The following is a 72,089-nucleotide window of genomic DNA, read 5'->3' as shown; positions in this document are numbered from 1 at the left end:
AAAATCGCTCAAAAAAATTTAAAAAACTATAGCTCTCAGAACATGGAGACACTAAAACATATTTTTTTTGTTTCAAATAAGCTATTATTGTGTTCAAATTAAATATATTTAAAAAAAAGTATATATATTAGGTATTGCCGCGTCCGTAACAACCAGCTCTATAAAAATATCACATGACCTAACCCCTCAGGGGAACACTGTAAAAAAATAAAATAAAAACAGTGCCAAAAAAGCTATTTTCACCTAACATCACCTAAATTGCAACACCTAGCGATCAAAAAGGCGTATGCCCCCCAAAATAATACCAATCAAACCGTCACCTCATCCGCAAAAAATTAGACCCTACCTAAGACAATCAGTCAAAAAATAAAAAGCTTACGCCCTTTGAAAAAGCGTGTATCGGCTCAGGAGTTTACCGTCATTCTCTTTCAGAATTCTATAAAGCGCTAGTATTACCTGACTCGGACTTCCGCCCTCCTTTTATTGACAAGTGCAGGCATGCTCAACCTGCAGCCCTCCAGCTGTTGCAAAACTACAACTCCCAGCATGCCTGAGCAGCCTACAGCTATCAGCCTACAGCAGGGCATTGTGGGAGTTGTAGTTTTACAACAGCTGGAGGGCCGCAGGTTGAGCATGCCTGGACAAGTGGATTCAGGATTTGCAAGTTGATATCTCCTCGGACCAATGGTCAAAACTGTTCCAACTGGCTCATAAATCCTCCATTGCCAGTAAGTATCAAAAGGCCAGCTACAAAATACTATCTAGATGGTATTATGTTCCGACCTGTCTTCAGAAAATGTTTCCGACGACCTCCCCATTATGTTGGCGTTGCGAAGCATCTCATGGCTCGTTGCTTCATATTTTCTGGCAATGTGACAAAATCAAACGATTCTGGGAATCGGTTCATAAGACCTTGGCTACTATTTTTTCTTTTTCTGTACCGAATACTCCGGATTTTTTCTTATTACTTCTTTCGGACTTACCTTGGAGTTTGCTCCGCCAGTCTTGCTTGCGCCACTTGGTTATTGCGGCCAGGTCTTGCATTCCAGCGAAATGGAAATCCCTCGTTCCACCATCCACTGAGCTTTGGGTTCAGAAAGTGGAAGAGATCCGGAGAATGGAGGAACTAACGGCGTTCATGAAAAATAATCATAAGGCCTTTGTTACTGCCTGGACACCATGGTTTACCTTACAGGACTCCCCAGAATACCAATCCTTATTGACCTGAAGGGGTTGTTTCTACTCCTGTTACTTGCTCCATCCTATTGCTGTCTTCCCCTACCTTGTGTGGTCCACCTTCCCTTTTGTTTGTTAGTCTTGTTACCCCTTTCTGTTGTCTAGTCTTAACTGTGATTTCCCCCTTTTTCTTTTTTTTTATTTGGATTGTGTTCCGTGCTGCTCATAGAGTGGCTTCACTTCTTTCTCATACAGTCCCTCTCTCAGATGTTTTTCATATTTTGAATACATTTAGGCTCCATTCACACGTCCGTAGCCTGTTTTGCGGATCCACAAAACACGGCAATGTGTGTTCCGCATTTTGCGGACCACACATCGCCGGCACTAATAGAATATGCCTATTCTTGTCTGCAATTGCAGACAAGAATAAGCCGTTCTATTTTTTTCGGGAACGGAAATGCGCACCCATCGTGCGGCCCCATAGAAATGAATGGGTCCGCAATTCCGTTTCGCAAAGTGCGTAACGAAATAGCGGACGTGTGAATGGGGCCTTAGACTTTGATGGCAGGATTTATCTGATCTGTTTATGACTCACCGTTGGCCGGCGCCAACACATCTATTCTGTTGCCTGCAGATTTGCACGCTGTAACCCTTATTTGCATCTGTGAATAAATAAAGAATAAAAAAAAAAGCTATGGCTCTCAGACTATGGAGACACTAAAACATCATTTTTTTGGTTTCAAAAATGCTATTATTGTGTAAAGCTTAAATAATAAAAAGTAGACATATTAGGTATTGCCACGTCCGTAACGATCTGCTCTAAAAAAAGTCACATGACCTAACCCCTCAGGTGAACGCTGTAAAAATAAATTAAAACTGTTCCAAAACAACCAATTTTTTGGTCACCTTGCCCCATAAAGTGTAATAATGAATGAAAAAAATCATATGTACCCAAAAATGGTACCAATAAAAACGTCAACTCTTTCTGCAAAAAACAAGCCCCTGCACAAGACCATTGGCAGAAAAAAAAGGCGTTCTGAAAATGGAGACACAGAAACATAATTTTTTTAAAAAAATGCTTTATTATGTAAAACTAAAACAAAGAAAGTAGACATATTTGATTTTATTGCGTCCGTAACAACCTGCTCTATAAAAATAGCACATGATCTACCCTGTCAGATGAATGTTGTAAAAAATAAAAACGGTGCAAAAACAGCCATTTTTTTTGGTTACCTTGCCTCACAAAAAACATAATATAGAGCAATTAAAAATCATATGTACCCCAAAATAGTACCAATAAAACTGGCACCTTATTCCCTAGTTTTTAAAATTGGGTTACTTTTTTGGGAGTTTCTACTGTAGGGTGCATCAGGGGGACTTCAAATGGGACATGGCATCTAAAAACCAGTCCAGCAAAATCTGCCTTCCAAAAACCATATGGCGCTCCTTTTCTTCTGTGCCCTGCCATGTGCCCTTACGTCAGTTTAGGACCACATGTGGGGTGTTTCTGTAAACCGCAGAATCAGGGTAATCAATATTGAGTTTTGTTTGGCTGTTAACCCTCGATGTGTTAAATAAAAAAATGGATTAAAAAGAGTTTACAAAGTTTGTAAAATCAGTTTTGAGTAACTTGAGGGGTGTAGTTTCTACAATGGGGTCATTTATGGGGGCCTTCCACTATGTAAGACCCCACAAAGTGACCAGACCTGAACTGGTCCTTAAAAAGTGCTTCTACAATTCTAAGGGTACTTTCCCACTAGCGTTAAAGTTTTCCGTCATAGGGCTCAATACCGGAAAAAAACGCATCAGTTTTCCAAGTGCTGATTTTTATAAGTGCATTGGAGATATTCAGGAGACTAACTTAGAGTTTTTCCACTGTAGCAGAATTTCAGCTGTGTTTCTGGTGAATACTCAGACCCTGTGTTTCAAAACAGCAGAATTTCAGCTGTGTTTCTGTTGGATACTCAGACCCTGTGTTTCAAAACAGGTAAGGAATTTGTTAGACAGGTTATCACTATTGTCTGATTGCAAATGAGCATAGGTGATTAAGGTGTTAAATTTGTTGTTGAGGGAGGAGCTTTTGTGGGAGTGTGTGTATATATAGCCACATAGTATTAGCTTGCCTAATTATAGCTTGCTGCATTTTCCAAGTGCTGATTTTTTATAAGTGCATTGGAGATATTCAGGAGATAATCTGGAGGTGGATACAATCAAGTAAGATTTGTTTGTTTAAAATCTTTTCCCTCTTTAAAATGGCAGACCTGGTTCTGTGAAGGAATTGTTGTGCTTTTATTTCAGGTTCCACTCTTCGGAGGTTTGGATGCTGTCTGATCTGTAGACAGCTCTCCATAATGCAGCAGGAAATTGCATTTTTTGAAATCTGAGATTTGTAAATTAATCGTTAAACAAACTCAGGCTGAGAACGTTACAATGCCACTTCCACAGAGGCCCCCTAGAAATGGAAGATGGGCTACTGCAGGTTCTGGTAGACTGAGAGTTGTTGATAGAAGACATGTCCCACAGTCTGTGGTTCTCCATAATTCATTTGCAGCACTATCAGAGTGCAAGAGCAACATGGAGGATGGCTCAAGCACAGTGGGTGAGAAACAATTATCTCCCATGCCTAAAGTATGGAAGACTGCAGCCAAAGACAAAAAAGAGAAGGTGAGGACTGATAGTAAGCAGCCGTTGGTGGGCGATTCCATCATAAGAGGTGTGAAGTTTGAGGAAAATGGTGTTGTGAGATGTCTCCCTGGTGCTACCGCTAGCAGGGATAGACGACGGATCCTTAATATTGTTAGGCAAGCAAAGCAGGAAAGCGAGGTGGATGTTATTGTCCATCTTGGGACAAATGATCTTGCTTGCTATAAGGTTTCAAAGGTGAAAGAAGCTTTTCACACACTTGGAAATGATATACGGGAGGTTGCATCAACTGTTTCATTCTCTGCAGTTTTGCCTGTGCATAACAGGAAGATGCACATTAAGGAATTCAATGTATGGCTTGGTGAATGGTGTCTGAACCAAGGGTTTGGCTTTGTGTCTCATGTTAGCTCTCGTTGGAATGGAAAACAACTGTACAAGAAAGATAGTTTGCATCTTTCTCTCAAGGGAACGAATGTCCTCCGTAAACAGTTCCAAGTATTTGCTAAGGAGCATTTAAACTAGGAAAGGGGGGCAAAAGAGTGATAATCCAGCAGTCCGACTGCCCCCCGGAACAATGCCAGAAGATGCCAGTAGCACAAAGGTTAAGAAATGACAAGCTCAGATTCTTGTCTACAAATGCTCGCAGTTTAGGGAATAAGATCAATGAACTTGAGGCTATAATGGCATCTGCGATTATAGATTTAGTGGCTGTTACTGAGACGTGGTTCAATGGGAGTAATGACTGGGATATAACAATACCAGGGTTCTCTCTATATAGGAAAGACAGAAAAGGCAAGAAGGGGGAGGGGTGGCCCTGTATGTGAAAGATAGCATAAAATCTAATTTGATACAAGTTAGCGAGAACAATTTAGAGTCAGTTTGGGTTACCTTGCAGCTTGATAATCATAAGGTAACTCGTGTAGGTGTGATATATAGACCACCTAGCCAAGTCAAAGAATTAGATGATCTACTAGTTGAGGAAATAGCTAAAATGACATTGAAGGGGGAAGTTATCATTATGGGAGACTTCAATCTTCCTGATGTAAACTGGAAAACCAAAATAGCTAGTTCTGCCAGGAGCATAGATTTAGTATTCACAAATGGGAATTTGGTATCTGATATTACTGTAGGGGAAAGCTTGGGATCTAGTGATCACCAGTCAGTGTGGTTTACTATAAGTACAGTGACTGAGTCACACCACACAAAAACAAAAGTTTTAGATTTTAGAAAAACTGACTTTTCTAAAATTAGATTAGTGGTATGCGAGTCCCTATCAGATTGGAACAGTTTCAATGGAGTCCAGGAGAAATGGGACTACTTAAAAGTGGCACTATTGAAGGCAACAGAAAATTGCATTAGGCTTGACAGTAAAAGCAAAAAAAGGAAGAGACCACTGTGGTACTCAGCAGAAGTGGCCAAAATCATTAAAAACAAAAGGATAGATTTAGTAATTATAAAAAATAAAAAAAACGAGGATGACAGGCAAATTTATAAGATTAGGCAGAGAGAGGCCAAACAAGTTATAAGAGCTTCTAAAGCACAGGCAGAAGAGAAATTAGCTCAGTCAGTAAAAAAAGGCGATAAGACATTCTTCAGATACAAAAAGGAAACTAAAACAAGGAATTACGAAATTAAAAACAAAAGAAGGTATATGGAAGAAGATAAAGAACTAGCTGACTGCCTCAATGAATACTTCTGTTCAGTTTTTACAAAGGAAAATGAAGGAAAAGGACATCAGTTAGGAAAGAAGACTAATGAATCTTTTGATGCATGTGTCTTTACAGAGGAAGAGGTTCTAAGTCAGCTGTCTAAAATTAATACAAATAAGTCACAGGAGCCTGATGGGATACACCCAAAGCTATTAAAAGAGCTCAGCGGTGAACTAGCAAAACCATTAACAGATTTATATAACCAATCACTGGCAACAGGAGTCGTCCCAGAAGATTGGAAATTAGCAAATGTTGTGCCCATTCACAAGAAAGGTAGTAGGGAGGAATCGGGCAACTATATGCCAGTAAGCCTGACATCAATAGTGGGGAAATTAATGGAAACCATACTTAAGGAGAGGATTGTGGAACATCTAAAATCCCATGGATTGAAAGATGAAAAACAGCATGGGTTTACTTCAGGGAGATCATGTCAAATTAATCTTATTGATTTTTTTGATTGGGTGACTAAAATAATAGATGGCGGAAGTGCAGTAGACATCGCTTATCTAGACTTTAGTAAGGCTTTTGATACTGTCCCACATAGAAGGCTTATCAATAAATTGCAGTCTTTGTGCGTGGACTCCCATATTGTTGAATGGATTAGGCAGTGGCTGAGGGACAGACAACAGAGGGTTGTAGTCAATGGAGTATATTCAGTCCATGGTCTTGTTACCAGTGGTGTACCTCAGGGATCTGTTCTGGGACCCATATTGTTTAATATCTTTATCAGCGAAATTGCCGAAGGCCTCGATGGTAGGTGTGTCTCTTTGCTGATAACACAAAGATTTGTAACAGGGTTCATGTTCCTGGAGGGATACACCAAATGAAAAAGGATTTAGGAAAACTAGAGGAATGGTCAAAAATCTGGCAACTAAAATTTTGCGTAACTAAAATTTAATGTTGATAAGTGCAAGATAATGCACCTGGGGCGTAAAAACCCAAGAGCAGAATATAAAATCAGTGATACAGTCCTAACCTCAGTATCTGAGGAAAGGGATTTAGGGGTCATTATTTCAGAAGACTTAAAGGTAGGCAGACAATTGTCATAGAGCAGCAGGAAATGCTAGCAGAATGCTTGGGTGTATATGGAGAGGCATTACCAGTAGAAAGAGGGAGGTGCTCATGCCGCTCTACAGAGCACTAGTGAGACCTGATTTGGAGTATTGTGTGCAATATTGGAGACCATATCTCCAGAAGGATATTGATACTTTGGAGAGACTTCAGAGAAGAGCTACTAAACTAGTACATGGATTGCAGGACAAAACTTACCAGGAAAGATTAAAGGACCTTAACATGTATAGCTTGGAAGAAAGACGAGACAGAGGGGATATGATAGAAACTTTTAAATACATAAAGGGAATCAACAAGGTAAAAGGAGAGAATATTTAAAAGAAGAAAACTGCTACAAGAGGACATAGTTTTAAATTAGAGGGGCAAAGGTTTAAAAGTAATATCAGGAAGTATTACTTTACTGAGAGAGTAGTGGATGCATGGAATAGCCTTCCTGCAGAAGTGGTAGCTGCAAATACAGTGAAGGAGTTTAAGCATGAATGGGATAGGCATAAGGCCATCCATCATAAAAGATAGGGCCAGGGGCTATTCATAGTATTCAGTATATTGGGCAGACTAGATGGGATAAATGGTTCTTATCTGCCGACACATCCTATGTTTCTATGTCCTAATGCATTCTTAATGGAAAGCAATCCGTTCAGTATGCATCAGTATGTCTTACGTTCCGTCCCTTTTACGGTATTTGGCCAGAGAAAATACCGCAGCATGCTGCGGTTTTTTCTCCGGCCAAAGTTCCGGAACACTTGCCGGATTCGGCATTAATTTCCATTGAAATATATTAATGCCAAATCCGGTACCAAATGTTCAGGAAATTGCCACATTAACGGATCAGGTTTTCCGAACTGTGCATGCGCAGACCTTTAAAAATGTGAAAAAAAATATAAATATTGGAACAGTTTTTCCGGATGACACCGGAGAGACGGATCCGGTATTTCAATGCATTTGTCAGACGGATCCGGAAACAAATTATATTCGTTTGCATACGGATTTCCGGATCCGGCAGGCAGTTCCGGCAATGGAACTGCCTGTCGGATTCTTCTAACGCTAGTGTGAAAGTACCCTAAGCCTTCTAATGTGCTAAAAAAAAAAAAAAATGACAATTACAAAATGATGCCAACATAAAGTAGAAATATGGGGAATGTTAAGTAATAAATATTTTATGAGGTATCACTTTTTGTTTTAAAAGGAGAGAAATTGAAATTTTAAAAAACAATTGCGAATTTTTCAAAATTTGGGGTAAATTTGTTTTTTTTTCATATATAAAGGTGAAATATATTGACTCAAATTCACCACTATCATGAAGTACAATATGTCACAAGAAAACAATCTCAGAATGGCTTGGATAAATAAAAGTGTCCCAAAGCTATTACCACATAAAGTGACACACGTCAGATTTGCAAAAAAATGGCCTGGGCAAAAGGGCGAAAAATGGCCTGGGGTAGAAGGGGTTAAAAGATCGTTACTAGGTCTTGTCTGTCTCCCAACTTAATGTAAACAGAAGACAGAGGGGCGGTCCTTCACACTGCATGCCTGCATAAGGCTTTAGAGTGAGGAGGCGTGTCTCTCAGTAATCCAATCTGATTGGCTGGCAGAGAGCTGCTGGCTACAGCAAGTGTGTATGGGAAGTGAGGGAAAGCAGTTTTGGCCTCAGAGAACTGGCAGAGGAGCCATCTTGAGAAGGTCCTCATATTCAAAATGTTTAAATAGTCGTAACTAAGGGAAAACTCAAGGAAAACAGTGGTGAGTGAAGAAACTAAAGATTGCTTTATGCATAATGCTGCTGCAGCAGTAACATGCTAAAATTGAGTTTTTGATGAAAACATGAGTTACCCCTTTAACCACCTCCGGACCGCTGTACGCACAGACGCGTCCTGGAGGTGGTTGATTCATTCCGAGTGGACGCATATACGCGTCATCTCGCGAGACGCGAGATTTCCTGTGAACGCGCGCACACAGGCGCGCGCGCTCACAGGAACGGAATGTAAGAGAGTTGATCTCCAGCCTGCCAGCGGCGATCGTTCGCTGGCAGGCTGGAGATGTGTTTTTTTTAACCCCTAACAGGTATATTAGACGCTGTTTTGATAACAGCGTCTAATATACCTGCTACCTGGTCCTCTGGTGGTCCCCTTTGTTTGGATCGACCACCAGAGGACACAGGTAGCTCAGTAAAGTAGCACCAAGCACCACTACACTACACTACACCCCCCCCCCCCGTCACTTATTAACCCCTTATTAGCCCCTGATCACCCCATATAGACTCCCTGATCACCCCCCTGTCATTGATTACCCCCCTGTCATTGATCAACCCCCTGTCATTGATTACCCCCCTGTAAAGCTCCATTCAGACGTCCGCATGATTTTTACGGATCCACTGATAGATGGATCGGATCCGCAAAACGCATCCGGACGTCTGAATGAAGCCTTACAGGGGCATGATCAATGACTGTGGTGATCACCCCATATAGACTCCCTGATCACCCCCCTGTAAAGCTCCATTCAGATGTCCGGATGATTTTTACGGATCCACTGATAGATGGATCGGATCCGCAAAACGCATCCGGACGTCTGAATGAAGCCTTACAGGGGCATGATCAATGACTGTGGTTATCACCCCATATAGACTCCCTGATCACCCCCCTGTCATTGATCACCCCCCTGTCATTGATTACCCCCCTGTAAAGCTCCATTCAGACGTCCGCATGATTTTTACGGATCCACTGATAGATAGATCGGATCCGCAAAACGCATCCGGACGTCTGAATGAAGCCTTACAGGGGCATGATCAATGACTGTGGTGATCACCCCATATAGACTCCCTGATCACCCCCCTGTAAAGCTCCATTCAGATGTCCGCATGATTTTTACGGATCCACTGATAGATGGATCGGATCCGCAAAACGCATCCGGACGTCTGAATGAAGCCTTACAGGGGCATGATCAATGACTGTGGTTATCACCCCATATAGACTCCCTGATCACCCCCCTGTCATTGATCACCCCCCTGTAAAGCTCCATTCAGACGTCCGCATGATTTTTACGGATCCACTGATAGATGGATCGGATCCGCAAAACGCATCCGGACGTCTGAATGAAGCCTTACAGGGGCATGATCAATGACTGTGGTTATCACCCCATATAGACTCCCTGATCACCCCCCTGTCATTGATCACCCCCCTGTCATTGATTACCCCCCTGTAAAGCTCCATTCAGACGTCCGCATGATTTTTACGGATCCACTGATAGATGGATCGGATCCGCAAAACGCATCCGGACGTCTGAATGAAGCCTTACAGGGGCGTGATCAATGACTGTGGTGATCACCCCATATAGACTCCCTGATCACCCCCCTGTAAAGCTCCATTCAGATGTCCGCATGCTTTTTACGGATCCACTGATAGATGGATCGGATCCGCAAAACGCATCCGGACGTCTGAATGAAGCCTTACAGGGGCATGATCAATGACTGTGGTGATCACCCCATATAGACTCCCTGATCACCCCCCTGTAAAGCTCCATTCAGATGTCCGCATGATTTTTACGGATCCACTGATAGATGGATCGGATCCGCAAAACGCATCCGGACGTCTGAATGAAGCCTTACAGGGGCATGATCAATGACTGTGGTGATCACCCCATATAGACTCCCTGATCACCCCCCTGTAAAGCTCCATTCAGATGTCCGCATGATTTTTACGGATCCACTGATAGATGGATCAGATCCGCAAAACGCATCCGGACGTCTGAATGAAGCCTTACAGGGGCATGATCAATGACTGTGGTTATCACCCCATATAGACTCCCTGATCACCCCCCTGTCATTGATCACCCCCCTGTCATTGATTACCCCCCTGTAAAGCTCCATTCAGACGTCCGCATGATTTTTACGGATCCACTGATAGATGTATCGGATCCGCAAAACGCATCCGGACGTCTGAATGAAGCCTTACAGGGGCATGATCAATGACTGTGGTTATCACCCCATATAGACTCCCTGATCACCCCCCTGTCATTGATTACCCCCCTGTAAAGCTCCATTCAGACGTCCGCATGATTTTTACGGATCCACTGATAGATGGATCGGATCCGCAAAACGCATCCGGACGTCTGAATGAAGCCTTACAGGGGCATGATCAATGACTGTGGTTATCACCCCATATAGACTCCCTGATCACCCCCCTGTCATTGATTACCCCCCTGTAAAGCTCCATTCAGACGTCCGCATGATTTTTACGGATCCACTGATAGATGGATCGGATCCGCAAAACGCATCCGGACGTCTGAATGAAGCCTTACACGGGCGTGATCAATGACTGTGGTTATCACCCCATATAGACTCCCTGATCACCCCCCTGTCATTGATCACCCCCCTGTCATTGATCACCCCCCTGTCATTGATCACCACCCCTGTCATTGATCACCCCCCCTGTCATTGATCACCCCCCCTGTCATTGATCACCCCCCTGTCATTGATCACCCCCCTGTCATTGATCACCCCCCTGTCATTGATCAACCCCCTGTCATTGATCAACCCCCCTGTCATTGATCACCCCCCTGTAAGGCTCCATTCAGACATTTTTTTGGCCCAAGTTAGCGGAATTATTTTTTTTTTTTCTTACAAAGTCTCATATTCCACTAACTTGTGACAAAAAATTAAATCTCACATGAACTCACCATACCCCTCACGGAATCCAAATGCGTAAAATTTTTTAGACATTTATATTCCAGACTTCTTCTCACGCTTTAGGGCCCCTAGAATGCCAGGGCAGTATAAATACCCCACATGTGACCCCATTTCGGAAAGAAGACACCCCCAGGTATTCCGTGAGGGGCATATTGAGTCCATGAAAGATTGAAATTTTTGTCCCAAGTTAGCGGAACGGGAGACTTTGTGAGAAAAAAATAAAAAATATCAATTTCCGCTAACTTGTGCCAAAAAAAAAAATTTTCTATGAACTCGCCATGCCCCTCATTGAATACCTTGGGGTGTCTTCTTTCCAAAATGGGGTCACATGTGGGGTATTTATACTGCCCTGGCATTCTAGGGGCCCCAAAGCGTGAGAAGAAGTCTGGTATCCAAATGTCTAAAAATGCCCTCCTAAAAGGAATTTGGGCCCCTTTGCGCATCTAGGCTGCAAAAAAGTGTCACACATGTGGTATCGCCGTACTCAGGAGAAGTTGGGGAATGTGTTTTGGGGTGTCATTTTACATATACCCATGCTGGGTGAGATAAATATCTTGGTCAAATGCCAACTTTGTATAAAAAAATGGGAAAAGTTGTCTTTTGCCAAGATATTTCTCTCACCCAGCATGGGTATATGTAAAAAGACACCCCAAAACACATTCCCCACCTTCTCCTGAGTACGGAGATACCAGATGTGTGACACTTTTTTGCAGCCTAGGTGGGCAAAGGGGCCCATATTCCAAAGAGCACCTTTCGGATTTCACTGGTCATTTACCTACTTACCACACATTAGGGCCCCTGGAAAATGCCAGGGCAGTATAACTACCCCACAAGTGACCCCATTTTGGAAAAAAGACACCCCAAGGTATTCCGTGAGGGGCATGGCGAGTTCCTAGAATTTTTTATTTTTTGTCACAAGTTAGTGGAAAATGATGATTTTTTTTTTTTTTTTTTTTTTCATACAAAGTCTCATATTCCACTAACTTGTGACAAAAAATAAAAACTTCCATGAACTCACTATGCCCATCAGCGAATACCTTGGGGTCTATTCTTTCCAAAATGGGGTCACTTGTGGGGTAGGTATAATGCCCTGGTATTTTAGGGGCCCAAATGTGTGGTAAGGAGTTTGAAATCAAATTCTGTAAAAAATGACGAGTGAAATCCGAAAGGTGCTCTTTGGAATATGGGCCCCTTTGCCCACCTAGGCTGCAAAAAAGTGTCACACATCTGGTATCTCCGTACTCAGGAGAAGGTGGGGAATGTGTTTTGGGGTGTCATTTTACATATACCCATGCTGGGTGAGATAAATATCTTGGTCAAATGCCAACTTTGTATAAAAAAATGGGAAAAGTTGTCTTTTGCCAAGATATTTCTCTCACCCAGCATGGGTATATGTAAAAAGACACCCCAAAACACATTCCCCAACTTCTCCTGAGTACGGAGATACCACATGTGTGGCACTTTTTTGCAGCCTAGGTGGGCAAAGGGGCCCATATTCCAAAGAGCACCTTTTGGATTTCACTGGTCATTTACCTACTTACCACACATTAGGGCCCCTGGAAAATGCCAGGGCAGTATAACTACCCCACAAGTGACCCCATTTTGGAAAGAAGACACCCCAAGGTATTCCGTGAGGGGCATGGCGAGTTCCTAGAATTTTTTATTTTTTGTCACAAGTTAGTGGAAAATGATGATTTTTTTTTTTTTCATACAAAGTCTCATATTCCACTAACTTGTGACAAAAAATAAAAACTTCCATGAACTCACTATGCCCATCAGCGAATACCTTGGGGTCTCTTCTTTCCAAAATGGGGTCACTTGTGGGGTAGTTATACTGCCCTGGCATTCTAGGGGCCCAAATGTGTGGTAAGGAGTTTGAAATCAAATTCTGTAAAAAATGACGAGTGAAATCCGAAAGGTGCTCTTTGGAATATGGGCCCCTTTGCCCACCTAGGCTGCAAAAAAGTGTCACACATCTGGTATCTCCGTATTCAGGAGAAGTTGGGGAATGTGTTTTGGGGTGTCTTTTTACATATACCCATGCTGGGTGAGAGAAATATCTTGGCAAAAGACAACTTTTCCCATTTTTTTATACAAAGTTGGCATTTGACCAAGATATTTATCTCACCCAGCATGGGTATATGTAAAATGACACCCCAAAACACATTCCCCAACTTCTACTGAATACGGAGATACCAGATGTGTGACACTTTTTTGCAGCCTAGGTGGGCAAAGGGGCCCACATTCCAAAGAGCACCTTTCGGATTTCACTCGTCATTTTTTACAGAATTTGATTTCAAACTCCTTACCACACATTTGGGCCCCTAGAATGCCAGGGCAGTATAACTACCCCACAAGTGACCCCATTTTGGAAAGAAGAGACCCCAAGGTATTTCGTGATGGGCATAGTGAGTTCATGGAAGTTTTTATTTTTTGTCACAAGTTAGTGGAATATGAGACTTTGTAAGAAAAAAAAAAAAAAAATCATCATTTTCCGCTAACTTGTGACAAAAAATAAAAAGTTCTATGAACTCACTATGCCCATCAGCGAATACCTTAGGGTGTGTACTTTCCGAAATGGGGTCATTTGTGGGGTGTTTGTACTGTCTGGGCATTGTAGAACCTCAGGAAACATGACAGGTGCTCAGAAAGTCAGAGCTGCTTCAAAAAGCGGAAATTCACATTTTTGTACCATAGTTTGTAAACGCTATAACTTTTACCCAAACCATTTTTTTTTTATCAAAGACATGTAGAACAATAAATTTAGAGCAAAATTTATATATGGATGTCGTTTTTTTTGCACAATTTTACAACTGAAAGTGAAAAATGTCATTTTTTTGCAAAAAAAATCGTTAAATTTCGATTAATAACAAAAAAAGTAAAAATGTCAGCAGCAATGAAATACCACCAAATGAAAGCTCTATTAGTGAGAAGAAAAGGAGGTAAAATTCATTTGGGTGGTAAGTTGCATGACCGAGCAATAAATGGTGAAAGTAGTGTAGGTCAGAAGTGTAAAAAGTGGCCTGGTCTTTCAGGGTGTTTAAGCACTGGGGGCTGAGGTGGTTAAGGATACTTTCACACTAGCATTTTTGCTGGATCCAGGGTTACTGATAATGCAACCGTCTGCATCCGTTATGAACGGATCCGGTTGTATTATCTTTAACATAGCCAAGACGGATCAGTCATGAACTCCATTGAAAGCCAATGGGGAACGGATTCGTTTTCTATCGTCTTGATCAGTTTCCCAGGACGGAAAGCAAAAATACATATTAGAGTTTGCTCTCCGGTCTAGGAACGCAACTAAACGGAACGGAATGCATTTTGGAGCATTCCGTTCTGTTCAGTCCCCATTGACAATGAATGGGGACAGAACTGAAGCGTTTGTTTTTTCGGTATTGAGCCCTTATGATGGATCTTAATACCGGAAAACTAAAACGCTAGTGTGAAAGTAGCCTAAGGCGTTTTGGCTTTCCGTTTGTGTGATCCATCATGGGCTCTCACAAGCGGTCCAAAACGGATCAGTTTTGTCCTAATGCATTCTGAATGGAAAAAGATCTGCTCAGAATGCATCAGTTCAGTCTCCATTACACTCTGGAGGCGGACACCAAAACGCTGCCTGCAGCGTTTTGCTGTCCGCTTGACGAAACTGATCCGTCCTGGCACACAATGCAAGTCAATGGGGACAGATCCGTTTTCTCTCACACAATAGAAAACGGATCCGGCTCCCATTGACTTTCAATGGCGTTCATGATGGATCCATCTTGGCTAGGTTACAGATGATACAAAAGGATCCGTTCATGACAGATGCATGCTGTTGTATTATTGTAACGGATCCGTTTTTGCAGATCCATAACGGATCCGCCCAAAACGCGAATGTGAAAGTAGCCTAAGTCTTTTGCTTCCTCTAAGAGAAATCGACTCCTCTAGTACTGGAGATCTGTGAAGAATAAACTTGAACTCCCTTTTTGAACAGAATGAAGCACTGGATTGCTAAGTGAAAGGTATCATTACATTCAGCTGAGCTAGTCCTAGAAGGCATGTTGTCTGGTTTAAAGGGAACCTGTCATGTTGATCATGATGTTTAAGCTGCAGGCACATGTTATAGAGCAGGAGGAGCTGAGCAGACTAACAAAGTTTTATGGTAAAAGATTCTTTTACTTTTAATTTATAAATTTACATTCCCGCTCATTCTGGTTTTGAAGTCAAGAAGACGGTCCTACCAGTGATTGACAGCCATCTCTGTATGCACAGTCATAGAGGGAAGGCTGTCCTCACTGATAGGACAGTCTCCTCGACTTCACAGAAGATTAGTAGTCCTAGAAGACTCATCTGTTTTGTATCCTTACAAGCGCAATGTTCTGTAAGACAAAAATAGTTTCAAAAGTCCTGACCAGATCAGTGTCTGCAGGAGGGGTCTAGCTGGTAGGAGCTAACGCTTTTCTTTTTTTTTTACTTAATGCCGCCTCCTAGAGCCAGTTGCTATATCCATGGTCTTCTGTGTCCCCCAATGACGAGAGGATGAAACAAGGGCTACTTACCTCACCATCCCCAGTCCACTCCTGATGTTAAACAGGTCCCTACTTCCTGGTCCTTCATGACACACAGGAAACGTCAGCTTAGCCATTCACAGGTCGAGGCCTGTAATCAGCTGAGTGGACATACCTGTGTGTCCAGAGGGACAACGAGAGGGTCCTGGAAATAAGGAATGTCGATATGAACATAACCTAATGGGATTTTATGAAAATCCACTGCGGTTGTTAACATTGGATACCGCCTAGGCCCGTTTCATATTTGTGGTAAACAGATCAGTCCGGGAAAAGCCTAGCAGACCAGGTTATACCAGCCGGTGGAGTTTCGGCTGCTAACCGGCGGTCAGATGAAAACTGCAGCGTACAGCGTTGTCAGGCCGCTCCTCGGCACATTTACTGGGTTGTGGCAGGCTCTCCGCTGGTCCTATTATAGTGAATGGGGGCCGGACAGTACCTCAGCAACGCCCGGTTTACCGTTTCTTACGGGTTAGTTCAACTGAATGGGGCTAAACTACAAGCGGACACCGGCCATGGCTTTGTGTGGTTGCTGTCCGCACAGCCCGTGTACTTCAGAGCTTCCTCCTGTTGAAAACAATTGGAGGCACACACCACGTGGCCTCCACCAAGATTTCTATGGCAGATTGCGCTGTGTGAACGAGCCCTTACTGTACACATGGTTATTGTATTATCAGTTTTTACATTCACTAATCTGTAGTTTTTTTTACAGTTCTGGACAGATTTTCATTTCCAAAACCGTATTACCACGCGGTTTACGAGATGTGTTGCTCTCCGTCCCTTTCTTCCAGTGTCATTGTGTTTTCCCTCCACATAAAGGACAGATATTGTCACCCTACCTCTCATTATTCCTACTATTTCTGTTTTGCCCTTTAATTCACGAAAAATGACTTTAGCCTCGAATTAAAAAGCGTGTAGTGAGACTAATTGGCCGTTCTGACGAGGCAGACAAGTGAGCACGCTCACACAGAGATAAAACTTGTGGAGGACTCCCGCCACTTCAACGCAAGGCGCCATGCCTTAGACGGCGGTTACAATATGCCGCTCTGACGTCACAATCGTCGGACACGCCCACTCTGTGCCCGCGCCTAGCAACAAACTCGCGCTCTTCTGGACGTTTCTGTGACGCATCGGGCGCGCGCCTCATGTTCCACAAACGCCCCTCCTACCCTCAACCCGCGGTGGATAATGTGGTATAATGGCAGCCGTACATCAAGAGCCTAAGCCCTGCCAGCGGCTACGGTCACTCTGGTTTACTCAGAGACCACCCTTTTCCTCCCGCCACGTCATTCAGCCGGTGACGCACCGCCGCACCTCGTTGCATAACACTAGACTCCGCCATTAAAAGCAGAGTAGAAAAAAAAAAAAAAAAAGCAAGGGTGTGAGAAGCGCCGCTTCCGCTCGTCCACCGTCAGCGTGACATCACTCTTCACACATTGCCATGTTTTGTTCTTCCCACAGCTGTCAACCCCACTCGCAGCGGCCACCAGCACGTCTGCTGGACCCGCCCCCAAGCTGGCGCCTTGCGTTTCGCAACCACGTGACGCCACATGGGCGTGACTTGCGTGAAAAGGAAGAGAGCGCGCTACATAGCCGCAGCTCAGCCTGTGACGTAGAGGTGTGCGTGGCCGGGCCAGCCCGAAGGTGGTAGCGACTAGCTGAGGACAGAGCCCTATTGCGGGGGGAGGGGCGAATAGAAAGAAAAACATAGAGACACCCGGTGGGTTAGATAATTGATATCAGACACCCGCCTTCATTCGCCCCCTGAGACGTGTGTGGGCGGCTCCGGGTTGTAGCGTGTCCCGGATATTGTAGGGGGGGCACCACCACCTCCTCTTCTTTCTCCGCCTCTTCCTCGGCTCTCTCCTCCTCCGCCCAGCTCGCCCGAATACCCGCCCGGCACCGGCAGCAGCGAGAGCATCATGGCGCTGAAGCGGATCCACAAGGTGAGGGGCTGGCGACTGTGTAGCTCTCCCGTGTACGTACATATGTGCTGCTACTCAGGGAGGCGACGGCTCGGGCCTCCTGCGATATCCGCCCTGCGCAACACCCGCCGGGTCACCCTGCTGTTCTCCTCACACTAGACGGCCGCAGGTGAGAGGGGGTGTCGTGGGGCGGCGCGGGGTCTGTGCGGTGCGTGCGCACAGTCCCCTCCTGTGGCCTCCCATCCCCCACGCCGTTACCTACCCCGCGGTAGGTTATGTGTGTGATACCGCTGTGTGTGAAGGAGTGCCCCTCGTGGAGCAGAGCCGTGTCCGTCCACAGCCCTGCTGCTCCCTCCCATGGCTGAGCCCGCAGTATAAGATGGCGGCGCTGCCTCTGTGTTGTTGCCGCACACAGCGCGCTGGGTAACACTGGCACTGCCCTCACACAGCCGCCATCCCCGGGTCTACACGGCGGTCACCCCGCCGCATAATGCCGGCCACACGTGAGCCCGCCCGGCCGTGCAGGCCGCAGAACCGCGTCATCCCCGCCTGGAGCAGGCCCGCGTTCACACCGATGACAGAGCTCACTTTGCTGAAGCCGCATATACAATCGCCATACTTCCTCCTTTGTGTTCCGTGTGTACCTCAGAGTTCACTTCCTTATAGACCCACTGAGTGTTATGGAGGGATGCCTGCCTTATGGTAAAATGGAGGGTAGGCAGGGAGCCTAGTGCCTGGCTTTCTGGCCAGTGTTCCTCATAGATCCTTATGTCTGTAAAGATCAGATCGCCCCCTGACCCGGCCTCAGTCTATGGTAGGCTCCAGTAATTCCTCCCTCAATTACAGGTGAGCTGGCAATCATCAGGAGGGGAACAGGTCCTTCCCAATAATTGCCTGCTCCTCACGGGAGGTGAGGGTTGCTTTTAGATGGGGGGGCGATCACTGCCACAGATTCCTGTTCTATTGCCTAGAAACCATGATCTTGGTATCCACATAAACAGTGATCGTCCATCCGCCGATCGGCAGTGTCTTTACACAGGTCCGTTATAGGGAATGTGCGTTCACAACCGTGGATGTGGACCGTCACCATACAATAGGCAGGATCGGCAGTTACCTGGCATCTGCCGCTACGATCGAACGTGAAGGACACCCTTAGGCCTCGTTCACATTGCCGTGTTTCACTGTCTGTATTTAATCTAGTTTCTGCTGTCCATGGGTCGGTGAGAGAAATCAGGGAGATGTGAGCAAGTTTTTGTCTGTGACGTGGACCAAACGCGACCGTTACAGTCTACGCATCCGTGAAGATTGGACACAACACGGGTGGCAGCTGTTTGGTCCGGTTTTCACTGACAGGAGGTTCTTTTGAAATTAACTTTCAGCTGAGTAGTGTCCGTGGAATATGGATGACACACTGAGGGCAAAAACTGACACGGTCCAAACACTGATCCTTCAAACATTTCCATGGACATCAACCGGACATAAAAAATGTGAACAAGTCCAGAGTGTGGCGCTCTTGTGGCGTTCACAGGTCTTTTCTTTTGGTTGGACTTTGTTCACATTTTGTGGTGGCTTCCATTTAGAATGAAACTGATGCCTTGTGACAGATCCGAATGACTCATGATTACCTCTCCCTGATGAGTAGTAGTGCAGGCTGTGCTGTTCCCATCATGGTACTGGAATCCAGAACTTGGCCTCCCCTACGGGTGAGTGGGTCGGTGTCACAACTGTGGAAGTAGCTGACACAATCGTAGGGAACGAACGAGGATTAAGGGGGTCCTGTCACCCGCTTTTCCCAATTTATAGTACCAGCAGTGCCCATCAGTACATGTAACCATCACTGCCAACATGCTTCAGCGTATGTTGTGTGGGCTGTGGTGTGCGGGATGGTGACATCAGAAATCGTCTGGAAGAGGCGGGCTTGGGCACCTCAAAAAAGGAAAGCCCACCCAGCCGGGCACTTTGTGTTGGATTTCCATATCGATAAGTTCTTCTCTAGGCAGCGACTTCACACCCTGGTGATGCACAGCTATGTTGGCAGTGGTGGGTACACGTTCTGCTGGGCATTACTGGTACTGGGAAAAGTGGGTGGCAGATTCCCTTTATTTTCTGGACATCTTTAGGCATCACGGCTTTTGGATCCACCAAAATTGTATGTTGCTGGCATCCATTAGTCTTTTTGGGAAATCCTGATTTGCTGTAGCTATTTTATCTTTGTCTTATTTGCAGGCTGAAGGTGACCACCTGGAAGATATGTTTGGGTGGTATCTCATTACACACAGCAGGCTTTTAGCCCAAAGCGAGAGTTGGATCCAGCAGAAAGGAGAAGATTCATCTGATATTCCCTCTGCTACCGGAAGAAATGCCTTATTTGTGACCAAGTGCACAAATTGGGTGCATCTTCCATCAGTCTGTGCACCTAAACAGAAATCTACGACCGCTCCGAGCCGCCCTAGGTTTCTGGCTTCATTTACACCAGAGCACTTGTGTACATGAAGGTAACAGTGCCTGACCTGCACCCTCCTCCCCCTCCCATCTGGAAAGTGGCAAGGGCTTTGTAAGAACTTTAATTGTGACAAAATCTTGTTGCCATGGCATTCAAAAGTTTGCACGCCAGAAAAAGTAGCATGGGGAAATGATAAATTCACAAGACAGTGGGCAGCCGGGGAGACTCTGGCCGTATGTCGGCTGCGTCTGACTGCATCAGTGTTTTCTGACCGTTCCTATCTGATTGTGGGTCTATTGTACTGTACTCACGTGAGTACAGTAGATCAGCGATCATATACTGCTATGATGCAGTCAGCTTGTGTCGGGATCCAAGGTCCGTCCTTATTTCTCATTCCAATCATCTTCTGGATCAAACAGACTGCATCACAAAGCTGTGTCTGACCAGCCTTGTAAGGGCATTTTGAGGTTACAGCAAGTGGGGGTCTCCTCTATCTTGGTTAGAAATGAGTGCTTTGCCATGCTGACATGTTACTAAATGGGTGGCCCCATGTTTCAGTGAACCAAGGGGAAATGGTATGAGCGAAGCCTTTGCTCTTCTGCTGGCAACAGCGGTCAGCTGTACTGTGAGGCCACACTTCGTGGCCAAGACTCGGAAGATGGACTTACTGCAGACTGGCACCTATTGTAGCTGCGTTGTAGAACCACAGGCTTGTGCAGTTCAGTCACACATTGGCATTACGCTGGCCATATATTGGGGCAGTGATCGGGTAATTGCCCCATGTAAATGTGCGGTCAACTGATGGGTGAGCAAATGCTCATCTTTTAGGTGACAGTCATTTGCTTAGGGATTTGCTGCCAGCAAACAATGAATCTGTATAGGGATGATGTGACTGCAGATCTCCCCGCTCCACAATCAGACAACCAGTTGTCAAGTCATTCGTCCAAACAATCGCCCATCAATATGCCAGACTAAACTGGGAAATAAGTGGCTTCATGCAAAGTGGTCAACGGATTCCATTCAGGCGACTGTAGACGGTAGTGATCTGTCAGCTGTCACAAGATGGCTGAAATGGTCCAAATTGTCATTTTTGACCAGCTTATTTTTTTTCTTGTTTGGGTAGCATTACTCCACGGGTATTTAGTCTGTCTGAACGGGGTATCGCAGAGATGACTCCTAAGCATGGAAAGAGTCCAGCAAGATGTCCATATACTTGCTTGATGGTCCTCATGGTCTAACCTTGGCTGTAAGGTTATTGTAACATCTCACCGAGCGTGTACAACTATAGGTTCTGCAGTGTCTTGGAACATCTGAAACCTCAGGGTTCTCACACGAGTGCAGGTTACAGAACAGAAATCCTACATGGATTTTCGTGCAGATTTCTGTGTTTGTGCATCAAAATCGGCATGTGTTACTTAATTTTTTTCATTTTTGTGGATTTGCCCCGATCTCACCCATTGCGTTGTAAAATCGCACAAATAATTGACATACGGCAGATTTCAAAATCCGCACGACAGGTCAACTTCTGCGCACACACATACAAAAAAAAAAGCAGTGTACCTGAGATTTGTCCTGCTGGCGCTGTGCTATGGCCTTATCCTGCCTGTGTGGTGGTATCTTAATTTTTTAAAATCCATATTTGTTTTTTTGATGTCAGGCTCACTTTCATGGATACATACACAGGACAGTCGGTGTGTAGTCTTGGGTGTAGATTTTAGAATCCTGAGTAGTATAGTTTTTATTTTTTTATTTTTTTTATAGAGCGAACATAATGGGCTTTATCAATATCAGTTGGCATTAGGATTTTTAGAAATGTGTATCCTACTAGGTTCAGCATCTAAAGCCAACATAGCCTAACATGCAAGACTTGTCCCACCTGTCCCCTTATAGCCCCCTCCAAACAGTGTAAGTTCTCCTCACTTATGCTCTATGGTGTTTCTTTATGACATCATAAGACCTTCTGACTGACCCCATAGACTTGTAATTGGGTCTTTTGGGATTCTGCATACTGTTATTCTAATCTTAATGTCAAAATATAATAGAATCCTAGGTTGAAACCCTGGCGTGGGGATCTAATAGTGAAATGGCCCAGACACCATTCATCCATGCAAACTTCTAAATGTATAGCTATATATCTCTAGATCAGGGATCAGCAGTCTCTGGCACTCCCAGTATCCTCATTTCACTCCAATGCTGCAAAGTACATGCGCATGCTGGGAGTTGTAGTTTTACAGCAGCTGCAGTTCTGATCCCTGCTGTAGATAGTGGAGAAGGATATTGTGTGGACATTGCATACCGTATGTATCTCAGGCTATGTGTGAAGAGCGGTGTGGTAAAGGTCATTTCAGTGCATCCTCGGAGGTGCGGCTGCTTGACTCATGTATGCTCCTGCCCACCCACAGAAAGCGGGAAGCAAGTCCTCCAGATATTGTAAGTAAAGCGTTTTTTAAATTCATCTTATTTCTACAATGCATTTAAAGGGGAGTTCTAACATGGCATACACTGCTCAATTCAGCAAGTGATTGTCCTTCCTGGTAATCATCTGCTCGTTATTGAAGGAGACTGCTGAATGCAGCGATCTCCTCCACAGTATGGGGAGGAGCAATCACGATTGCCATGGTTTGTCCCCATAATGAATCATTGAATCATCTTACTCGATTGGCACCTTTACATCGGCAGATACTCGTTAATGAGTGTTCCTGTGAACGCTTGGTAACTATGATCTGCCTAATGCTCGGGCAGTGTAAAGGGGCCGTTAGACATATTGAATGGAGTGCTGATGAGTTTTTCGGCAGTAGCTCTAGATCCAGAAGTAGACCGTTCCGGGTTTCCAAAAAATTAGGCAGCACTCCAAATCAAAGTGAAACGTGATGACCCAATTTATTCCCAGGCAACGTTTCAGCCCACTCAATGAGGCCTATATAATTTTTTACTTTTTTGCAATGGTGAGGCTTTAATTTGGTTCCATCCAAAAGCTAGTACCCTATTTTTCGCCCATAAGGTTTTAGAGGAGGACCATAAGAAAAACGTCATTACACCACAGCTCCAATCAGATCCCTAATGTTAATAAGACCTCAGCTCAGACCCAAATGTGAATGACCCCCCCCAATCAGACCTCAGATGAGACCTCTATGCTTCATATCAGCCCCCAGCCACTATTCAGCAACCCCCATTGCCTCAGATGACAAAATAAATAAACCACTTGCCTCTCCTGCTCCGCTCCTCTCCTCCAGCGCGATCCTCTTCATCCTGCCATTGGTTGTGCTGTGAACTGGCGCACACAGCATGAGGTCACAGTGCTCCCAGCCGAGGACCAGGAAGCGGTGAGTACAGAGCCTTCACCACTTCTCGGTCCTCCGGTACTAATGAGCATTCCATAATGGAAGCGCTCAATAGTATTCGCCCATAAGACGCATTTCCCCCTCCCACTCTGGGGCGTCTGAGTTTTATATTTGTGTGGGTCGACAACCATATTTTGCGGGATATGGACACATTACTAGGGTGCCATACATTTATGTAACTTGCTTCCATGTTAGTGGGAGGATGCTCTTGATACAGGCGGGTTATGAGGGTATTTTTGCTGTAATACTTTTTGAAGGGTGGTTTATTCATTATTTTTTTTCCCTACCTGGTTATATTTTTACGGATTTAATTTTTTTCACTTATTGCCGTGGTGCTTGGGAAAGCTGAGATGGCATGATCTGTACCCTTCCAGCATCCCCTGCTTAAAAGGATTGCTGGGAGGGTACAGATCACAGCTGGAAGCCCCCTACATCATTGTGACGAAGGGTTTCCATGGCAGTGGATTCTTTTCCAGTGTCACATTCAGTTCTCACTTTAAGCCCTGTGTTGGGCCTGTTTCAGACTTGCATTGTTGTTTTCCAGTATTGATGTCCTGCAGAGAATCTCAAAACTGGAATAAAAAACGGTTCCGTTTAGTCCTAATGCATTATGAATGGAAAGAGATCTGTTCCGGCAGCTTTCCGTTTTGTGACCGAACGCTGCAAGCTGTGGTTTTGTTTGGTGATGGAAACTAAACAAACTGGATCTGTCATGAAAAACAATGTAAGTCAATAGTGACTGTTTTTTTTTTTTTTTTGTATTTAGTGACTGATCCGGTTTGTTCTGTATTGATTTTCCCACAACTGCGTCCTAACAGAATGGATGCATCCTGATGTGGAAATGAACAGATCTGTTTAATTCCGGTTTTCAGATCCTCTGCCGGAATTAACGTAAGTGTGAAACAGGCCTTAAGCATTTTGGCTCCCTGAGACTTTCAGTCCAAGCACTTTTAGTTTCCCTTTTTAATATGCACCCTGGCTGAACATTGTTAAAACCGGCGTAAAGGAAGAATATCCTAATTGTGCCCACAACCATAACTGCAAGGAACTAAGAGGGTTATCCAGTCCTGATATAGCCTCCTGGTGCTCCAGTGTACAGTATCGGCCTGGTTGTCTTGTACATTGAACAAGCCCTTCTGGTGGTAAAGGTAAAATAAACATGGAGTCCTGTAATTGCTTTAACCCCTTCTACTCCGCGCCATTTTTTGCAAATCTGACGTGTCGCTTTGTGGTAATAACTTTAAAACTTTTACTTATTTATCCAGGCAATTCTGAGATGGTTTTCTCGTCACAGATTGTACTTCGTGACAGTGGTAAAAATGAGTAAAAAAAATGTTCATTTTTATTTATAAAAAAATATCAAATTTACCAAAAACTTGGGAAAATTTGCAAATTTCAATTTCTCTACTTTTATAATAGTACCTTCAAAAATAGTAATTACTTTACATTCCTCATATGTCTACTTCGTTTGGATCATTTTGAAAATGACATTTAATTTTTTTGGGACGTTAGAAGGCTTTAGGGTACTTTCACACTAACGTTATTCTTTTCCGGCATTGAGTTCTGTCCTAGGGGCTCTATCCCGTAAAAGAACAGATCAGTTTTATCCTAATACATTCTTAATGGAGAGCAATCCGTTCAGGATGTTTTCAGCTCAGTCTTTTTGACTTTTCAGGACTGAGATAATACCGCAGCATGCTGCGGTTTTATCTCCGTCCAAATTTTTGGAACACTTGCCGAAATTCCGGATCCGACATTTTTTTTCCCCCATTGAAATGCATTTATGCCGGATCCGTCCCCGAGTGTTCTGGCAAAACTGATTCGACACAGCTGTCTGCGCATGCTCAGACCACAAGAAAATGTGAAAAAAATAAGTGCCGGATTCGTTTTTCCGGATGACATTGGAGACTGATCCGGCATTTCAATGCATTTGTCATACGGATCAAATGCCATCAGGTTGCATGCGTTTTGACGAATCCGGCAGTCAGTTCCGGTGATGGATTTTGCAGGATTGGCTGTTGGGAGCTATGTCGCATATAAAGACACCCTGAGGTACCCCTGGAGTGGAAACCCCCAAAAAGTGACCCTATTCTGGAAACTACACCCCTGAAGGAATAGTTCAAGGTGTGTAGTGAGCACTTTGACCCATCGGGTGTTTCACAGAATTAGGAAACGCTTGGTTGTGAAAAGGAAAAAGTTGCTTTACACGCACATTTTTCACTTTCACAAGGGGGTAACAGGACAAAATGCACCCCATATTTTGTTACCCATTTCCCCTTGAATATGCCAACAACCCCATATGTACTTAAAAAAATGTATGGGCGCATGGCAGCGCTCTAGAGTTAAACAGCTAAATATGGATTTAGCTGACCTGAATTGGCAGACATGGATTTTAGGTGCCATGTTGCATTAAATAAATTCCTGAGGTCCCCAGAAATGAAAAACCCCAAGAAGTGACCTCATTTAGGAAAAAGCACCCCCATACGAACATTTTAAAGGGCTTCTGTCACCCCACTAAACATATTTTTTATTTTTTTTTGTGTACTTATAATCCCTATCCTGCGATATATCTATACATTGTTATTAATAATTTTCGTTCAGTAGGTATGTCAAAAAACATACTTTTATAATATGCTAATATGCAGGGCCAGTCGGAGGAGGAGATCGTGGCTGGCCCTGTCAATCAACAGGAGGGGGCGGTTTTTTGCGGCTGCTACCAGCAAGTAGACGCCCTACTTGCTGGTAGACAGGTAATTAGCATATTATAAAAGTATGTTTTTTGACATATCTACTGAACGAAAATGATTAACAACATAATGTATAGATATATCGCAGGATAGGGATTATAAGTACACAAAAAAGAGTTTAGTTGCGATACTCGACACCACGTGAAAAATATAAAACCAAAAAAGCTGCGTGCATTCCACATTTTATGGAACGCCTGGACCATAATAGAACAGTCCGATCAAGGCGACTAAAAAATGGCAAATTGCACGTTTAATTTTTTTTCTGTTACGGTGTTCACCGCATAGGAGATATTTTTAAATATTTTAATAGTTTGCACTTTTTCGGTCGTGGTGATATGTAATATTTATTTGTTTATATACACTGCTCAAAAAAATAAAGGGAACACTTAAACAACACAATGTAACTCCAAGTCAATCACACTTCTGTGAAATCAAACTGTCCACTTAGGAAGCAACACTGAGTGACAATCAATTTCACATGCTGTTGTGTAAATGGGATGGACAACAGGTGGAAATGATAGGCAATTAGCAAGACACCCCCAATAAAGGAGTGGTTCTGCAGGTGGTGACCACAGACCACTTCTCAGTTCCTATGCTTCCTGGCTGATGTTTTGGTCACTTTTGAATGCTGGCGGTGCTTTCACTTTAGTGGTAGCATGAGACGGAGTCTACAACCCACACAAGTGGCTCAGGTAGTGCAGCTTATCCAGGATGGCACATCAATGCGAGCTGTGGCAAGGTTTGCTGTGTCGGTCAGTGTAGTGTCCAGAGCATGGAGGCGCTACCAGGAGACAGGCCAGTACATCAGGAGACGTGTAGGAGGGCAACAACCCAGCAGCAGGACCGCTACCTCCGCCTTTGTGCAAGGAGGAACAGGAGGAGCACTGCCAGAGCCCTGCAAAATGACCTCCAGCAGGCCACAAATGTGCATGTGTCTGCTCAAACGGTCAGAAACGGACTCCATGAGGGTGATATGAGGACCCAACGTCCACAGGTGGGGGTTGTGCTTGCAGCCCAACACCCTGCAGGACGTTTGGCATTTGCCAGAGAACACCAAGATTGGCAAATTCGCCACTGGCGCCCTGTGCTCTTCACAGATGAAAGCAGGTTCACACTGAGCACATGTGACAGTCTTGAGACACCGTGGAGAACGTTCTGCTGCCTGCAACATCCTCCAGCATGACCGGTTTGGCATTGGGTCAGTAATGGTGTGGGGTGGCATTTCTTTGGAGGGCCGCACAGCCCTCCATGTGCTCGCCAGAGGTAGCCTGACTGCCATTAGGTACCGAGATGAGATCCTCAGACCCCTTGTGAGACCATATGCTGGTGCGGTTGGCCCTGGGTTCCTCCTAATGCAAGACAATGCTAGACCTCATGTGGCTGGAGTGTGTCAGCAGTTCCTGCAAGACGAAGGCATTGATGCTATGGACTGGCCCGCCCGTTCCCCAGACCTGAATCCAATTGAGCACATCTGGGACATCATGTCTCGCTCTATCCACCAACGTCAGGTTGCACCACAGACTGTCCAGGAGTTGGCAGATGCTTTAGTCCAGGTCTGGGAGGAGATCCCTCAGGAGACTGTCCGCCACCTCATCAGGAGCATGCACAGGCGTTGTAGGGAGGCCACACACACTACTGAGCCTCATTTTGACTTGTTTTAAGGACATTACATCAAAGTTGGATCAGCCTGTAGTGTGTTTTTCCACTTTAATTTTGAGTGTGACTCCAAATCCAGACCTCCATGGGTTGAAAAATTTGATTTCCATTTTTTTTTATTTTTGTGTGATTTTGTTGTCAGCACATTCAACTACGGTATGTAAAGAACAAAGTATTTCAGAAGAAAATTAAATTAATTCAGATCTAGGATGTTATTTTTGAGCAGTGTATTTTATATGTAAAATTGGGCAAGGGGTTGATTTAAATTTAATATTGGTGTGTGTTTTTTTTTTTTTTTTACTTAAGAACTATTTACCCCTTAGGCTGAGTTCACATGGGCGAGATTTCCGCATGGGTGCAATGCGGGAGGTGAACGCATTGCACCCGCACTGAATCCGGACCCTTTCATTTTTATGGGGCTGTGCACATGAGCTGTGATTTTTCACACATCACTTATGCGTTGTGTGAAAATCGCAGCATGCTCTATATTGTGCGTTTTCCACGCAACGCAGGCCCCATAGAAGTGAATAGGGCTGCGTGAAAATCTATTTTCATGCACGGTTGCTAGGAGACAATTGGGATGGAGACCCAATCATTATTATTTTCCCTTATAACATGGTTATAAGGGAAAATAATAGCATTCTGAATACAGAATACACAGTAAAATAGAGCTGGAGGGGTTAAAAAAAAATAAAAAATTTAGCTCACCTTTAAAAAATTATTTAACTCTCCTTAATCCACTTGCTCGGTAGCCCGGCTTCTCTTCTGTCTTCAGCTTACCTGTGTGCAGGAAAAGGACCTGTGGTGAGGTCACTCCGGTCATCACATGGTCCGTCACATGATCTTTTACCATGGTGATGGATCATGTGATGACTGGAGAGACGTCACCACAGGTCCTTTTCCTGCACACAGCTAAGCTGAAGACAGAAGAGATGCCGGGCTGCGCGAGCAAGTGGATTAAGGTGAGTTAAATTATTTTTTATTAACCCCTCCAGTGCTATTTTACTATGCATTCTGTATTCAGAATGCTATTATTTTCCCTTATAACCATGTTAAGCAGGTAAGTGACCATGGCAACCAGGGCTTCAGTAGCGTCCTGGCTGCCATGGTAACCGATCTGAGCCCCAGGCTTACACTGCTGGGGTTCTGATCGGAACTGCCACCAATCAGTAGGGGACCCTGCGGCCACCAATGATTATAATAGTTATAATACTGAGGGGGGGGGGGTGCACAGCCAATTAATATAGTTTAACACCTGAGGGGTTAATAGCGGCAGATTGCAGCACGCAGTCGTAGAGGCTGGATGCTGGGTATGGGATATGGCCGGCACCCGCAGCGCAGCCTGCGTTTGTATTCAGGCATAAACTATATTCATTGGTGGCGCAGTGGCCACAGCCCCTCCCCCCTCCTTTCTTCTATCAGCCCATTGATGGCAGCCTCCTTCTCCCCTGTGCTGTTGAGAAGAACATGACACGTGCCATTTCAGTTCCTAGTGTGTGAGGCGGAGGGTCTAGGTCGCTATCTGGAGCCCTGGTATATGTTCCCCATTTTGCACACATCCCATATGTGATTGTAGCCTGCTGTATTGGCGCACAGCAGGGCTTTAGAGGCAAGGTGCAAAATGTTTTTTGCAGGCCTGAATAAACAGACATGGATGTTAGCTGCCATGTTGCATTGAATTTCTTGAGGTCCCCAGAAATGAAAAACCCCAAGAAGTGACCCCATTTCGGAAAGCCCCCCCCCCCCCGTACGAACATTTTAAGAGGTCAAAAGTGCCTTTTTCGCCCAACAATTGTCTCTAAAAAAAAAAATATGTAGTGGTTGTTGGAAAGTGGATATGCAAGCGAGGTGAACTAAATCAGAAATATTAAAGGGAGCCTAAAAGATGAAATTAAAAATCCATGGATGAGTGGTAGTTTCGGAAACAATCCTTTATGCAAAGGCCAGATTTATCTGGGCAGGTGTCGCACTGATAAATGGTGTCCTTTCGTATTCCCCTTTTGTAACAAACCCGACATTATTTTTTGGGTCTTTCCCCTCTTCGCTGTTTGTGGGACTTCACCGGGGAAATGTTGTCCAGGTACGACACAGGAACCATGACCTCCTGAAGTACTCGGGCCCTCCCCTTCCTGACTTTGGAAAATTAGGGCCTTGATGACCACCTCCTGGAACTGAAGGAAAGTTCCTGTGTGGCCTGCAGCTCTATGTAAAATGTATGCATTGTACAGTGCCATGTGTACAATGTATACAGCCAGCTTTTTGGAGGGACAGGAAATATGGGGATCTGAAACTGCTGCAGATAAGCCAAAGATCACTACAGCTGTTCCAGATGTTCTTCTGAAAAGTGAAAAGCACTGATTTGTGGTGGTACCACAAGTCCCAGCCGACAACCAGCAGCACAGTGGTCACCAAGCTAGAATGGCTGCCTGTAGAGGAACCAACTGTTCTTTCAGCTGCATAGCGCTGCCATTGGCTAGAGCGTTGTTCCAGCCAATCACGGCGCTAGTACGGGACATCAGTGTCTGATGTCCCCTCCCTGACCTCAGAGGTGACATGGGCTGATGTAATCAACCCTAATTACCTTCGTCCCAGCCACCAGCAGCACCACAGATTTCCTACGATTAATGGTGTCCTCCCTGACCTAGGTGACATGGGCTGATGTCGTCAGCCCCTCCCACCTCTAGCCAAGCCCTTCCCCCTCAGCACCATACATTGCCAGTGCTGCGATGGGGCGGTCTTCATTAATCGGGGCTGCAGGGGGGGTGGAAAAACTCCTCGTCTCCCTCAGCTAAGATGGCTGCCAGCTGATTAGTGCAGCCATCTTATGTGATGCAGAACGGTGACCGGAGTTAACCATAACGTTCTATTACGTCAAGATGCGGGAACGCACTGGCTTCCACGACGTACTAGTACGTCATGTCGGGAAGGGATTACAAACTGAAACCTACCATCTAGCCAACATACAGACAAGAGTAGGACAAGTGAGCATGGCCTCATAGAGAAAAATCCAGGTAGCACGCAGATGAAAAATATGGTTGTGTGCGTAAAGCCTGTTAGAGGCCACAACATCAGTCTCGTGTCCTGGAAGAGTGGCTCAGAACTGCTGGTCATGTGCGACCACGTACTAGGTGGACATTTTGTGGGAATTGGAACACCAGAGGTGTAGAACAGTAATAACTAGGCACAGACACACACTTTTTTATTTATTTTTTCTTCTTTCCAGTGATGGGTATGAAAAAGTTGCTACACTGAGATCTAAGGCTAAATGCAAACATTCAGGATTGCGTTTGGAAAATCTGCACCGTAGGTCATGTACATTGTATTCTATGATGATTTGAAATTCTCACTGCACATGATGCAGACTATTACTGTGCAGATTTTGACCTGACTGGATTTTCTCCATTCACTTAAATCCACACCAATTGATGCGGATCGACTGCACGGATTTACCTGCGGACTGTCCGCACCTGAATCCTGAACGTGTGCATTTACCCTTAAACTGTCTGCTTAAGGCTACTTTCGCACTCGCGTTTGGTGCGGATCCGTCATGGATCTGCACAGACGGATCCGTTCAGATAATACAACCGTCTGCATCCATTCAGAACGGACCTGTTTGTATTATCTTTAAATTGGCCAAGACGGATCCGTCTTTAACTCCATTGAAAGTCAATGGAGGACGAATCGGTTTTCTATTGTACCAGATTGTGTCATAGAAAACGGATCCGTCCCCATTGACTTACATTGTGTGCCAGGACGGATCTGTTTGGCTCAGTTTTGTCAGACCGTCTCCATTCCGCTTTGGAGGTGGACACTGTGTCTGTCTGACAAAACTGAGCCAAACAGATCCGTCCTGGCACACAATGTAAGTCAATGGGGACGGATCTGTTTTGCTCAGTTTTGTCAGACGGAAACAGTGTCCACCTCCAAAGCGGAATGGAGACGGAACGGAGGCAAACTGATGCTTTCTGAGCGCATCCTATTCCATTCAGAATGAATTAGGGCAAGACTGATCCGTTTTGGACCGCTTGTGAAAGCCCTGAACGGATCTCAAACGGAAACCAAAACGCCAGTGTGAAAGTAGCCTTACATCTACTATAGGCCGAAATAGTGATTTGTTAAATATGAAAGCATTGATAGTGAAGGGAATGAATAATTTGTTAGCTCTCCAATAGCTTTTTCAATGTGAATGTCTAGTTTGTAGCCTAAAACACCGATCTAAACATGAAGGTGCTGCTGGTGGACGCCCATTGTGCAGTGACGGCTCTGAAAGCCAACTACATGGCGGGAGGAGGCAGCACAAGGGCCTCATGCAGTAGCTCCTACATGCACATTACATTTGTCATCCCTGGAAGTCTGAAGCCTGTGTAGTAATGTCTGTGGTATGTGAGGCTGGCTATGGTTGAGGCTAATGTGCGTTTCTAGAGTTTGCCAAAGATGTTAACATGTCCTCATGATACAAAGAGCATTCTGAAATGGAAATAAATCCATCCAAATAAAGCCAGGCCTCCTCTTGTGTTTAGATGGTGGAGTACCTGCACTTTGGGCTGTGTGCCTAGCTGTAGGCAAGGGCTGATAAATGTTTCTTCCAGATCAAAAATAATACACACAAACCATATCTCTAAACTGCTACAATACCAGATGTAGTACATTTACAGGAGTTACGGCTTCAGGATGCCAGTGTCTCGCCCAGTTGTAAAGTACTGCGTTTGCATGCAGTTTTTAATTTGTTCTTGTACAAGCATTTGGATAGATGTTTAACTTCCTATGGAGAAAAAATGCTATACTTACAGCATGTTTTTTTTCCCCAGTAAGACACAACAAAGATTGTGTGTAGATGGTTTTTATGTTTTAGGCTAGCGCTCGATGTTGTAGACTTACATTACAGAACCAGCACCCCAAATCAGACACTTCCATATTACAATAGATGTGGACGTGGTTTATAAAACCCTCAATCAAAATAGGCACAAATTACAGCATTCTGTGGATTTTCAGATTAGCCCAAAATATCTGCGACACCTGGACATTGTTTTAGCAAAGACTGCTTTTCTCCAAATGGAGAAATTTTTGGACAAGTTCAGAAAGTTAGCAGAAGTGTCAAACTTGGAAGAATGACTTAGTACATGGTTACTACTGATCCAGAAGTTCCACTACATCCAAAGAACTAAAAGTTTATGGGACAAGAACCTGAAATTATTCTTTTCTCTGCTAAAAAATATATCCCCTGAACGGAAACCTAATGGACCCTATTATAGTCTATGGGGTCCATAGTCTCCATTCGGCTCAGTTAAAGGGGTTATGCAGTTTTTTTAAACTGATCTATCCTCTGGATAGATCATAATCTGATCGGTGGGGGTCCAACACCCGGGACCCCTGCCAATCAGCTGTTAGAGAAGGCAGCGATGCTGGCAGTAGTGCCACGGCCCTCTCGCAGTTTACCTCAGGCTCAGTGACGTCACGACTAGTATCCAATGGCCTGGGCGGAGCTAAGATCCATTCAAGTGAACAGTATCAATACTAGTCATGATGTCACTGGGCCTGCAGTAAATGGCGAGAAGGCCACAGCGCTTCTGCCAGCGCCGCTGCCTTCTCAAACAGTTGATCGGCAGGGGTTCCCTGCCGATCAGATGCTGATCTATCCAGAGGATAGATCATCAGTTTAAAAAAAACTGCAGAACCCCTTTAAATGCTGAACCCTCTGCTCTTACAATGAAAGGAGAATTAAGATGTGAAAGCAGCCTAAGTCATTATGATGCTGTGAGTTGGGTCTGAGGGACAGAATGTGCAGCCGTCACATGCTGTCTTTCCCAGACCGAATACTCTTGTGTGTGATATATATTTCCCCAGTTGTCTCCATGACTGCGCACACTGAGATTGACTTCCTCTGATAGGACAGGAAAAGACAGAGGTTTAAAAACCCCACCCCTTCCCCTCATCGTCAGTGTTTTTTCCTGTCCTGTCAAGAAAGGAAGTCCAGAGAGGTGCTAGTAGCTCTTTGGGTTCCTAGCCTTTTCTTCATTACCTGGATCATCTTGCTCTGCAGACCGGAGGTCTGTTCTGGCGGTCCGGCTCTTCCCTCCTCCTGTATGGTCTGCGCCCGGACCCCCTCTTTATTGTACGGTGGCCCTGTCAAAGCTCCTTCCTGCGGCGGTCCAGGGGGGCTTTATGCAGAGTTGAAAGGCGGATGGAGCGATGCTAGGGCACGCTTCCCTCCAGCTGCCGGGTGATGACGTCAGACGCTGAGGGACGTGGCTTAGCATCATGACGTTGCGCGTCCGGCGCATGCCTAACGTTTAAAGAGGGCAATGCCGGTTGCAACATGGCACCCACCGTTCTCACTCTGCTTGCAGTCTGGCGTTTCTGTGGATGGGAATTGGAAACATGAGTACCCCTACCTCCACTGGCTCTGGATCTGAGCCCCCGCTACCCTGTGTTCTGTGAGTAGCCTGTGTCAGGCACCCTTCTTATGTTATACTTCTCCTGTAGTGGTTGACCCTTCTCTCCCTTGTATGTTGCAGGGAGAAAAGGAGTCTTTCTCTTCTGCCAAGGTTAAACCCAGGAAGTGTGGTCTCTGTTCTAAATGTCTACCTTCCTCTGGGCTTAAACCTTTATGCAAGGAGTGTACTGCATCTGTCAAGGCCGAATCATATAGTCTGCTGGAGGATATTAAGCCCATAGTTAGTTGAAGTTCAATCTGCCCTGGCAGCCCGGTACCCTCCTCTCCCCATAGACTGGGTTCTTCTAGAGATCTTATGTATAGGGGAAGTGATTCCGATTCCGTGAATCCTGAACTATCGGTTCCTGAGATCTTGGAAAGATCTCAAGAATCCGATGAAGATAATGAATATAAAAGATCTGTTCAGGAGGAAATGTTTGGGGGGGAGGCAGAGATCTGTATTCCCAGTTCCAGATAACATACAGAAGATCATAAGAGCGGAATGGGATAAACATGAAAGGCTCCTTTTATTCCCCGTGGTATAAAAAGGTCTGTACCCCTTTGAGGCAGATTGCACAGACTTGGGAGTCCATTCCCAGAGTCGATGCCCCAGTGGCCAAAGTCACGAAGTGCACGGCCCTTCCTTTTGAGGACTCTGCGCAGCTAACGGACCCTATGGACAGAGGCAGAAAGCCTCCTTTAAAAAACTTTGTAGCTACGGCTGCTCTTAAAACCTGGAGTGGCGGCAACATGTGTAGCTCGTACCTTATCGGTGTGGCTGGAGCAATTAGAGCTCCACTTAATTAACAGGACCCCAAGAGAGCAAATCTTGGATAGCCTTCCCCTGCTTAGAAAGGCCACAAATTTTCCTGGCAGACTCCTCCACTGAGTCTATAAAACTTTCTGCCTGTACTGCAGTACTCTAACACAATCAGAAGAGCCCTGTGGTTAAAGGCCTGGTCTGGTGATATGACATCTAAAAATTTTTTATATCCTTACCGTTCCATGGGCAAGTATGTGTTTGGCCCCGATCTGGATAAGATCTTAGATAATGCTACAGACCACAAAAAAGGTTTTCCTGAAGACGGATACAACAGTTTTTTCGTAAACTGCAGGATACCAGATCAGATGGAGGAAAATCGGGAAGGTTGAGCTATGCCAAGGGCGGTAAAGGAAGGAATTTTCTTTTTAACCTCAATAAGGGAGATCCTTCCTCTTCCAAGCAATGACACCATTTGTGTTGGGGGGAGGGGGGGGGGGGGTTCCTTCATAAATTCCTGGGAGCAAGTCATCGCAGACCCGTATATAATCGGTATCGTAAAAAAAAGGTTATGCTATAGAGTTGGATTCTCTTCCCCCACAAAAGTTCATGATAACCGAACTCCCCTGGCCTCAGTGGTGGCTCAGACAAGAATCTGGAGTCAATAGTCTCTTGGAGCCCGGAGGAAGTGCTATAGTTTACAACGGACACCAGTTCCTGGGGCTGGGGTGCCCTTACCGCCACAGGTTCCTTTCAGCGGACTTGGTCCGTAGCTCAGAGGAGGATGTCTTCCATCTACAAGGAACTTTGGGCTATATGGGAAGGCCTAAAAGCAACTCTGAGACAATCCAAGAACAGTCATGAACTAGTCCACTCTGACAATTGTACAGCTGTAGCCTTCATCCAACATCAGGGATGTACAAGGCATGGTCACCTTCAGAATCTCTCAAAACAGATTCTTCTATGGGCAGAGAGGAACCTAAGATCTCTAGCTGCGGTACACTTGAAGGGTTCTCTCAATCTTCAGGCGGACTTTCTCAGTCGACAGACTGGATCCAGGCAATTGGCCCTATCCCAGTCGGCCTTTCAGAGGATCCAAAATCAATGGGGCAATCTGTTCGCCTCAAGAAGAAACCACAAAGTACCGCATTACTTCTCACTCAATCCAAGAGTTCTCTGTGTGGCAGTAGACGCCTTCACTCAGGACTGGGTTTCGGGACTGGTTTATGCCTACCCCAATCCCAAAGGTTCTGCAGAAATTCCAATCCGAAAGTTGTCCTAATCCTGATTGTCCCCTTTTTGGTTCAGTCTCTTAAAATCCCTCAGCCAGGAAGATCCAATCCTGTTCTCCCCGTGGAAAGATTTTCTAATCTGAACCCCAGTCTTAAACTGTCAGCCTGGTTACTGAGCAATCCATCCCCTTAGGTCTAGGTCTATCACAGAGGGTTGTAAATACCCTTTTGCTCAGTAGAAAATTCAATACCTCTAAGGCATATCTTGAGGTTTGGAAAACATTTGCATCCTGGTGTGGTGTTGGGTTTAACCAATCTAACACAAATATCTCTCTCATCCTGGAATTTCTACAGGACGGTTTGGGTATGGGTCTCTCCCTGAAATACTTTTTTTTTTTTTTAAGGTACAATTTTCCACTTTAGGTGCCCTATATACCACTAGTCTTTGAGGTCTCCTGGGTTTTTAAAAGCGGCTGATTGAAACCCAGAATTAAAAATATGGTTCCATGGAACCTGAATACTGTTCTTACAAGTTTGGCAGATTCTCCATTTCAGCCTCTACACTCCCTGACTATTAAATGGCTTACTCTTAAGACCATTTTCTTAGTGGCAATATCCTCTGCAAGAAGAGTTTGTGAGCTTCAGGCTTTATCTATCCGAGAGCCCTTTCTTAACCCCTTAAGGACCGGGGTCATTTTCACCTTAAGGACCAGGCCATTTTTTGCAAATCGGACCAGTGTCACTTTAAGTGCTCATAACTTTAAAACGCTTTGACTTATCCCGGCCATTCTGAGATTGTTTTTTCGTCACATATTGTACTTCATGACACTGGTAAAATGAAGTCAAAAAAAATTATTTTTTTTGCACAAAAAAATACCTAATTTACCAAAAATTTGAAAAAAATTAGCAAATTTCAAAGTTTCAGTTTCTCTACTTCTGTAATACATAGTAATACCCCAAAAAATTGTGATGACTTTACATTCCCCATATGTCTACTTCATGTTTGAATTGTTTTGGGAATGATATTTTTAATTTTTGGGCATGTTATAAGGCTTAGAATTTTAGAAGCAAATCTTGAAATTTTTTAGAAATTTACAAAAACTAAATTTTTAGCGACCAGTTCAGGTCTGAAGTCACTTTGCGAGGCTTACATAATAGAAACCACCCAAAAATGACCCCATCTAAGAAACTACACCCCTCAAGGTATTCAAAACTGATTTTGCATACATTGTTAACCCTTTAGGTGTTGCACAAGAGTTATTGGCAAATGGGGAGGAAATTTGAGAATTTCATATTTTTGTCAAATTTTTCATTTTAACCTATTTTTTCCACTAACAAAGCAAGGGTTAACAGCCAAACAAGATTGTATCTTTATTGCCCTGACTCTGCCGTTTACAGAAACACCCAATATGTGGCCGTAAACTACTGTACGGCCTCACAGCGGGGCGTAGAGTGAAAGGTGCGCCGTTTGGTTTTTTGAAGGCTGATTTTTATGGACTGGTTTTTTGACACCATGTCCCATTTGAAGCCCCCTGATGCACCCCTAGAGGAGAAACTCCCTAAAAGTGACCCCATCTAAGAAACTACACCCCTCAAGGTATTCAAAACTGATTTTACATACGTCGTTAACCCTTTAGGTGTTGCACAAGAGTTATTGGCAAATGGGGAGGAAATTTGAGAATTTCATATTTTTGTCAAATTTTTCATTTTAACCTATTTTTTCCACTAACAAAGCAAGGGTTAACAGCCAAACAAGATTGTATCTTTATTGCCCTGACTCTGCCGTTTACAGAAACACCCCATATGTGGCCGTAAACTACTGTACGGGCAGACAGTAGGGCGTAGAGTGAAAGGTGCGCGGTTTGGTTTTTGGAAGCCAGATTTTGCTGGACTGGTTTTTGACACCATGTCCCATTTGAAGCCCCCCTGATGCACCCCTAGATTAGAAATTCCATAAAAGTGACCCCATCTAAGAAACTACACCCCTCAAGCTATTCAAAACTGATTTTACAAACTTTGTTAACCCTTTAGGTGTTGCACAAGATTTAATGGAAAATACACACAATTTCAAAATTTCACATTTTTGGCAGATTTTCGATTTTAATATTTTTTTTCCAGTTACAAAGCAAGGGTTAACAAAACTCAATATTTATGGCCCATATTCTGTAGTTTACAGAAACACCCCATATGTGGTTGTAAACCGCTGTACGGGCACACGGCAGAGCGCAGAAGGAAAGGAATTCCATACGGTTTTTGGAAGGCAGGTTTTGCTGGACTGTTTTTTTTTTTTTGACACCATGTCCCATTTGAAGCCCCCCTGATGCACCCCTAGAGTAGAAACTCCAAAAAAGTGACTCCATTTTAGAAACTACGGGATAGGGTGGCAGTTTTGTTGGTACTAGTTTAGGGTACATATGATTTTTGGTTGCTCTATATTACACTTTTTGTGCAGCAAGGTAACAAGAAATAGCTTTTTTGCCACTTTTTTTTTTGTTATTTACAACATTCATCTGACAGGTTTTATCATGTGGTAATTTTATAGAGTAGGTTGTCACGGACGCGGCGATACCTAATATGTATACAATTTTTTTTATTTATGTAAGTTTTATACAATAACTTCATTTTTAAAACCAAAAAAATGTTTGTCTCCATAGTCTAAGAGCCATAGTTTTTTCAGTTTTTGGGCGATTATCTTGAGTAGGGTCTCATTTTTTGTGGGAGGAGATGACGGTTTGATTGGCACTATTTTGGGGTGCATATAACTTTTTGATCGCTCGCTATTACACTTTTTGTGACGTAAGATGGCAAAAAATGGCTTTTTTTACACCGTTTTTATTTTTTTACGGTGGTCACCTGAGGGGTTAGGTCATGTGATATTTTTATAGAGCCGGTCGATACGGACGCGACGATACCTAATATGTATACTTTTTATTTTATTTATGTAAGTTTTACACAATGATTTCATTTTTGAAACAAAAAAAATCATGTTTTAGTGTTTCCATAGTCTAAGAGCCATAGTTTTTTCAGTTTTTGGGTGATTATCTTGAGTAGGGTATGATTTTTTGCGGGATGAGATGACTGTTTGATTGGTACTATTTTGGCGTACATGCAACATTTTTTGATCACTTTTATTACCTTTTTTGGGAAGTAAGGTGGGCAAAATTTCAATTTTCTCATAGTTTTTATTTTTTTATTTTTATGGCGTTCACCGTGCGGGGAAAGTAACATGACCGTTTTATAGATCAGGTCGTTATGGACGTGGCGATACCTAATATGTGTAGTGTATTTTATTTTTATTCAGTGATAAATGTTTTTTTTTTTTTTTTATCTTAACTTTTTTCACTTTTTTTTTACATTTTTGTGACCCAGACCCACTTGGTTCCAGTGGGTCTGATGTCTGTATAATACAGTACAGTACAATATATATTGTTCTGTACTGTATTTTACTTACACTGAACAGATCTATGCTTTTAGCACAGATCTGTTCAGCACCATGGACAGCAGGACGCCTGAGCAGGCGTCCTGTTGCCATGGGAACCTTCCCCGTCTGCTCAGAACTTCGCAGACGGGGAAGGGTAAGCACAGGGCTGAGGGGGGCTCTCTGGGGGCTCTCTCCCTCTCCATCGGGGGGCTGCAAAGGCACAGCAGCCCCCTGATGGAGAGGGAGGGAGCTCCCTGACCGATGACAGTTAACTTTTTCCATACAGCGGTCCGTACGGTCCGCGGTATGGAAAGGGTTAAACGGCTGACATCTACACAGATGTCAGCCGTTTATACCAGGGTGCCAGCAATGTGCTGGCACCCTGGTATAACCACTAGAAGCCAACGATCATTCATGGGGAGGCGGGCGGGCGATCGTGATCCCGCCTGCCGCAACGCCCCCACCGCATGCGACCCCCCCCCCCCCCCCCCCGCTCCGGCATAAAATCGTGCAGGGGGGGGTGAAAAATATTTATTTTAGCCACTCTAAAGTTTCTGATCCCCGCGGTCAGGGACCGCGGCGATCAGAAACTGCAAAAAGCGCAGCAAACCGCAGGTCTGAGTTGACCTGCGGTTTGCTGCGATCGCCGATACGGGGGGGTCAAATGACCCCCTCCTGCATTGTTACGGGATGCCGGCTGAATGATTTCAGCCGAAATCCCGTTCCAATTAACCCCTGGGGCGGCGGAATACAGATTTTAAGTCAGGACGTACCGGTACGTCCTGGGTCCTTAAGGACTCGGGAAATAGGGCGTACCGGTATGTCCTGGGTCCTTAAGGACTCGGGAAATAGGGCGTACCGGTACGTCCTGGGTCCTTAAGGGGTTAAAGTGTTTGAAGACAAGCTCGTATTCAAATTTGATCCCAGTTTTCTCCCTAAGGTGGTTTCTACTTTCCACAGGTCACAAGACATTCCCTCGTTTTGTGCCAACCACAAAAACGAGCAGGAAACAAAATTTCATAGTTTAGATGTTAGAAGTGTACTTCTAGATGTCACCAGAGATTGGAGGATAGATGATAACTTATTTATTCCGTTTTCCTGCCCAAATAAGGGTGAAGTGGCAAAAAGCTCTATCCCGTTGGATTAGGTGTGCCATTTCTGAGGCCTATAGAGCCTCCGGTAAAGAGACAACTCCGTCCCTCAGAGCCCATTCAGTAAGATCCGTGTCTATTTCCTGGGTCGAGAGAGCCTCTGTCTTTAGAACAAATTTGCAGAGTGGCCACTTGGAAGAGGGCTTACACCTTCACCAAGCATTTTAGGGTTGATGTATTTGCCAATGACGACATGGCCTTTGGACGCAAGGTCCCTAAGTGCTGTTGTCGTCGGCCCCCCCCCCCCCCCAAAGTTTACTTTTAGTTCAGTGTGTGCTGTCATGGAGACGACTGGGGAAATGAGTATTACACTAAACGGTAATCCGGTTTCCTGGAAGTCTCCATGACAGCACATATATTCCCACCCTTTTTTTGTGTGTATGTGTACCGGCCATGTGAACTCTGCATCATGGAGTGCAGCGGCACTGAAAATTGGGGCTCCCCTTGGTGCATCAGGAGCATGAAAGAAGATCTACACAACATTTTTACATTTCACCTCCACGCCTAAAGTTTCTAAAATCTGTTTAGAATAATTTGAAGCATGTAGTTTCTAAAATGGGGTCATTTATGGGTGATTTCTAGTATGTAGGCCTTTCAAAACTGAATTGGTCCTTAAAGTCTGTTTTGGAAATTATATTGAAAAATTGATTGTAAGTCTTAAACAAACATGACCCTTACAAAATGATGCTAACAGCTTATCACAAAGGTCATATACCTGGAGACCGCTAGCTGCTGTCTGGGTCTTCACGGAGCAGCGCTGGCAGACCGTAATGTAACTCGCTGGTTACAGACTGCTGTATAAAGTAGTGCAGCAGTGGTCAGATGGTTAAAATAAAAAATATGCAAAATTAATGGCACCAAGGAGTTAATTCACAATTGTAGAAAAACAGTGGGTACTATGGTTTTTGTAATGTTGAAATAAAGCCTAGATGATCATAGGTTTTTACAGTTTGTAGATTCTTCTGTAGGCTATTACCGGTTACTTTTGCGTCCGTTTTTTCCTTCAGGATTGGTGTTCTGGGAGATATCCTCACAGGACGCAGAGTAACCGTAAAAGTCCTGCATTCCCACAATTTATGGATAATAGCGTAAATTTATTACTGTGGCTGAATTCTGGTGTAATTTGTGCCAAGTTATTTTTTTTATTTTTTCATCTCAAACATTTTGATGAATCAGCTAAGACAAATAAAAATCCACTGCACCTTGTAAGTACTAGGGATCGACTGATTATCGGTTTTACCGATATCGGCCGATATTCAGGATTTTGAACGGTATCTGCATCTATTTTGCCGATTATACCGATAACGTATTGGGAACAAGGATCGCGCTGCTCACAGCGCTCTGTTCCCTCAGCAGCACAGGGGAGAAGGAAGCAATGTCTGCTGCCAATGAGAGGAGGGAGGACAAGAGGGGAGGGGCGGTGGCCACTGCACCACCAATGAAGATAATTCTCATTAATTCATATACAGGAGGTGGGAGCTGGCTGCAGAATCATATAGCCGGCTCCCGACCTCTATGACAAGTAGCTGCGATCTGGTAGTTAACCCCTCAGGTGCGGCACCTGAGGGGTTAACTACTGCAGATCGCAGCTACTTCTCAGAGGTCGGGAGCCGGCTATATGATTCTGCAGCCAGCTCCCGCCCCCTGTATATGAATTAATGAGTTATCGTCATTGGTGGCGCAGTGTGCCCCCCCCCTCCAACCCCAGTATTAGACATTGGTGGTGCAGTGCTCTCTCCCCCCCCCCCCCCCCCCCCCAACAACCCCCCCAGTATTAATCATTGGTGGCAGTGGCCACAGGGTCTCTCGTCCCCCCCCCAACCCAAGTAATTTCATTGGTGCAGTGGCAGTTCCGATCGGAGCCCCAGCAGTGTATTCCTGGGGCTCCGATCGGTTACCATGGCAGCCAGGATGCTACTGAAGCCCTGGCTGCCATGGTCAGCTTTCTGCTGCTGTGTACACAAAGAACAGGGCAGCAGGGAGAGTGTGAGGTCCTATTCACCCTGATAGAGCTCTATTGGGGTAAATAGGACAAGCGTTCTAGTCCCTAAGGGGGCTAATAGTAAAAAAAAAAAACACCAAATTATTAAGTATAAATGAAAAAGATTTACAAAAAAAAACTACAAGTTAACAATAAACATACTCATTTTCAGTAGATTTGTGTAGGAATAAAAAAAATATATTTTCAAAAATGAAAATTCACAGAATATCGGTATAAATTAACGCCTATCGGCCTGAAAGTTCACAGATTATCGGTATCTGCTCAAAAAAAAATCATCTGTCGATCCCTAGTAAGTACGCTTCCCTTTGCTGATCTAGCCGCGGGTGGGTGTTCTAAAGACCTCCAGAAGATGAATGACTGCTTTTGAGATACCTTTTGCACCAAAATTCTTGCACAAATTGTTGCCGAGTAAACAAACGGATAGGCGGTATAAAGTTAGAGAAGTTTGTAACCTTGTACCAGAGTTCTCATCCAATATAAGCCACTGTGATGAATCTGGAAAGTTTTTAGAGTTTAGGCTAATTCTTATGAGTTTAGAACATGAGCAGAACTCTGGCTCGTTCATGGTGTGCATTTTATCGGACTGGTCGTCCTTGTGGAAAATCGCTCATGTTCTATATTTGTTTCTTACAAGATTCATTTAGCCAAATGAATAGTTTTGTGGGGGAAACTGGCCACACAGGGCTCAGTCTGCGGTCCGTTTCAAAACTCATCTGTGTTCATTTTCTAGAACAGACGAACTTGTTGGCAGTCTGAAAGACACCTTCCACTCTACATTTTAGACAGTATTAGTACATGTGCCCTAATTTGACAAACCATGGAGTGAGGTACACCCAGGACTATAGCAGTGTTTTTGTCCTTTTTCCAGCTGCATGCGACTTATAACGCATCTTCTGAAAGTTGTTTGCATCGCTGCTTGCTTCACACAAGGATTCTTTCTTGAGAAGGACATATCCATCAGTAACTAGGCTTTGTGTTCCTTAATTTAATGGGCAAAAGTACCTTTTGAGTTTGAAAGCAACACTTCTGCTCTCATCTTTGGAGCAGTCTTTTGTACATAATTGTGACTTTGTTATATCAGAAATCGTTATTACTAATCGGTGCACAAATCCAGGTAATTCCAAAAGGTTTTTCTGTTGGGAAATTCCCAGGTCATTACCGGCTGTAACGCACACGGCCAACCCTGTGATAGAAATGATTGTCTGCTATTGCAGATAGGAATAGGAACTGAACTACAGATGCGGACAGGACTGTGTGCTGTCCGCAACTTTTGCGACCCCCATTGAAAAGAATGGGTCTGCACCAGTTCTGCAAAATGACAGAATGGATGCGGACCCAGAAATAGTTGTGCATTTGTAACAGTCTTGCTAGAGAACGGTTTGTATACCCTTTTTAGATTCGAGTGTAAGGGTGGGCATGTTTCTTCCCTCCCATAATGAAATATTCACACATGGCATATATTCTGTATATGGTGTTTCGGATGCAAAATCCAGTTTTTCAGTACCAGTAATGTGGATTGCCTAGTCGTTTTAGTGTAATGTAAGGCACTGCTAACACCAGTTTCACTGTCAGTAGTAATCCCTGGTGTGACATTTGGCAAGTTTGGGGTAAATTGCACAATTTTTTTGCTGACTCATAAATGTGTCCATCCTGCGTCATTATTGCTTAATGTCTGCTCTATATGTGTTCTTTGCTATTCATGATGTTGGTCTGTAGTTAATAAATGTGCCCCATTGTTTAAGACTGGTGTTTGACGCCGGTCTTAATAAACTCCTGGACTGGCGGTGGTTCCACCAAAGTTGTGTAGAGGCGCCGGCCTCTCCATACCTTAGGCAGGTCTTCCACCACTTCTAAATGTAAGACCGCTTTGCTGTCTTACATTTAAACTTTTTTTCTAGGCCTGAAAGACATAGAAAATGGTAAATGAGACGGGCCTGCTGACCTGTCCTCTTCCCCGCCTTGCCCATGCCATGCCCACTTTCTTTTACCTAGCTGTTGCACAGCAATCTGCGCATGAAATACACCTGGTATTTCAGCTTAATAAATGACCCCCCCAATGTCCTTGGGTTCAGCTAGTGCACTGGTTTTGCAACCTGTGGTTCTCCAGCTTTTGTGAAATGAAGCGAAGTGCCAATTTTTAGTTTTAATTGTAGTGGCAATTAAATTTAGCCAGGGCTTGCATCATACCTATTTGTTTTATCTTTACAGGAACTGAATGATTTGGCCCGTGATCCTCCAGCACAATGTTCTGCAGGCCCAGTTGGAGATGACAGTAAGGCTTATTTATTAGAATGAATATTCTTGCTACAATGGTACTTTCCGGTTGCAAATGTTGAAACCTGTCATACTAGTTCCATGATAGATGGATATTTGTGTGAATTGAGAATTTCATGTTCTATTAACTTGGGCTAACTTACAATAGAAAACTAAGATGAGGCATGCAAAATAAGACTTGTGTTAAAGCCTACAGCGAAGTAGGACAGTTGTAGTATCGCAATAACATGATGGATATAACTGTGTATAGGTCTTCCCAGGACCATATGAATGATGCTGAAAGGGGACAAGGAAGCCTGGAGAGAAGAAAAAGAAAATCAAAGGAAGTAGAGGAAATAGGGCAAAAAAGGGAGCAGTGGGATCCCTTGGGCAAGTTTCCTAGCTAAGCAGCTTTGGCCAATGCCTCTTCTAAGCGCAACTAATCCAGAGAATGAGGAATGCTCTTATATGTAATCCAGGGTAGCAAACAGTTCTATCTAGTCTTCTGCCGTTAGACTCCATGTTATATGGCTTAGTTCAGTGAGCCAGTCTTTAAAGGGGTTGTCCCACAAAACATATTCTACAAATTTCAAACCAGCCCCTGGATCTGAATACTTCTGCAGTTGCATGTAATCAAATAGTTAGCCATTGAGCTATTCATTAAAATGCGTCTGTATAGCGCCACCTGCTGCTTGTTTTCCTTCTTGTCCACCTCACTGAGGTGGTCGCACATGCTCAGTTTACATTACTCTACCACCAGCCGTGTCTTTAGAGACTGTCAGTTCCAAGGGAAAGAGCTACAGCACAAAGGACACCACCACTGAGCTGTGATGGGGAGAGAGCTTTAGCAGAAAGGACACACCCACTGAGCTGTGATGGGGAGAGCGCTGGAGCAGAAAGGACCCTCTTCCCTGAGCTGTGATAGGGAGAGAGCTGGAGCAGAAAGGACCCACTTCCCTGAGCTGTGATGGGGAGAGAGCTTTAGCAGAAAGGACACACCCACTGAGCTGTGATGAGGAGAGAGCTGGAGCAGAAAGGACACAACCACTGAGCTGACAGCCTGAAGAGAATCTAGGAGAACAATTGGACGATACAAGAATGCTGGGCATGTCCACCAGATATAGGTCATTGTCCCTAGCACAAATGGGAGACCTCTGAGAGAAGTTATGGTAATTTACAGGTTTTATCTTGTTGCTGTAAAAAATCATATGGACAGTTTTTTTTTTTCTTCTTTACCCCACTGTACTGCTCGCTAGCAGCACGTGTGAATACGCCCTCTTGATTGCAGCTTAGTGGTCAGAGGTGACACATTTTCTTCACTGACTATTAAATTTGCTGAAATGAGGTTTGGGAATGTCTCCTTGATTCTGTCTTCACAATCTACTCTAATGTTGTGTTTTGGTGAGACCAAACCTCCAAGTCGTAGCATTGAAAGCTTTCTTCCAACATCTGAACAGCATGATTTTGGAGGGGGAAATGAAATCCTTTACTTTGCCCCGTGAGTCTGTCAGCAGAATGTCCTATGTCAAACCTATGGCTCAGGTGCCAGAGGCGGCACTCTGTGTGCACCCACGCCCTGCAAAGTCTAAGGTGTACCAATATGCCTTAGACTTTTCCTGAGGCAGGGTGCACTATGAACGGCACGGGCAGTGCACTGAATGTAGACAGGCTATTATAGCTAGATGATAAAGTATGGAGACTATTTAATATTTGATTTATTAAGTTCAACTTGGTGATTCCCTGATATGTAATAAGTGCAGCGTTGGGTATTGTGATAATCTTTTTTTTTTTTTTTTCTTCTCTTCCAGTGTTTCATTGGCAAGCCACAATTATGGGCCCTGTAAGTAAAAAACCATTAGATGTTGCAGTATTTGTCCAATTGTTTGGATGTGAAACTGTCACTTGTGTATCTGTTCTTGTGCCAAAGAAATGAATATTTCCCAGTCATTAATGCGTGTAAACTTGGGTAAATTGTCATGTTAATAGAACAGTACGTGACCCCTATGGGCCTCATTTATCAACACAGCAAAACTGGTCTTGTTGCCATAGTAACCCAAGTGCAGCTGAATGGTTTTTGTGAATGTTAAGCCATGAATGAAGAGCTGTGATTTGCTGAGGGCTTACACATATGCATTTGGTTCTGACGTATTTAAGGGTACTTTCACACTAGCGTTTTCCTTTTCCGGCATTGAGTTTCGTCCTAGGGGCTCAATACCGATAAAGAGCTAATCCGTTTTATCCCCATGCATTTTGAATGGACAGCAATCTGTTCAGGATGCATCAGTACGTCTTCAGTTCAGTCGTTTTGACTTTTCAGGACTGAGAATACCGCAGCATGCTACGGTTTTATCTCAGTCCAAAATTCCGGACCACTTCTTTTTTTTTTTTTCCCATTGACATGCATTAATGCTGATTCCGGCCCCGGCAAAACGGATCTGGAGCATGCGCAGACCGCAAAAAATGTGAGAAAAATAAATGCCTGATCCGTTTTTCCGGATGACACCGGAGAGACTGATCCGGCATTTGTCAGGCGGATCAGGATCATGATCCGTCTGACAAATGCCATTAGTTTGCGTACGTTTTGACGGATAACTGCCTGCCGGAATCCTCTGGCGCAAGTGTGAAAGTACACTAACCTGTGCGGAAAAATAAATCTGGCCCTTTTTTTGCACAGTGGTCCAGGTTTACTAATTGTGAGATGGTGTAAACTTGGGCTGTGTAGACCTGCACCAGATTTATTGAAGGGGCACGGGCTGGAGGATATTAGACACTGTTCACCTTAGAGCTACCCCTTCCCATGAAGCCCTGCCCGCTTCCTGCTATGCTCCACCCATTTGAAAACTTGTTGCAAAAAAGTGTAGAAACTCCAGATGAGCCAAATTGCACTAATTGTTTTAGACAGTTTTTTTGTTGCACATATTAGTAAATCTGGGCCAGTGTGCCTTACCACTGGCATTCTCTTTATGGCATTTTTACCTGCAGCGAAGGTGTCATAGAAACGCCAAAAAAAAAACAACACTGCGTCTGTGAAAAGAAGCCAGCCACAACCGTATGGCTTTTTCAGTGTTTTGTGGTCCGTTTTTCATGGATCCGTTCCGTTTTTTGTTTCTGTTCCGTTTTTCCGTTCCGTTTTTCCGTATGGCATATACAGTAATTACATAGATAAAATTGGGCTGGGCATAACATTTTCAATAGATGGTTCAGCAAAGAACGGAAACGGAAGACATACGGATGCATTTCCGTATGTGTTCGTGTTTTTTTTTTGCGGACCCATTGACTTGAATGGAGCCACGGAACGTGATTTGCGGGCAATAATAGGACATGTTCTATGTTAAAACGGAACTGAAAGACGGAAAAACGGAATGCATACGGAGTACATCCCGTTTTTTTTTTTTTGCGGAACCATTGAAATGAATGGTTCCGTATACGGAACGCAAAAATCGGCCAGTAAACGGGGGGAAAAAGAACGTCCGTGTGCAGGAGATGGTTCAGGTAATTGGAACTTATCCCCAACTGTTAGATCAGAGAGGGTCCTACCAGTGGGACCTCCACTGGTCACGGGAACGTGGCCCGCATACCCAGCAGGGCCCCCATAATGAACGGAGAGTTGGGTCTAGCTCTGACTGCTGAGGATAGTAGAGTACAGCACTAGGCCCTAAAGACCTGAATGGAGCAGGAGTGCACATGATTCACATGCCGTTACGTTCATTTCGGGGTTCCCGGTGGTAGAACACCCAAAAATCTAATAGTTGATGTCAGATTACCGGATTACTCCTTAAAACGGTTTTGATAAATGATTCCTAATTGTTCTGTTCTCAATATGGCAACTCCTGTGTAGGATTTTTGAATATTGATTTTAGGGCTCGTTCACACTTCAGTGATTGTGACCCAAAACCAGGAGTGGAGCCTCCACAATGATGAGGTATAAGGGAAAAGTTTTATGTTCTTCACCTGCCCCCAGTTTTAGCCCACGATCACAAAAGTGTGAACTAGGCCTTGCACATTTACATAACATTCATGGGGCTGCACCCTAAGCATCAAGTACAACTTGGCTTGGGGGTTTTCTGTGATAAAATGGTGTTGAAAGAAATAATTGAAGTGAATGGTGTGAAGGACCTGGAGCTCTTCATTCTGGGGTTTAATGAAATCACTTCGAATTGTGAGCAACCATTTTCTTCTGGGTAGTCAAGCATGGCTGTAGAAGAACCCTTGCCGGTCTATCCGTCCCATTCAAACTATTAGTTTTGAAAGGAGGTGGACTGAGGTTACCCCTTCCTAGCAGTTTTTGAAAGGGTCAATTCCCCACCAATCTACCATACGTCTGGGGGAGGGGGTTGTTGGAATTTATCAAGCCTTACACTCCCAATTAATAAATAAAAATTGGAAACCCGCTCCAGTAATGGGGTGGTTTGGAAAACCGCAGTCCAGGTTTAAAGATGCATCCGTTTCAGCAAACATACAATGTTTGGGAAAGTTGTGCACCAACAGACTCGAGCCAAACTAATGACTCATGACATATCTCCCCCCAGGTATATAGACACATGCAGTAACATATCCCTGCCCTGTGTTTGCCAAACTGTTCTATAGGTGCAGTACCATATACAGTATGTTGGGAGGTTCTCCCAGTGTGGCGATCTCAAATAGTTTCTAAATCAAACCTAAGAAACTTGTATTGCACCACATAAAGCTGCTGAAGGGGTTGTCCTGGTTCATGATATTGGAGACGGGATCTGACTCCTGGCCTCCTTGCCAATCAGCTGTTTGAAGGGGCCTGTCTGCCACTGCAGCCACGTCAAGAAGTCACTGGCCGCTGAAGGTGTAAGGCAAGTAGTTTATCACAGCAGACTAGTATAATTTCTGTGACTGATGCAGCGTTGGAGCAACATATTTCTTGAGACTTAATAGTTGACTCTAAATTGAAATTACGTTTCACAGAATATTTTAAATATACATCCATTTTTTTTTATTTAAACTTTGCACTTTAACTTTTCTGACAGAATGACAGTCCATATCAAGGCGGTGTTTTTTTCTTGACGATCCATTTTCCAACAGACTACCCCTTCAAACCTCCCAAAGTAAGTGGTTGTGCTTGCCTTTTATCCTTTTATTTTACTTTGTACCTGAAAAATTGGCGGTCCTACCTTTAGAGTTTTTGGGTCGTGTTGTGGCTTTTACCCATTTCAGAATAATAGTTTTTTTTCCAGTGTTAGAGGTTCTCTGGGATTTGATGTTGATGAGCGATCAGTAGCAGATTCGAGGGTCTGACTCCTGGCACTCCACTGTTCAGCTGCTCTGTCCACAGTGCAGTAGGTGGTGCTGGGTAAGGCTACTTTTACACTTGCGGAAAAGGATTCCGGCAGGCAGTTCCGTCACTGGAACATATGCAAACTTATGGCATTTGTCAGACGGATCAGGATCCTGATCCATATGACAAATGCATTGAAATGCCGGATCCGTCTCTCCGGTGTCATCCGGAAAAACGGATCCAACACTTATTTATTTCAATTTTTTTTTGCCGTCTGAGCACGTGCAGACTGCAATACCAGATCTGTTTTGCCGGAACACTTGGGGCCGGATCCGGCATTAATGCATTTCAATGTGGGGGATAATGTCGTATCTGGGATATCGGCAAGTGTTCCAGAATTTTAGACTGAGATAAAACCGTAGCATGCTGCGGTATTATCTCCTTCATGAAAGGTCAAAAAGACTGAACTGATGCATCCTGAACGGATTGCTCTCCATTCAGAATGCATTAGGATAAAGCTGATCAGTTCTCTTCCGGTGTAGAGCCTCTAGGACGGAACTCAATGGCGGAAAAGAATAGCGCTTCCATTTCTGGGATTGTAAGTGGGACAACCCCTTTAATTTTTTTTTTTTCTTCTTCTTCTTGAAGGTGTGACTATTAATAGGCAGCATGATCTAGTATAATCCACTTCAGTACTTCTTTATAACAGTGTAGTGTGCCTGTCATCATAACCTACGTCTGACCAGTGGGTCTTCATTATGCCTCTGGCTGCCAATGGAGGTAACCGCACCTCTCTTTAACCCTATAGACAGTATGGTCATGCCACATCTATGGGGTCATCTCCTATCCTGCCTGTTTCCGCATGTTATATCGATGTGATAATTGGCTAGGCAGTTCTTACAGATGAAACACATTTACTGCAGTTTTTAAAAAGCAACATGTAAAAAGCCCCCTCCCCACACAGGCAGATTTTCCTTCTGTATTGTGATTCTACACTTAGCTTTAGCTTCAGTACTGCAACAGAAAACCTGAATGCGCACAAGCCAGGTAGGCGGCTTGTCATCTTGGGCCAGTACAGTCCTCATTATCTAGGTTTACAGGTTATTAAAATGCTCTTGTGCAGGATTTCTACATACTATCACTGGGCCACAGAAGTGATAAGTGAGCCAAATACAGCTCCACCTTTTCCTGATGTAGGTTAATGCCATGACCGTGTGTTATTCACTTGCATGTGTCATCCGTTTACTATCTGAAGCTTACCCAGTCTTTCCGGTTCTCCCCACACTGGTGCTTATGCTGCTACCACGCCCGAAACACCTGAAGCGGTTATCTGATGAGGTATACTGTTTGGGCCGTACGACATAGATGTGAGGTGACTCGTTACCGCTTATTTGGGTGATGGTTTTATGGTGCTGCAGTGAGAAGGATTGCAGAGGTATTTGGGAACATGATAACCCATATGCCTAAATGCTCTTACTGCTCATCTAATGATAGAAGGCTCCGTCCACTGTCGTTTCTGGCACCAGCGTACTGCAACTCAGTGCCCATTGAGTTGAATGGAAGCTGAACTACAGTACCCTGGTATGCCCTGTGCAGTATTAATTCCCAGACAGCCATTTGATGACAAGCAGTGAATGCTACAGCTTTTCTGCATCTTTCTTTTATTTCCATTTAGACTTGCACTTGCACAGGCTACTTTCACACTCGCGTTTGGTGCGGATCCGTCATGGAGCTGCACAGACGGATCCGCAGAACGGATCCGTTTGTATTATCTTGAACAAAGCAATGATGGATCAGTCTTGAACACCATTGAAAGTCAATGGAGGACGGATCCGTTTTCTATTGTGCCAGATTGTCATAGAAAACGGATCCGTACCCATTGACTTACATTGTGTGCCAGGACGGATCCGTTTGTATTATCTTGAACAAAGCAATGATGGATCAGTCTTGAACACCATTGAAAGTCAATGGAGGACGGATCCGTTTTCTATTGTGCCAGATTGTGTCATAGAAAACGGATCCGTACCCATTGACTTGCATTGTGTGCCAGGACGGATCCGTTTGGCTCAGTTTTGTCAAGCGGACACCAGAACATTGCAGGCAGCGTTTTGGTGTCCGCCTCCGAAGCGGAATGGAGACGGAACGGAGGCAAACTGATGCATTCTGAGCAGATCCTTTTCCATTCAGAATGCATTAGGGCAAAACTGATCCGTTTTTGGACCATTTGTGAGAGCTCTGAACGGATCTTACAAACGGAAAGCCAAAACGCGAGTGTGAAAGTAGCCTTACCTGCATTACCAGGACATATAGAGCTTTTCTAACTTTTTCTGAAATTCCTACATTTCAAAAAAATTGGGTGTATAGCAGTGTTTTCCGTTATTAAGCCAATGTTCTACGCAGCCTGATTACTTACATGATGGTAAGAAAAAGCCCATCTACAGCAAATTTCTTATTACTAAATTATTGGCCATTTCTGATAAGAGTCAGTGAAATAAAATGAAGTCTGAGTTAGAACTTAGAAACAAAAACCTTACCTAGAGCATACTGTGGAGTGGGACCCAGTCCTATCTAGAGAACAGGGCACTGTGTTCTCCATGTATCATCTCTCGGCTGTGTTCAGGACTCCCATAGGGGTGAACGGAGGGTGGCTGCACATACGCAGCTGTTCCCTGTTCCTTCTCTCTGACATTGATGGGCCATCAATGTCCCTGATGGGAATAGCCCTTTAACTTGTGGCAAAAATCTGGCCTCCACGGTTTTGAGGGTGAAAAAATGGGCCTCTAAAATTCAGTGGTTTCCTAAAGATTGTAAGTGAGAGACCACCCTAACAGTGCCTTTTGTATGCAGCATTTTAGTTTCTGTAGTTTTTGGGAAGGTATTTGGAATAACTTCAGATTGCTGCATTTTCATAAACGCCTTGCCCAAGTGTGCAAAAACACCTGAATAAACACTTTAACGCCTTCCTGACTTTTGACACAAATGTATGTAGTGTTTGGGTGCTGGTTCCAACCATGTGACATACTTTCATCTTGGTGGTCATGTGGGTGCAGTGAGTACCCCACTACCATAAAATGAGTGTCAGGCGTGGGGCTGTAACACAACTCTAAGGCCGCGCATTCTGTCCATCCATCACCTGCTGACCGGCATACGCTGCTGTACAGAAGGGTTGTATTGTAGAAATGTGATCAGGTGTCTTGGCATGAATTCCCGTAGTGTGACCTGGAGGCTGCAACTTGCTCTGTAGCTTTCTAACCACAGAACCTAAAGTTGGCCACTAGGTGGCAGTATAATCCACTGTTAAAGCGTAACTGCCATTTCACTACCAAAAATGAAATTCCTAACGTGGTGGTAAAGGGAAGATATTCATGAAGCTGCATTTTTCAGCTAATTTTACCTTTCTGATGTCTGTATTCAGCCCTTAGCAACCATATTACTGTGTGCCTGTATTTCAGCTTCTTCCTAAAATGCCTTCTGCTGCACTTCCTGTGGTGATGTTTGCCCTTTCTTGAGGCCGTCCTGTGTTTCCCTCACTTCCCATAAGCCCTTGCTCTCCTCACATGCACTAGTACACATGCAGGACCAATCAGAATGCAGACAACCTCCTCCACTACCCAAGAGCAGTGTGTATCCTCTCACATACAGCTAATCAGAGACAAGCCCTGCATTACATGAAATCAGTCTATTGTAACCTGTGCTGCTTTCCCACTGATGCTTTTACTTTACTGACCCCATCTACAGCATGATCCCTGTAATGTGAAGAGCAGGGCAATGGGAGGCAATGGACTCCAGTAGATTTTTTTTTTTTATTACTTTATTTTTATTTTTTTAAAGACCCATCTGGATCTTGAAGATCCAGAGGGTCTGATCACTATACAGTGCATTGCAATAGTCATCTATTGCAATGCACTGCTACACTTACACTAAGGCTGATCAGACCCTCAGGGTCTTATCAGCCTTAGATACATGGCAGCCCGGACACCTTTTTAAATGCATGGCAGTCCGGGCACCTTTGTAAGGTGTCCGGTTGCCATGGCAACCATCGGATCACTGCCATTGCAGCAGCAGAGGCACGATGTAAAAGAGGGACCTCCCTCTCTCAACCCCATGGATGCCGCACTCAGCTGCTGACAGTGGCATCTATGGGGTTAAACAGCCCATCGGTGCCAGGACCGATTTTGCCTGTTGCAACAGTGTTAGCTGTAAATTACAGCTAACACTCTCTGCTGTTGGCAGCGGTTCCGTTCCTGAGCTGCTGCCATCAATGCTAGCACAGCGGGTCAGGGGGGAAATGGCAGCTTCTTGGAACTGGGGGCACAAATCATGAGGGGCAGGGTGGCACACCCGATTTCAGGCTGATACATAAGTCATTGGCAATCACTGACTGCCTCCCGGTGTCTACTGTGTACGACAGCAGGCAGCTACAGTACCCATTAAGCCGGCTTCAGACATACATGTACGGTGGAAGTACTGAAGTGGATAATATGCCAGTTGATGATCTTTGGCTGCTTTGCCACCAGGATATTTTAAGTGACTAAAGTTTTATGTACTTCAAAATTGTGGACAACCCCCCCCCCCCCCCCCCCTCAAAAAACAACTCGTCAATAATTATTCACCTTAAAGTTGTTCCATTGAAAAATACAACATATGAACAAGCCCTCAGTCAGCTACATTGATGGAAAAAATAGTGATTTCTCTTTGAATGCCAGGATGAAAAAATGCCTGATAATTGGACCCAAAATAGGCAGTGAATAAAAACAAATCTGTTGAACTGAAGCTTTTTTTTTTTTTTTTTTATATCGTAAAACTTCAATTTTATGAACTAAAATTTAACATGTGTAGAAGGAAAATTATAAATGTATTTTTCGTTGTTTATATTGAAGACACTTCCTTTCTATAAACTTGGTGTATTTGCTATACTGCAGTACCAGTGGATGCTATGTATTAGAGTTAATCAATAGGCTAATGGGGTCTATTCACACACAGCAGCAACTTTTCCTGTGGTTTCATTTATCTGGAATGGAACTGACTTTTAGTGATAAACGTCTGCATATAAACGGTCAATGTACTTATAAACTCCAAGGTTAATGCTACTGAAGCTGAGACATGAAAGTGCTTGATCATGTAGCTGGATTGACTACACAAAAACATCTTAAAGGGGTTGTGCAGCGGTTTATTTTGAGGACCTATCCTCTGGATAGGTTATCATTATCTGATCAGTTGGGGTCTGACACCCCACACCCCTACAAACTGGCTGTTTGAGGAGAAGGTGGTGCTCTGTGAGCTCCGCTTCCTGGTCCTTACTCTGCTCGTTGTCTCCTGTGGAGCAGCGGCGTAGTGTAATTACATGCAGTCGCTCCATTCAAGTGCATGGAATGAGTACTTGTCAATTACTCTGGCACTTCTAGGACAACGAGCAGTGTAATACAGAAAGCAGTCAGTGCTCCAGACTTAAAAAAAACACATCAAGGAGCCATTGGCTCCTAACCTGAAAAATTTAGTCGCCAAATTTAAAATACATATAATATAGCTGGGATGCTTAGGAGCATGGGGTTTTCTAAGCTACAGCCCACGCAGTTAAAGGGGTTGTACACATTTCCATGACCTGTCAGACTAGCCAGGTTCGGCTATGTCTGTGACCAGACTATCCGATACGGCAGAGGGTGGCTATGGCTGTCACTGGACTATCGGGGGGCTGACCTGTAGGGATGGTCAACAGGTCCCCAAACACAGCAAACACTCCTGGCGGAACATCTCCTCCGCCCCACTGCCCGTATCCTGCACAGTAGGGGTTGTCAGAGGCACCGATCAGAGAAAACTCAGTTGGGACACTTTACTTAGCACTGTGGCCCCTTGGGTCTATGGACTGGCGGGGGCCCTAGTGTGAGAGAACCCCTTCTTTGCTGTAACACATGGCAGTTATGATGCAGGCACCCAGGATTGTAAAGGGGTACTCCAACCTTGAACATAAAACTAGAAGATGCCATAAACGTCCTACAGAGGCGGGTTCTGGAATCTCCAAAACTGGGGATGCCGAAGGAAAAGCAGCCCCCCCCCCTTTTCCCTTCATTCACTGCTTATGGGACCCTGAAATACAAGTGCTGCCTATTCCAGCGGTAACATAGCCCTGAGCGGAGACGCAGGACCCAGGAGCTCCCCATGTCTGCAGTGTACACCGGCACAGGCGGCTCTGCAGATCAGTGGGAGGAGCTCTCCTCACCTACCAGACCGGCAGATTGTGATCGCGGGTTGAGACCCCGGCAGCCAATGGCGAAGCGTGTAGGTGGGGCTGTCTCCTGACCCCGGAGTGCGCAGGTCTTTTTTTTTTTTTTTTTGTCCCTTAGAGGCAGCGCAGAGGAGGGTCTAGGCGCAAATGGCGACAAAACTACAAAGTTGTCGCCATTTCGCAATTCTAAATGGCGACCATTTTGGTCGCCATCTGGAGCATTGGCAGTGCTCACTTGGAGCGCTGCTTCCTCTTCAAATAGCTGATTGGCGGAGGTGCTAGGTGTAGGACCTTCGCTGATCAGATAATAATGACCTATCCTGACGATAGGTCATCAGTATAAATCGCTGCACAATCCCTTTAACAGAATGCTTGTTAAAGTAAAATGAATTTAAGTCTTAAATGTTGTGCTGTATGTTATCCTTGCTTTTTATTTAATAGGTTGCGTTTACAACGAGAATCTACCATCCAAATATTAACAGCAATGGCAGCATTTGTCTTGACATTCTCAGATCACAGTGGTCCCCAGCTTTAACTATTTCTAAGGGTGAGTCTATCCTTTATTAAGCTATAACCTTACAGATATTAATGTTACATTAAAGGTTCATATGGTGCGTGACATGTGCAGTCAGATCCCTCCCTTGTGACCATACTCAGAATGGCGCTGGCGCAAGATGTCGCACCTGTATCTAAAGATCTAGTTGCTCTCCTACATTTATTACAAGCTGGTAGCTCCGGAGCATTAAACATTAGACTGCAGTTAAAAATTCTCTCTAAATATTTAGAAAAATTAAATTTTTTTCCTAGAGGTTGAACCCTGCCCATAATAAAGTTTTGGCAGCATGCCATATCCTTCAATGGTATTCATAAGCTTTTTGATAACTTTTCACCACATTTCCCAAATAAAGACTATGCTTTTAGATGTTGCTGATTCATACTAGTCGGCTTTAGTTGCTTTCACTAATTTGTTGACTGTTTTCCACTTTCCACTTTTCAGTTCTTTTGTCAATTTGTTCACTGTTATGTGACCCCAACCCAGATGACCCTCTAGTGCCAGAGATTGCACGGATCTACAAAACAGATAGGGAAAAGTAAGTATGCTTTCCATGCTCAGCAGCTCCAGTAATGCTATAATTTCTTCCTTCAGCTATTTAAGCAAACCTGTCACGGGGCCAGCGAGGCAGAGCAGAATGCTAGTTTCATGGGAAGGTTCTGTATAACTTGTCGTTGGTACTACTCAGTGACTGCCATCATGGTGTGTACAGGAATACAGGGCTTGTAGTCACTGAACAGGGCCACCTCCATGAAATTTCCATAGCAGATTGGCATTTTCATGGTGACAGGTTCGCTGTTAAGTTTTATTTGGTAAATCTTTCTTGAGCTCTTTGGTTCTAGGATGTGTCAGTGCATTTGAAGCAGCTTGTTTCTTAAGGCTGTATTACATCAGCCAATAATCGCTAACAAGTGTTCGCATATTCGCTCGTTAGCGACTTCTTCAGGGCTCCAGATGGCGACCAAAACTGTCGCCAATGCGCCTTAAAATTTGCAGATGGCGACAAGACTTTTTAGTCTTGTCGCCATTTGCGACTGTACCGCCGCGATCCTGCGCAGCCTACGTTCCCTTCACTAGCACAGTGGAGAAGGAAGGAGTCCCTCCCTCTCCACTGTGACGCGGCCGCCACTACCACCAATGGGGATATAGCAGGGAGGAGGAGCTGTCGCCACTGCGCCACCGATGAATGTAAAACATAAGTATAGGCAGCGGTATCACAGACCCGGCACCCGAACCTCTAACAGGGAATGCGATCTGCGGCAATTAACCCCTCAAGTGCCACAGATCGCATGCCGGGTCTGTGATACCACTGCAGACACTTGTATAAAGGAGTTCAAGAGGACCTTTCATGGGTCCAAAGAATATGAACTTATCAGCAGGCTGCATAGAGCGGCGCCCAGGGATCTAAGTGGACTTACTATTATTCCTGGGCGCCGCTCCGTTCGCCCGCTGTGGCCCCCGGTATTTTCAGCATTCAAAGGAAGGAGGAGGAGACGCCAGTGTCTGTCCTTCTCCCTGACAGCAGCGCTGTCCAAGCACAGCACTCAGAGCCAGGGAGGTTTTTTTTCTCCCTGGCTCTGAGTTCTGTGCTGTGATTGGACAGCGCTGCTGTTATGGAGATGGAGAGACACTGGCGTCTCCTCCTCTTTCCTCTGAATGCTGAAAATACCGGGGGCCACAGCGGGCGAACGGAGCGGCGCCCAGGAATAATAGTAAGTGCACTTAGATCCCTGGGCGCCGCTCTATGCAGCCTGCTACTAAGTACATATTCTTTGGACCCATGAAAGGTCCTTTTTAAACATTCATTGGTGGTGCAGTGCGCTCTCCCAAAGCCTCTCTCTCTCTCCCCCCCCCCCCCCCCCCCCCCATTATCACTGGCCGCAAGTCGTCCCAGTCTCCCTCCCATTGTTATATGGTGGCCACAGTGTCCCCATCCCCTTCATTGGTGGCAGTGGCAGATTACACTGCTGGGGCTCAGATAGTTACCATGGCAGCCAGGACGCTACTGAAGCCCTGGCTGCCATGTTCAGCTCCCTGCTGCTGTGTGCACAGAGCCCAGGGCAGCAGGGAGATGTGTGATCCTATTCACCCTGATAGAGCTCTATCAGGGTGAATAGCACAAGGGATGAAAAGATCCAGGTTCTAGTCCCTAAGGGAAGAAATGGTGGTTAAATAAAAAGTAAAAAAAAAACAAAATACTAAAAGTTTAAATGGCCCCCTTCCCAGTTTTACATATAAAATTTACAAACAATAAAGAACATATTACATATCGCCACGTCCCAAAAAGTGTGAGCTATTAAAATATTTAAAAATATTTCCGCTCGGTGAAGGCCGTAACAGAAAAAAAAACTCTAAACCACGCAATTCGCCATTTTTAGTCACCTTGTTCCCCAGAAAATGTCCCTGGATGTGAGAGGCATGTGGTGCTGTTTTCTCCTATATGTAGTGCTGGCTCACTACTGTCACCTGCGTCTCATCTTCTCAAAGTCCTTTTTTTTAAAAAATTATATGCATTTTAAATTTGGCGACTAAAAAATGTAATTTGGCTCCTAAATTTTTTAGTTTAGGAGCCAATGGCTCCTGGTCATTTTTTTTTGTCTGGAGCACTGTTCTTGTAGTGTAATACTGACTCCAATTGCCCAATGAATGAGCAGTTCTGAGCATGCTTAAAAATCAGCCCTTGCCAGCTGTAGATCTTGTCTAATAGCAATCCGCCACTAGACGGTGTGCGATGGCATATCGATCGCTCCTCATGCTGCATGTAATAGCGGCCTTCTCCGCTTGCAAGCGATTGCTGGGAGGGAACGCTGATCTGCTTGTCTAATACAGGCTTTAGCCTTATTTCACTCGAGTGATATGGAATAAGTCGGGGTCTCTTCAGGGAAAAACTGATGGTTCAGTCTGTTTGGTCTGCAATTGCGTTCAATTTTTATTTTTAGTAGATGCAATCAGATTTTGCGGTTTTTTTTTTTTTTTGTTTTTTTTTTCTCTCCACACGCGTGAAGCATAACACTCAACTTCTATCTAACCAGCAGTGGAAATTACATTGCATTCCGACACCACCTGTTTTTCGCACAAGCCCCATTAGTTCTGTGGGGTTTTTTCCTGAACGCAAACCTGATGCATGAAAAAACGATGCTCGTACGCATTGAAATGCGCTTGTGTGAAAGGGGCCTTTAATGGCTGCTTCCAAAAAGTTGTATCTTTAATTTATTAGGTACAATAGGCTAGCAAGAGAATGGACAGAGAAATACGCTATGTTGTAGGGTAAGAGTGCTTTACATATGGATCTATGAAATGACAAGCTTTGGGTGCTGCATGGATTTCTGCTAAAGACTAATTTAGAGGTGATTGTGATGAATACCATTTGGTACCGTTGCATGGCCATCTTTGTAGTTGTCAAATGTAGATATGATGTTGGACTGTCTATTCGTGCCACAACTCGGATGATCTTCCTGGAGGCCTCCAGTGTTGTGATGAAACAGCGGCATTGTCCTGCAGTACAGTGGGCAGTAAAATGGTTGCACATAAGGGATTTTTTTTTTTTTTTTTTATATGTGCAAAAGTAATAACACAAAATTGCTTTATAAATTTTGTATCTCCTTATTTTATCAACCTAATAAAACTGACATTTATGCCCCATAAAAGTTAAACACCATTGCAATTACTTTGCCACCTCGCCTCCAAATACCATACATACAGCATAAAACTTAACAGCTTATCCTCACGGCTATCTTGATGGAAAAGTGTATACATCCATGTCTTCTCTCCCCCCCCCCCCCCCCCCACTGATGCCAGTGCACAGCCAGGAAGTTTTAGGGGTCTGGGTTTAGGCTTCATACTTTGTCTACAGTGATTGGGGCCATTTTGTTGCAAGGAATCTTGCTTAACAATAGTATGAAATACAATCCCAGAAGTAGTGCACACAGTGACACCAGGCATTTTAGACATTTTGTACCTCTGGTAGCCATGACTATTTTCACACTGACTTGTTCAGATAAAACCTAAATTATAAAATAATAATAATAATTTAAAAAAAACATAGTAACCTGCGTTTCCTGTGTGTGTTCTGGACATGGACAATGTGGCAGGTGTTTAAGTGCTATTCAGCATTTTATACACACCACAACCTTCATGATATCGTTCGTCAGTGTAGTTTTATTTAAAAAAATAAAAAAAATGCATTATTTTAATGGGTAAAAGTGTGGTCCCAGCTGAAAGGTATTTGGAAATGCCTCCTAAAAAGTTCAATAGATATACGGTAGTTCATACATATACTTAATACTACATTTACATTGAAATTTTAAAGTAACCTATAAAATACAGTGGTTACACATCTTGCCAAGTGCACCCAGTAAATCTTTCATGAAGCAGGCAGACTGATTGCAGTTGCCTTGTCGGGTTGTTTGCGGAAATGTCTGTATAATTTTGTTTTAATTTTAATATATTTATTTAAATTCCTGCTTGTCACCCACTGCACTTAAAGGGGTTGTGCAGGCGATATATAGCTGTGACCTATCCTTGGGATAGGTCATCAATATCTGATCTGTGGTGGTCCGATACTCCCACCAATCAGCTGTTTGAAGAGGAGGCAGCACTCCATGCAAGCGCTGCTTCCTCTTTATTATGTTGCACAAGTGAATGGAGCAAGTACTTAATTACAGTGCACTTTAGAGACTGGCAGTGTAATGAAGAGGAAGTACGTTCGCATGGGCGGCGCAGCCCTCTCCAACTGCTGATTGGTGGTTGCCAGGTGTTAAATCCTCGCTGAGCAGATGACCTATCCTGAGGATAGGTCTACGCTGCATGGCTCTTAAGCCCAAGTCCATGCCAAGCTTTAGCTGGTGTAGATTTGAGTTTCTGGCGCACGCATTTTCTTTGTGTGGGCGGAAGATGCACCTAATTTATTAAGACTGGCATATGGGAACACCAGTCTTGACAAATCTCCCAGACTAAGGCGTCATGCACACGATCGTATGTATCTTGCTGCCCGCAAAAAATACAGATGACTTTCGTGTGCATTCTGTATTTTACGGAATAGCTGACCCCTAATAGAACAGTACTATTCATGTCTGTAATGCGAACAATAAGACCCCTTTTTTTTTTTTTTTGCGGACTGAAATATGGACATATGGATCAAAACGGAATGCACACTGAGTACCTTCCTTTTTTTTTTTTTTTTTTTTGACCCATTGAAATGGTTCTGCATACAGGAATGAATACTGAAAGAAAATACGTTCGTGTGCATGATGCCTAACTATTCATATTTTGGTGCAAAAAAATGCAGCTTTTCCCACAAAGAATGGAGAAGTAAAAAAAGGTTAACGCGCTCGAAAAAAAAAATTTGCTTGGTCATGAAGTTGAAAAACCGTCTGGTTGCAATATGTATATATTATACTGTGCAGTTCAGACAGCTGCTATGCTACCAAACAAAATTATTCTTTTTTTTCGGAACATCCATCTTGCCATGTATAAAATATAACTTGGTACACAGGAGCACCTTCATTCAACTTTGTAGCAGTGATTATAAACAAATTACAAAATTTGAATCTAAAATATTTACTGTAGTATGTAATAACTCTTCAAAAACCTAAGATGTAAGGAGCTGATAAATGTCATGTTCACTGCTGTAAAAAACTTAAAACTGTGCCAACCAACTCTTACATGCAAATATTGGGGATTATGTAGGTAGATCTTTCACCCCCTATACAAACTGCAAAATGGATGGTAAAAGTATTTACAATTTATTTTCTTTTTTAAAGCTAGTTTGAAATATATATGGTCAGTAACAGACAAACCTTTTCAATCTGCCTGAAATATTTAGGATATTTGCCTCTAGTGATTAATATTACTGTAGTGAGTAAAGATATTGCAAACAAGAAGTATGCTCTTAGATTGATAACATGCACAGAAGTCCATGTTGGCCTCTCCCCTGGTTCATATCCCAGAGATGTAAACACAGGGTGCACCCTGAGGTTACCGTAAGTCCCATAGCGGTGATTGGGACAAACTATGCTGCACAACCCTCATTCGCTGCCATCGGACTTAGAGAATTGGCAAATCATCCAGTTCCGCAACAGACTCTCAGAGCTGGCATTAAAAGCAGAGATGAGATAACCTCCTGTGAACTAAGAGGTTGTCCAAACAGCGGAGAATAGTGGACTGTACGTGCTTTACCCACCTCCTAATTCTCACTTGTATTTCTACACAGGCTTAGTGAGCAGAATCCCTGTGCATTTTATGCATGTCAGTTTATGGGCGTTGGGACACCCTAATATACTTTGTGAACATGTCTTGCTATGTACTGTATGCGTGTGCGCAGCGGTGCTAGTGTCGAGCATGATATAACTGGGGTTTTTTGGTGTTTTGAATATTCCATGGTTAAAATGATGTATTTTTGCATAGTGAAACTACTTGCCCAGTTGGGTATAATTTACCAGCATGGATTTAAGAATTCCCTTTTAAATGTTTACGGCTCACCATCAAAATCGGAGCAGAGCGTGATATTTTACTGCATTTTATAACCCTTTTCTGTATCGTTTTAGGTACAACAGAATAGCCCGGGAATGGACTCAGAAGTATGCCATGTGATGCTACCTTCAAGTCTAAATACACCTGCATTATAGCTGGAATAAAATAAACTTTAAATTACTGTTTTCCCCTCCCTTTCAGACCTCATCTACTTACCCCCTCCTAATTTTTTTTTCTTTTATTTTGTGCTGCCTCCCTTCATGCACATGCTCATATGGGAAGACTTTAGCTCAGCATTGGACAGAAACTGCTCTAGACTGTCAAGTAGTTGCCAGAATTCAATTACCCAAGATCCTTAATCTTAACAAACTGAGCATGTGTTAAAACATGGCCGCCGTCTTCACTGTAACTTGGTTATGAGATAAACCCATCCCTCATTTCTTACTGAAGTGGTGAAGATTAGAGCCTTTTGTTTGGGGTAGGGAGGGGAAAGTGTCAGGAAAAATTAAATTAAAAAAAAAAGTAAAATTTAAATCCTCTTGTCTTATTGTAGAGTTCAGCAATGTGGAGTTACTATGGATATTTTGGTCACAACCTCCAGACGTTAAAGATTTTTTTTTCCCCCCCCATTTACTTTATGCTCATAACTGATGTTTTGGGTGGAGAATTGGTGTTGAAATTTATATAGCCACAGAAGTTATGTATTTTATGCATGTCAATAAACATGACAGATTGAAATTGGAAGGTGAACCCCCATTAAATAACAGATAGGATCAAAAGTTTTGTAATTTTTTTTTCATTGATGTTTTTATTTTATTATTTTGTGGAGGCTGAGCTATTAGTTCATCTCTCTTCCAAAACACTGTTAATATAGCACTGAATAAAATGATTCAAGAGTCGATGGATGACTGATCAACTAATAGCTCCATTTTTTTTTTCTTCAATAAAGTTGCATAAACCAATGTGTTAGCTGCCTGAATTAATCATTGTGTTCAACCTTATTTTCTATGTAAATTCAAAAGATCTGTGTGTATATAAAGTTTGGATTTTGTTCTGTTTGACGTCAAATAGTGTAAAGAGCATAAACTTTTTTTTTTTTTTCTCCTCCCTTATGTTCCTTTTAAAGCTGTTTATGCACTTGTATGCCAAATGAGTCAATTATTGCCCATCCTTGGCACAAATTCCGGCGTTTTGTATCGGACTGGTCGTGGGGGAGGGGGTGCCGGTTTAAAGTAACCTGGCTTAGCAGCCTGAACTATATTATGGGCTAATAAAGTTTTCCTAACTTGTGGAACACTGAGCTTCAGATAGCCATCGGTCCCCATGTAGTGTGAGGTCCACGTGGGCGTATTCTACACGACCAAATCCTGCCTGTCTGTAGGCAATATGGGTCTCGTCGTGAAGCTTGTTTAAAAGTGATTTTTATTTTTTTCTCCTTTTATGTGAGATGTTAATTAGATTGAAAAGATTTTTTTTTTTTTTTTTTTTTTGCTCTGCTGTTTACAAGATGCGTATTTTAGTGCAAACTTCAAGTTTAATCTCTAGGTGACTTATCATGAATGAATAAAAGCAGTACTGTCGTTTTTTCATTTCACAATAAAAAAAAAAAAGCTGTCTGTGCCATTTAGTATTTCACTTTGTTACAAATGTCATCCATAGCTTTGTCTATGCTGCCAGGGCTTTCAGGCAATTTTGACAGGACAGAAAGCGGTCTGTTTGAGCAGTAAACCGGGTATATTTTAGTGCCCGCACAACTGTTGGATGTCCCCTTTCATTTTTATAATTTTTTATTTTATTTTTTTAGTGCCCTTACTCAAAGTTTTCACACAGAAAATCCTACCAGACAGTTTGTCTGTATTTGTTTAAATGGCGGCTACTGACTTCAGTGCATTCAGTGTTTTGTCACCTGTTTCCTCTCTTCAGTTTCAAATTAAGAAACCTTGATGGTTGTAAAAAAAAAATAAAAAATTTGCCCATTATGGCTGTTTCTTCTCTGTACTTCTGCTTACGTCATCTTTTTAGGCTACAATTATATGGCAACCTCCATCACTGGGTGTAAAAGGACAGTCTGCTGTGTCACAGCATTTAATTTAAATGGAGTCCATCTGCTCCACATATTACACCGTGTAACGTAGGTGCCTTGAATCAAAAACATACATAAAAAATTTCTGGTTACAGTATAAAATTCTCACAATGGTTTTTAATTCAGGCACCTAACCCATATGGAACTTTGATTATTTTCAGACTAGCATTGACAGACTCCCTTTAAAGCAGGCATACTCAAACTGCGGCCCTCCAGCTGTTTCAAAACTACAACTCCCAGCATGCCCAAACAGCCTACAGCAGGGCATTGTGAGAGTTGTAGTTTTACAACAGCTGGAGGCTGCAGTTTGAGGATGCCTGCTTTAAAGAGGGATCTGCCAGTGTATTTTTTTTATTTTTTTTGCCTGTGTGAGAACAGTCTTGAATAGTGCGTGTTTTCGATACTGGTGACAGTCTCGCACAACTCTTGAATAACTACCGCTCATGGGAGCCCATACATTCTAATACTGTACAGAGATGAATCTCTCTACAGTATTCTGACAGTTTGAACAAAGCGACTTTGGATGAAGCATCTGAAGCTCGCTTCGTTCAACACTACTGGTGATGTATCTCGTAGGCAGGGAGGGGTGCAACTCCTGATGACCTGTCAGCCCTTTGAAGACGCAGCAGCACTACTTGTAAGCATTGCTTCATCTTCAGAATTGCCTGTTTCTCATCTTTTTATGAGTGAAAGTAACAGGTCAGTTTTAATGTACAGGAAATCCTGTGAAAACCCCAATTTGGAGTCAGTACCATTCCCCCACTGTCGGAGCTTGAAGCTTTGCTGAAATTTGCAGTCCAAACTGCGGGTGCGCATACACTTCAGTCCCTGAGAATATATTTAAGTGGAGCTGTGGGCTTTGACAGGCAGAGGAATCTGGAGACAGTCGAAAAATAAAAGTGATCTGGACTCCTTACCTGCAGTACTATCCATGCATTACTGCAGATAAGGGCTCATGCACACAAACGTATTTTCTTTCAGGGTCAGGTTTTTCCTTTTTCGAACCGTATGCAGAACCATTCACTTTAATGGGTCTGCAACAAAAACTGAAGTTACTCTGCTTACTTTTCCATATGTTTGTATTTTTGTTTCCATATGTCCGTATTTCCTTTCTGCAAAAAAAGAACATGTCCTATTGTCTGCCCTACGGACAAGGATAGTACTGATCTATTAGGGGCGACCTGTGTTCCGTTCTGCAAAGTAAAGAATGCACACGGATGTTGGCCGTATTTTTTGCGGACCACAAAATGCATAGTCGTGTGCATGAGCCCTAAGTCAAAGATCATGGTGACGGACTCCCCTTAAATAGATTTCAAGTTGTAGCTGCAGTTCTGTCCTTAAAGGGAACCTGTCACCTCCAACAAACATCACAAGCCGGCAGCAGTACCTTAGAGTAGCCAGCAGCGTGTTTGTAACTATCATTTTCTTCCTGCAGGCAGATAAAGCAAAAGCTGTAAAAACGTTCTTTAATCCCCTGCTGGCGCGCATCTCTAGTCAGGCTTGAAGTCACGGAGGTAATGGCCGCCTTGTTTCAAGTCACGGTAACCACGCCCCCTTCCCTGTGACTGACAGCCGGCAGTTTGTCAAAGCCAGCTGAACTGTTGTGCATAAGTGCTGTCAATCACAGGGAAGGGGGCGTGGTTACTGTGACTTGACGCAAGGAGGCCGCAGCCTCCGTGACTTCAAGCCTGACTAGAGATGCGTGTCGGACAGGGGATTAAAGAACGTTTTTACAGCTTTTGCTTCATCTGCCTGCAGGAAGAAAATGATTGTTACAAACACGCTGCTGGCTTGGGATGGATGTTGGAGGTGACTGGTTGCCTTTAAAAAAAAAAAAGTCATGGAGAAGTTTATTCTCCTGGTTAATACCAAATGGTGACATTTTTAAAATTTTTATATTTACAGATTTTTATTGTTTCCTGAACAATACTGTATGTTGCCTGAGCATTTCTTAAGTGTTCAGAGATGTGCTTTATATCAGCCCTATGGGCCTTAGACACAATGGACAGGATCTCATAGACTTCTATGGGAGAGTTTTCTAGGCATGATCCGAGCAGTGATAAGCTTTGACCATCACTTATGGCGAATGGTGGATCCATTGCTCTCTATCCAGAGGTGTTATCAGTCTTTCTAACCCTGCCTACGATTAGTGAAGTGATCTGTTCAGACCAGGAAGTTGAGCCTATTGGGCCTCGTTCAGGCGAGCATGTCTTGTGCTGGACTCGCGCTGTGTGTGAGCATGATTCCGTTATGGACACTGCATGGTTTTCAGGAGAGCACGGCATTATAATTTAAAATGCTGTGTGTCCCTGCATGACCTTACTTCTACACAATCATTCTCATGCAGTAGAGACAGGTAACAGATGCACAGCATTATAAATCCGTATACGGCCATGCTCTCCTGAGAAATGAGCAGTGCCCATAACAGGGAGTTGTTCACACTGATTTCCGCACAAGACACGCTTGTTTGAATGAGCCCTAAGGCTTCATGACTAGTGAAAACTTGGTTTTTGTTTTTAAAGATATAGATGTAACATCACCAAATTCTCTTTAAAGGGAGTCTGTCACCTCCATTTGGCCATATACAGTGCTTACATGGCTCTGTAGCACACCTATACAGTATTGTAATGGTACCTTTATCTTTAGACTTGCACCAGCAGGAAAAACGAAGTGTAATTCATATGCAAATGAGCACTTGCAAGTGCCCAGGGGCGGCGTTCAGTGTGTAGGTGCCCAGGCTGCTCTGTCTTTTCACTTTACTTCTACCCGCCCTCCAAGTCCTTTACGTCATCGCTAGGTCTGGCCGACTGCATGCGCACTAGGTGAAGCGATGCAATGGGCACCACTGTGCACATGCCCCAGTCCGGCAAAGCAGTACAAAGGCATGGGATCTTGGCCGGTGTTCTGCCAGATCTCTCTACCTTGCAAAAAGTCTATGCTGGAAGTGACGCGGCCGCACAGGAATCGGGCGGGCAGAGACTGGGAGGAGTAAAGTGAAAAGAAGGCAGAGCAGCCTGGGCACCTACACACTGAACGCCGCCCCTGGGCACTTGCGAGTGCTCATTTGCATATGAATTAAACTTTGTTTTTCCTGCTTGTGCAAGTCTAAAGAAAAGCACAAAGGTACCGTTACAATCCTGTATAGGTGTACTACAGAGCCATGTAAGCACTGTATATGGCCATATGGAGGTGACAGACTCCCTTTAAAAGAATATTTAAATGGGTTCTGCATTTTATTTTTTAAACTGATGATTTATCCTCTGTATAGATCAGTTTCTGATCAGTGGGGGTCTCACACCCGGGACCCCTGCCGATCAGCTGTTTGAGAAGGCAGTAGAGCCGCGGCCTTCTCGCTGTTTACCGCAGGCCCAGTGATGTCACGACTAGTATCAATGGCCTGGGCGGGGCTAAGCTCTGTTAACTCTTGAATGTAGCTTAGCCCCACCCAGGCCATTGATACTAGTCGTGACGTCACTGGGCCTGTGGTAAACAGCGAGAATGCTGTGACGCTGCTGCCAGCACCGCTGCCTTCTCAAACGGCTGGTCGGCAGGGGTTCCGGGTGTCGGACCCCTGCAGATCAGATGCTGATTTATCCAGACGATAGATCATCAGTTTGAAAAAACTGCAGAACCCCTTTAACATAACTGGATTTAAACAATAGGTCACTTTCTGATGTCATAACCTTTTAATTTGTCTTGTTTCTACTGGCAGAGAAAAACCCACTGCATTACATGGAAACGACATTTGAACAATATTTTATTACTCTACATCAAAACTATGAAATAGAAATACTTATTTTAAATTCTGACCCCTCCCCCCTCTTGACTTTTATATACAGGGTGGGCCATTTATATGGATACACCTTAATAAAATGGGAATGGTTGGTGATAACTTCCTGTTTGTGGCACATTAGTATATGTGAGGGGGGGGGGAAACTCTTCAAGATGGGTGGTGACCATGGCAGCCATTTTGAATCCAACTTTTGTTTTTTCAAAATGAAGAGGGTCATGTGACACATCAAACTTAATGGGAATTTCACACGAAAAACAATGGTGTGCTTGGTTTCAACGTAACTTTATTTCTTCATGCGTTATTTACAAGTTTCTGACCACTTATAAAATGTGTTCAATGTGCTGCCCATTGTGTTGGATTGTCAAAGCAACCCTCTTCTCCCACTCTTCACACACTGATGGCAACACCGCAGGAGAAATGCTAGCACAGGCTTCCAGTATCTGTAGTTTCAGGTGCTGCACATCTCGTATCTTCACAGCATAGACTATTGCCTTCAGATGATATGAGATGTGCAGCACCTGAAACTACGGATACTGGAAGCCTGTGCTAGCATTTCTCCTGCGGTGTTGCTATCAGTGTGTGAAGAGTGGGAGAAGAGGGTTGCATTGACAATCCAACACAATGGGCAGCACATTGAACACATTTTTATAAGTGGTCAGAACTTGTAAATAACTAATGAAAGAATAAAGTTACGTTAAAGCCAAGCACACCATTGTTTTTCTTGTGAAATTCCTAATAAGTTTGTGTCACGTGACCCTCTTAACAAAAGTTAAATTCAAAATGGCTGCCATGGTCACCACCCATCTTGAAAAGTTTCTCCCCCTCACATATTAACTTCCTATTTGTGGCACATTAGTATATCACCAACCATTCCCATTTTATTTAGGTGTATCCATATAAATGGCCTTTTGTACAGTTGTGGCCAAAAGTTTTGAGAATGACACAAATATTAGTTTTCACAAAGTTTGCTGCTAAACTACTTTTAGATCTTTGTTTCAGTTGTTTCTGTGATGTAGGGAAATATAATTACACGCACGTCATACGTTTCAAAGGCTTTTATCGACAATTACATGACATTTATGCAGAGAGTCAGTATTTGCAGTGTTGGCCCTTCTTTTTCAGTACCTCTGCAATTCGACTGGGCATGCTCTCAATCAACTTCTGGGCCAATTCCTGACTGATAGCAACCCATTCTTTCATAATCACTTCTTGGAGTTTGTCAGAATTAGTGGGTTTTTGTTTGTCCACCCGCCTCTTGAGGATTGACCACAAGTTCTCAATGGGAGTAAGATCTGGGGAATTTCCAGGCCATGGACCAAAATGTCAACGTTTTGGTCCCCGAGCCACTTAGTTATCCCTTTTGCCTTATGGCATGGTGCGCCATCGTGCTGGAAAATGCATTGTTCTTCACCAAACTGTTGTTGGAAGAAGTTGCTGTTGGAGGGTGTTTTGATACCATTCTTTATTCATGGCTGTGTTTTGGGGCAAAACTGTGAGTGAGCCCACTCCCTTGGATGAGAAGCAACCCCACACATGAATGGTCTCAGGATGCTTTACTGTTGGCATCACACAGGACTGATGGTAGTGCTCACCTTTTCTTCTCTGGACAAGCCTTTTTCCAGATGCCCCAAACAATCGGAAAGAGGCTTCATCGGAGAATATGACTTTGCCCCAGTCCTCAGCAGTCCATTCACCATACTTTCTGCAGAAGAGCAATCTGTCCCTGATTTTTTTTTTTTTTGGTGGAGAGAAGTGGCTTCTTTGCTGGCCTTCTTGACACCAGGCCCTCTTCCAAAAGTCTTTGCCTCACTATGCGTGCACATCTGCCTGCTGCCATTCCTGAGCAAGCTTTGCACTGGTGACACTCTGATCCCGCAGCTGAATCCTCTTTAGGAGACGATCCTGGCGCTTGCTGGACTTTCTTGGACGCCCTAAAGCCTTCTTAACAAGAATTGAACCTCTTTCCTTGAAGTTCTTGATGATCCTATAAATTGTTGATTGAGATGCAATCTTAGTAGCCACAATATCCTTGCCTGTGAAGCCATTTTTATGCAACGCAATGATGGCTGCACGCGTTTCTTTGCAGGTCACCATGGTTAACAATGGAAGAACAATGATTTCAAGCATCACCCTCCTTTTAACATGTCAAGTCTGCCATTTTAACCCAATCAGCCTGACATAATGATCTCCAGCCTTGTGCTCGTCAACATTCTCACCTGAGTTAACAAGACGATTACTGAAATGATCTCAGCAGGTCCTTTAATGATAGCAATGAAATGCAGTGGAAAGTTTTTTTTGGGATTAAGTTAATTTTCATGGCAAAGAAGGACTATGCAATTCATCTGATCACTCTTCATAACATTCTGGAGTATATGCAAATTGCTATTATAAAAACTTAAAGAGGACCTTTCACTACTCTAAAAACTAACTATATCAGTGGGCAGAGCGGCGCCCAGGGGTCCCCCTGCACTTACTAGTATGTCTGGGCGCCGCTCCGTTCGCCCGGTATAGGCTCCGGTGTCTGCGCTCCCTC

General features: G+C 43.9%; 1 protein-coding gene across 1 annotated transcript; it reads left to right on the top strand.

Moving 5' to 3' along the window:
• The first annotated feature begins 17,393 nt into the window (after window positions 1-17,393).
• Window positions 17,394-65,300, top strand: UBE2D3 (ubiquitin conjugating enzyme E2 D3). Its single transcript, XM_040418223.1, has 7 exons — window positions 17,394-17,770; window positions 45,144-45,207; window positions 46,997-47,028; window positions 50,186-50,263; window positions 57,098-57,203; window positions 57,654-57,747; window positions 63,755-65,300. The coding sequence occupies exons 1-7, from the start codon at window positions 17,747-17,749 to the stop codon at window positions 63,798-63,800; spliced, it is 444 nt and encodes a 147-aa protein (XP_040274157.1). The 5' UTR covers window positions 17,394-17,746; the 3' UTR covers window positions 63,801-65,300.
• Window positions 65,301-72,089: the final 6,789 nt, after the last annotated feature.

This window comes from Bufo bufo, chromosome 2 (genome assembly GCF_905171765.1).
Source record: "Bufo bufo chromosome 2, aBufBuf1.1, whole genome shotgun sequence".
In the NCBI taxonomy this organism is placed as follows: Eukaryota; Metazoa; Chordata; class Amphibia; order Anura; family Bufonidae; genus Bufo; species Bufo bufo.
The sequence above is the reverse complement of the archived record's forward strand: the minus strand, read 5'-3'. Positions and strand labels throughout refer to the sequence as shown.

Excerpts from the sequence above, each read along its gene's own strand:
- UBE2D3 (XM_040418223.1), top strand. The coding sequence starts at position 17,747 with ATGGCGCTGAAGCGGATCCACAAG. Across the intron at positions 45,208-46,996 it reads AGGCCCAGTTGGAGATGACA|TGTTTCATTGGCAAGCCACA; the intron begins GTAAGGCTTATT and ends CTTCTCTTCCAG. Across the intron at positions 50,264-57,097 it reads ACCCCTTCAAACCTCCCAAA|GTTGCGTTTACAACGAGAAT; the intron begins GTAAGTGGTTGT and ends TTTATTTAATAG.